Source organism: Dasypus novemcinctus, chromosome 16 (genome assembly GCF_030445035.2).
Source record: "Dasypus novemcinctus isolate mDasNov1 chromosome 16, mDasNov1.1.hap2, whole genome shotgun sequence".
Taxonomy (NCBI): Eukaryota; Metazoa; Chordata; class Mammalia; order Cingulata; family Dasypodidae; genus Dasypus; species Dasypus novemcinctus.
The window spans coordinates 15,085,506-15,155,739 of record NC_080688.1 but is presented as its reverse complement, the minus strand read 5'-3'; the positions used below and the strand labels follow the sequence as shown (position 1 = coordinate 15,155,739).

Below are 70,234 nucleotides of genomic sequence, written 5' to 3'. Positions count from 1 at the left end.
ATGGACTAATGCCTCCAGGACCTCATCGCCTGAGAGGAGGGGGACAACTACCACTCCTGTCCAGATACGTTCCTGCCAGGTTGCCTCAGTTCAGGAGGTCAATATTCTCTTCAGAGACAAGATGTGGTCCCTTGGACTCTAGAAGGGGCAGCAGAGGGAGTTTCCTGGAGATAATGCCTGGGGCATTTGTACCCTCAGAAAAAGGACCCAGATGGGTCTGCAGGAAGAAGGGAGGGAGGAAGAGTGGGGATCTGACCCAAATTCTTCCCTGTCTCTCCATGTTAGCAACCTGCTCATTCTCCGATGTCATCCTTGGAGCAGCTTGAAGGACGAATTAATGCAAGGGACACACTGGAGGAGTCCTCATGTTTGGACTGAGGAGGCTACTCCATCCTTCTCGAACCCTCCCTCTACCCTCTCTCAATCCTTCATGCCACAGTTAAGGACTGACTGAACAAATCCTAAGAACCAGGCTCTGTGGTACCTTGATTGCCTCTAGGAGCAAAGTCTAATAGAATGGAAGGAAGGAAGGGTGGAGAGAAGTAAGGAAGGGAGGGAAGAAAGGAGGGAGTGGGAAGGAGGAGGGGAAAGAATGGAAGGAGGGAACAAATAGGGAAGGAAAGAGGGAGGGAGTAAACAAAGGAAGAAAAAAGAAGGAAGGGAGAAAGGAAAGAAGGGAGGGAGGGAAGGAGGAAAGAAGGAGGGGAAGGAAGGAAGGAAAAGAGGGCAGAAAAGAGGGAAAGAGATAAGGAAGAAAGGAAGGAAAAGAAGGAAGGAGGGGGAAGAAGGAAGGAAGGAGAGAAGGAAGTAGGGTAAGAGGGAAGAGAGAGGGAGGGAGGGAGAGGGAAGGAAGGAACAAATGAAGGAAGGGGGAAGGAGGGAGGGAAAGAAGGAACAAAGGAAGGGAAAAGAAGGGTGGGAGGGAGGAGGGAAGCAGGAAGGAAGGAAGGAGGCAAGAAAGTACTCTCCAAACCTGGAGACATGGGAGAAATGACAGAGTAGACACATAATAAGTGTATATTAAATGATTGAAAAAAATAACAGGGTAAAATTCCTGTCCTCCAGAAGTTCATATTTATATTCCCTAAATAGTTCCCGGACATTCATTCAAGCGTTTATTCCCTCAGTGCCTCCAAAGTCTTTATTCTTGTCTACCGATCTCTGATGATACGGGAGTGAATGAAACAGATAAACATCAAAAACACAGCAGGCTAAGGGCAGACAAGATCAGAAAGCAAAGGCCACCCCTGGTTGGATGGAGAAGTACAAAGCCAGGCAGGCCCAGGCGGGCCAGAGGCAGTGGCAGTATCAGGGTCCTGCCTACTCTTGGAAGCCTAGGGTAAGCATGCTCGTGGGCCACCGCCGGTCTGTGGCCCCTGCATGTGTATTGTCCTGACCTTCTAGGGTGCAGGATGCCCAGGCCTGAGGGGAGCCCTGGGCCATCTGTGGTCCCGCCTTTCTGCCCCTACTGCTGAGAGCAAGGATGCTCTGCATAGTCATCTCACAGGCACACCCTAGTTTCTCTATACACCTCTCCCTAGCCTTCAGAAGGCCTTGAATATTCACCTGATAGGGCCAGTCTTGTTTCCGCAACCCGATCATGGTCCTCTCTGCTCACCTCCCCAGCCCCCAACCTTCCCCTTCATTTCCATCAGAGGTAGAGCTGAGTCCAGAGTTCTCTAAGTTTCCACCTTGCTCTGGTCCCTGTTATTCTCCTTCTCTTATTAGTCTCATCTCACCCTCAAGCACGCTGGGCTCTGGCCCACCACTGAGGAGCCCAGGCAGTCTCTAGTCATTCTCTCTGTGTGGAATGGTCTCCCCACAGGTATCCTTGAGCCTTTGCCTCCTTTGAGCCTTTGCTCAGGTGGTGCCTTCTCAGGAACGCCATCACTGACCACATGCCCTTCCTGACCCTTCACTCCCTCCTTTCCTTTACTTCTCTCTGAAGAACTTATCCATTATCATACACTGCCCTGCCAAATAAAGGTTAAAAGAATGGAGGCCTAATGTTATACCATTTATGAAATGCGAAGGAGATGGATACAACTGAAATGTATTTAAGTCAAAATAGTATGCAGAAATAGCTGCCAATTAGTGATTAATAAGATGTGTGGCCTGTGAGCAACAAACAGGGGTCCAGCTGTTTGAGGAAATTCACAAGCGACCAGAAAGTTAATAGGAACTTTTCCCCCCCTGATTTTAAAAAATTTGTCTTTTACTTTTTAATAGTCTTTTTTTAAAGAGATACATAGATCACAAAAAATGCTATTATTAAAATATATATATATATATATATATATATGTATGTAAGAGAGCCAGGGCAAGATGGCATCTGAGTGAGTGCACCTCATAATCTCTCCTGCAAAGAAGCCGCTGAGTAGGGTTGGAGTCTTGCTGGAGCAGGCTGTTTGGGGGCTTGCAGAGCAGGAGGTGTCTGGACGTCGATTCAGAGAGACAGTGACAGAAGTGGTTCTTGGTAGAGGTAGAATTTGGGTTTCTGACAAGGAGGCCAGAAATTGTGGGGGAGGTAGGACCCTTCCCCCTATGGCTGGAGGCCACAGCATTCCCTGAAAACTATTGGTTGTACCACAGTGTTCCCAAGCCCCATGTTTCCCAGATGCATGGTCCTGGGGTCTGTGTCCCCTAAGCCCCCATAGCCCACATTCCACAGACCCACATACCTTGAGTCTGCAATATCCCAGACTTCCGATTCCTGAATCCAGCATTCCCTGAGGTCCATGATTACCCTAGCCCTCCAGTTTCTGTGAGTGTGAGAGATTTGGTGTGAGATACAGAGGGGCTAGGTGAGTGTGGGTTCAATGTTTTGGGCCCCTCCCTCCCTTTTTTTGAACTGGGAGGAGCATGCCAGCTAGCTTGGGGAGAGCCTGGGAAGAAAGGAGAGGCAAATCTGCTGAGAAATCCCAATTTACCTAAATGCCCTAGGCTAGGAAACTTGGTCTGGGAGAAGGTGGAGTTAGAAAATCAATTAGCCCTCCCCTAGCACACATAAGGGAGAGGGACTGTTGGACGTGCTTTCCAAGCTTCCAATAACATATTTGGGGTTCCTGGTGAGGTTTAGGTGCTCTCTCACCGGAAATAGAGTCCTTGTCTTCTGTGTTGAGTTGATTCAGGAAGGACCCACTTGACTCTCCCACTGGAACCCTCATGCAGCTTTCATACTGCCCTGGGAGAGAGGGAAGTGAAGAAGGGAGAAAGGGGGAACACCAGATTCACAAGTGCTTTATTTAACTGCAAAGAGGATTCCTTGCTTTAAACTTTTTTTTTTTTTTGGTGGTGTGTCTTCTTGTTTTTCCTTCCTCTTTATCTCACCAAGACCTTTTTCATTTCTTTTCTTTTTTCTCTTTTTCTTTTTCTTGCTTGTTTCCCCCCTTTTCCTCTGGCCCTAATATTTTCCTTCAAGTGAACTTAGCCAGCAACAAGAATATAGATTAAGAAGAACAAAGTGAAAAAGAGAAGACATAACATGTAAGCAAAAACAACTAATTAAACCCCAAGACTAGACAAAGAAGCTAAGGAACTGATTAAACCCATCAAGATAAAATGATGACCACACAGTAAAAAAAATGACAAACCAACCAATAATCAGGAAACTATGCCCCAATCGAAAAAACAAACTGAAAACCAGGAAGAGGAGCAGAACATCAAACTAGTAATTCAAGCTCTCAAAATATATTTTAGTAACCAATTTCGTGAAGTGAAGGAAGAGATTTAGAATATGAAGAAAACACTTTGAGAGAAAACAGAAGAAATTTCAATCATAAGCAAAATCATAACAGATATGATGGTGATGAACAGCATAATTCAAGAAATCAAAAATACACCCTCAAGAAATAACAGCAGATTTGAAGAGGCAGAGGAAAGAATTAGTGATGTGGAAGACAGTACATCTGAAATCGAACAGATAGTAGAACTAATCAATAAAAAGACAGAAAAAATCTAGCAGTGACTTAGGGACCTGAATGACAATGCAAACATACATATTATAGGCATCTCAGAAGGAGAAAAGAAGAGAAAGGGGACAGAAGGGGTGTTGGAGTAAATTATGGCTGAAAACTTCCCCAATCTACTAAGGGAGATAGATGTACATGTCCAGGAAGCACAACACACCCCAAACAGCATAAATCCCAAAAGGCCTACCACAAGACATATACTTGTTAAATTATCCGATGCTCACGACAAAGGCAAAATTCTAAAAACAGCAAGAGAAAAGAGAACCATCACATACAAGCGAGGCTCCATAAGATTAAGTGTTGATTTCTCATCTGAAACCATGGAGGGAAGAAGGCAGTTGTATGACACAGTCAAGGTACAAAAAGAAAAAAATTTCCAATCAAGAATATCCATCTAAGCCAACATTCAGAAAGGATGGAGAGTTCAAAATATTCACAGATAAACAGAAACTAAGAGGGTATGCCAACAAGAATCCTGCCTTTCAAGAAATATTAATGGGAGTTCTGCAGGAAGAAAGAAAAAATCAGGAGAGGCAGAGTTGGAGAAGAGTGTAACAATAGCAAAAGTGAGAAAAAGAGAAAAAAATTAAAATATGAGAAACGCAAATACAAAGATAATATGGCTAATATAAATAATTCTTTAAAAATAATAACACTGAATGTCAATGGATTAAACTCACCTGTCAAAAGATTCAGATTGGAAGATTGGGTAAGGAAATATGACCCATCTATATGTCGTCTACAAGAAATACATCTTAGACCCAGGCATTCAAGGAGGTTGAAAGTGAATGAGTGGAAAACAATCTTACAAGCAAGCAATAACCAAAAAGTGCAGGAGTAGCTTTATTAATATAAGACAAAATAGACTTTAAATGCAAAAGCGTTTTGAGAGACAAAGATAGACACTACATCTTAGTGGAAGGTATAATGTCTCAAGAAGAACAAACAATCATAAACATTTATAGTCCTAACAAGTGTGCCTCCAAATACATCAGGCAAATACTGGAAAAACTAAGTGAAAGAATAGATGCCTCTACAATTATAGTGGGGGACTTTAATACACCACTATCAACTTTGGACAGAACATGTCAAAAGAGAATCAAAAACTTTGAGCAGTATATTAGAGGACCTGGACCTAAGAGACATATACAGACGCTTACACCCAAATACAGCAGGATATACATTCCTCTCAAGTGCACGTGGATCATTCTCCAAGAGGGACCACATGCTAGGCCACAGAAAAAGTCTCAATGAACACAGAAAGATTGAAATCATACAAAATAATTTCTCTGATCACAGTGGAATGAAGCTGGAAATTTGCAAGGGCCCAAGACCCAGATTTGGCAACAAGATTTGTAAGTTAAACAACACACTCTTAGAAAAACAGTGGTCAAGGAGGAAATTTCAAAAGAAATCAATAACTACCATGAAACAAATGAAAATGATAGCACAACATATAAAAACTTATGTGCTGCAGCAAAAGCAGCACTCAGAGGGAGATTTATAGCCATAAATTCATACATCGAAAAAGAAGAAAGAGCTAAAATGGAAGAGCTAACTGCGCACTTGGAGGAATTAGTAAAAAAACAACAATGTAACCCCACAGGAAGAAGAAAGAAAGAAAGAAGAAAGATAAGAGCTGAACTAAATGAAATAGAAAATAAGAAAGCACTCAAAAAAAAAAATCCAGGAGCTCGTTTTTGAGATCAATAAAAATGAGAAACCCTTAGCTAGACTAACAAAGAAAAAAAGAGAGATGTAAATACAGAAAGCAAGAAATGAGAAAAGAGATAACACCACTCACCCCAGAGAAATAAAGACTATCATAAGAGGATACTTTGAAAAACTATATTCCAACAAGAAGGACAATTTAAAGGAAGTGGACAAATTCCTAGAAACACATAAGCAGCCTACATTGATGAAAGAAAAAGTTGATGATCTGAACAAAGCAATCACAAGAAAAGAGATAGAATTAGTCACTAAAAACCTCCCAACTAAGAAGAGCTCTGGGCCAGATGGCTTCCCAGGTGAATTCTACAAAGCATTCCAGAAAGAACTAACACCAATCTTGCTGAAACTCTTCCAAAAAATTGAAACTCAAGGAACATTGCCTAACTCATCTATGAAGCTAACATTACCCTAGTATCAAAGACAAACAAAGACACCACAAGAAAGGAAAATTACAGACCAATCTCTCTAATGAACCTCTACACGAAACTTCTCAAGAAAATACTTGCTAATTACATTCAACAACCCATTAAATGAATTATACACCATGACCAAGTGGGATTTATTCCAGGTATGGAAGGGTGGTTCAACATATGAAAATCAATGAATGTAATACACCATATAAACAGATTGAAGGAACAAAATCACATGATCATATCAATAGATGCAGAAAAAGCATTTGACAAAATACAGCACTCTTTCTTTTTTTTTTTAAGATTTATTCATTAATTAATTTATTTATTTCTCTTCTCCCCCCCCCCCCCACTACAGTTGTCTGCTCTATGTGTCTATTTGCTGCGTCTTCTTTGCCCACTTCTGTCAGCTGCATGGGAATCTGTGTTTCTCTTTGTTGTGTCATCTCTCCGTGTGTGGGGCACCATTCCTGGGCAGGCTGCACTTTCTTTCATGCTGGGCAGCTCTCCTTATGGGGGACACTCCTTGTGCGTGGGGCTCCCCTACGCGGGGGACACCCCAGCATGGCACAACACACCTGTGCTCATCAGCATTGCGCGTGGGCCAGCTGAATGTGGGTCAAGGAGGCCCAGGGTTTGAACTGTGGACCTCCTATGTACAGCACACTTTCTTGATAAAAACAGTGCAAAAGATTGGAAGAGAAGGAAATGTTCTGAACATGATAAAGAGTATATCTAAAAAACCCACAGCTAACATCATTTACAATGGTGAAATCCTAAAATTTTTCCCTCTAAGATCAGGAACAAGAGAAGGAAGCCCACTATCACCCCTTCTATTTAACATTGTCTTAGAAGTACTTCCTCAAGCACTGAGGAAAGAACCAGACATAAAAGGCATCCAAACTGGAAAGGAAGAAGTCAAAATTTCATTATTTGCAGATGACATGATCCTATACATAGAAAATCCTGAGAAGTCTACAAGAAAGCTTCTAGAACTCATAAATGAGTTCAGTAAAGTCACAGGTTATAACATTAATGTGCAAAAATCAGTAGCACTTCTATACACCAATAATGAGCAAGCTCAGAAGGAAATCAAGAAACAAATACCATTTACAATAGTCAATAAAAATTCAAATACCTAGGAATAAATTTAACTAAAGATGTAAAAGGTTTATACACAGAAAACTACACAACACTGTTCAATGAAATCAAAGAAAACCTAAATAAGTGGAAGAATATTCCCTGTTCAAGCATAGGAAGACTAAATATTATTAAGGTCTATCCTACCAAACCTGATTTACCCATTCAATGCAATCCCATTAAAAATGAACACAACATTCTTTAATGAACTAGAAAAACTAGCTATGAAATTTGTTTGGAAAGAAAAGAGGCCCCAAATAGCCAAAGACATATTGCAAAAGAGAAATGAAATTGGAGGCATCACACTATCTGACTTCAAAACATACTACAAAGCTACAGCAGTGAAAATGGTGTGGTATTGGCACAAGGATAGACAGATTGACCAATGGAACTGAATTGAGAGTTCTGATATAGATCCTCATATATACAGTCACATAATATTTGACAAGGCCACCAAACCCACTCAACTGGGAGAGAATGGCCTCTTCAACAAATGGTGCCTGCAGAACTGGATATCCCTATGTAAAAAAAAAGAAAGAGGATTACCAACTCACACCGGATACAAAAATCAACTCAAGATGCATCAAAGACCTAAATATAAGAGCCAAGATGATAAAGACTTTGGAAAGCAATGTAGGGAACCATCTACTGGACCTTGTAATAGGAATGGCTTCATGAACTTCACACTCAAAGCACAAGCAGCAAAAGAACAAATAGATAAATGGGACTTCCTCAAAAGTAAAACCTTCTGCACCTCAAAGGATTTTATGAAGAAAGTGAAAAGAGAGCCTACACAATGGAAGAAAATATTTGGTAACCATATATCTGAAAGGAGACATATCCTGCATATATAAGGAATTTCTATCTCGAAAATAAAAATACAAACAACCCATTTAAAAGATGGGAAAAAGATTTGAACAGACACTTCTCCAAAGAAGACATGCAAATGGCTAAAAAACATGAAATAAATGCTCAAAATCACTAGCTCTTAGGGAAATGGAAATCAAAACTACAATGAGATACCATCTTACTCCCATAAGGTTGGCAGCTAAGATAAAGACAGAAGTCTACAAGTGCTGGAGAGGATGTGAAGGAATGGGAACACTCATCCACTGCTGGTGGGAATGCAGGAGGATCCAGCCATTCTGGAGAACAGTTTGGCGGTTTCTCAAAAAACTAGCTATAGATTTGCCATATGACCCAATAATTCCACTGCTTGGTATATACCCAATAGAACTGAGAACAAGGACACAAACCGATATATGCACACCACTGTTCATAGCAGCACTATTCACTATTGCCAAAAGTTGGAATCAACCCAAATGCCCATCAACAGAAGAATGTATACATACAGTTTGTTATGCACATGCAAAGGAATACTACTCAGCTATAAGAATGAATACAGTAGAAACACATTTGATAACATGGATGAATCTTGAGAACCTTATGTTGAGTGAAGCAACTCAGGCATTGAAGGTCAAATACTACATGACCTCCCTGATATGAAATAAGTAAACGAAGCTGTCTTAGAGAGCTAAAGACTGGATGATAGGCTTAAAGGAATTTGGGGGGTAGAAGAAGGTTTCAAGCTGACACCTACCTGGGTGAAATCTATGATAAGCTGAAGGTAAGTATTTGTTCAGGGAAGGGATAAGATGGGGGCATTGGGATAGCTTTGGGTAGGACTTTGCAGGCTTGAGAGGGGCTAGGGATGGGATTATAGTAAGAAGGCCCAAGAAATTAGTGTGAGGGTAGGGCAAACATTTGAACATAGGAGATTATTAGGTATGTGGTTTAAGTTATACTGTTGAGAAAACTTTTTCAAAAATATAATAAGGCAGGTCACCTGTTTAAGATGCTTAAAGGGGAGAATCTGACACAGGGCAGGCTTGTAGGGAGTGTGCGGGTGCTCATTTTGTCATAGAGGGGTATACATCATTGGATGGAGTCCCATACAATGAGAGCGAAGATATACCCACATCCTGGGGAGGACTGATATTCTCAAATAGAGGGAAATGTATCTCTCGAGAGAATTGGTGCTCCCAGTGAGTTAGGGCAGACGAGCATGTCAAGCCCTCAACATTGTTGCAAGTATCTCTGAATATGGTCCTTCAAGCAATGAAGATTGATTGTCACTGTGGGCCCTGAGGGGAGGGGGAAAGAGGTATTGAATAGATGGAATCAGTGTAACTGTGGGGCAATGGAAGTGTTCCACAAGATCATGCAATGATGGATATAGGACATTTTAAATCACACCAAAAATGTATAAAAGTCTATAGGCTAAAATGCAAACCATAGTGTACAACACAAGATAACTAAAAACGTAGAAAATTGTATAGTCTAAAATATAAACCATGATGTAAATCCAAGTGTAACCATGTTTGAAAGCTATTGTTTCATTATCTGTACTCAGTTGCAGCAAATATAATATAAACACGTAAAAAGATCATTGATGGGGAAGGAACAAATTGTTTGATATTGGATATGTGGGAGTACCGTATATTTTGTATATGAATTGCTGTGATCTAAAATTTTGTGAATACAAACTTAATAATTGAAAAAAAAGAAAAAGAAAGGATGTAGACACTGAGGAAGAAACGGAGGAAATTCCGTTGCTACTGGACATACAGGACAACACTTATTGCAGTGATAAAAGGCAAAACATCAAAAAAAAAGCTTTTTTGTTTTTTAATTTTTTGATACCCCAATTTATTTTTACTTTAATTTTTCTAAATTTGTATGTATTCTATATCTAACCATTAAATCTATCAATGTATTCCATTTTACTATTAATGGGAACTGGCAATATATTAGGCTTCAATGTCGAAGAAGTTTTGGACCACAGAGAGTTTCAACTATGGTAGTGGAGGAATACTGGTGTTGGATGTTATTGACAGGGGGCACATGATTGGGAGGGAGTTCTCCAGGGCATGGATACAGGGTACCTAAAAATGTTTGGATATTTTCATAGTGGTAACAGTTAAAAATGACAACCAAGGCAGTGCTGAGTTCCTAGCCAGCGGAGCTCTATCACATTCTCCAATGGAACAGCATCAATGTCTCAAGTGCAGTGTTAAAGACCAATAAAGAAGGATAGTCCAACAATGAGCCCTTGATATTGATGACTATGCTTATGAGTCTGTGCATCTGAAATATGAACTGGGCCTAGAGCTGCAGGGTGTGTAAGCATTCCCTCCTGAGAGCCTCCATGTTGCTCACATGTGGCCACTCTCTAAGCCAAGCTCAGCATGTGAATGCATTACTTTCCCCCCAGTGTGGGACATGACTCCTGGGGATGAGCTTCCCTGGCACCGAGGGATTACTACCAAGTACCAGCTGATGGTGTAATTAGAAAGCAAACTTGAATAAAAGGGTCACCCAAGACCAACAGAATATCTCAGCCTACATGTAATGTCTGGCAACAAAAATGCTTTTTGACCCTGAATAAAAGGGGAAATGGAAAGGACAAATGAGTTTATATGGCTATGAGTCTCCAACAAAGAATCAGGTGGTCATCAGTGGGGACACCCTTACGCATGCCTCAGCACGGTCCCAAAGACAGCCAAAGTAGACACAAGCCCAGGTATTGGTACTTCTGAGGGCTACAGAAATCCACAGGTTCTATGTTCATGTCAGATGGAGTTCAGTGCCATGTCAGTTGGCCCTACTTTGGAGTTTGTGTTCCTGAGTGTGATGGAGTTGTACTGAGATGTGATCTTTGTTCATAAGTCTCTCCTGTTACTTTTACTGGACTTGTGGTTGGTGCTGGGGTTCAGTGTATAGTCAGGGGACCTGAATCTCTGGACTGTCCATGTGATAGCCGGGCCCTGAGCATCAACAGACTTGCAACTCCTACCCTCTGGTTTCTTGGATTTACCTCAGCCAGGTAACAGAAAGGTGAAGAAAGGTGAAGAAGCCAAGAGTGCCTACAACTGCAAGCAGGAGAATTGCACCCATCATCCATGTGGAATATAAGCCCCATTTTGATATAGAGGTGGAGTGGACATAACCATCCAGGGTCCACAGGATGGAGGAATAGAGTATGGATTAGAGTGGACTTAATGATATTCTATTCTGGAACTATTGTGATGAGTAATGGAAGAAAATGTAGCAAAGATGTGAAGAAAGTGGCCACAGAAGCTGCTGAGGGCAGGGAGAAGGAAGAAGAGATATGATGCAGGGGCATTTTCAGGACTTAGAGTTGTCCTGGGTGGTACTGCAGGGACAGTTTCTGGACACTTTATGTCCTGTCATGGCCCACTGGGTAGACTGGGGGAAAGTGTAAACTATAAGGCAAACTGTTATCCACACAGTGGAGCAGTGCTCAAAAATGTATTCACCAAATGCAATGAATGTCCCATGATGATGAAAGAGGCTGTTGATATGGAAGGAGTGGGGTGAGGGGGGTGGGGGGTTATGGGGACCTCATATTTTTTGAATATAACATTAAAAAAATAAAGAAAAAAATTATATAAAAAAAGAAGGTACAAAATATTTGGTTAAAATGGCAAAATAAAAATTACAATTATTTCCATTAAAAAAATATGAGTTTCCCATATATATCATCCCCACCCTCCATGTGGGATCTAAACCCCCTTTCAATTTAGCGGTGGAGTGGACATCACCATCCCAGGGTCCACAGGATGAAGGAATAAAATGTGCATTACAGTGGACTTACTGGTATTCTACTATAGAACTACTGTGAATCTAGCAATAGAAGAAATTGTATCATTGATGTGGAGACAGTAGACACAGGAGCTGCTGGAAGCTGGGAGAGGGAAGAAGAGGTGAGGTGTGGGGGCATTTTCAGGACTTGGTGTTGTCCTGAATGATATTGCAGGGACAGATGCAGGACATTATAGTTAATAGAAAGTTAGGCAATGATACATGTATTTACAAACTCAGCAAACTGGGGGACACACCAACATCTGGCCAATCAGCAGCTGGTACCAGAACCCCGGTTGGAATCAAAACCTGGGGCACTTGTCCAGCCTGCTTCCTCAGGGACAGCCCCTGGGCTATGGCCAATGTCTGTCCCACTCTCAGGTGAAGCCGACAACACCTGAGAGCCACCAAGTTCGACCCTGGGGCTATCCTGTGTGAACAATCATCCTCAGAGTGGGACTGCAAAGCCCTCATGCATCCTGCCCATTTTATAACAACCCTGAGGATTGCTTAATGTCCAACTTAGGAGGCAAAGCACATTCCAGAGTTTGCGTGTCAGCTTTCAAGGAAGCAGTCAGTTTTCTTGCGAATGCCCAAGCCTTGTCTTGGTGCTTACTTGCCCCAGAACCAAGAACTGTGGGTTCTGGCTCTATTCCATGGCATCTATTCCATGGCTCAAGTCACCAAATGCAATGGATGTGCCACAATGATGAAAGAGGATGTCGATGTGAGAGGAGTGAGGGGTGTGGGGAGTGTGGTATATGGAAGCCTCTTATATATTTTAATGTAACATTTTGTGTGATCTAGGTATTTTTTAAAAAAAGACATTCAAATAAAAGAAAAAACAAAAAACAAAAAAAGAAAAATCTTAACTACGTTAAATATATAAAAGATAAAAATGTACAAGTTAACACTAATATTTATATCTGTATATATAAGAAAACATGTATTGAATGGAGAGCCCTAAAGAGTATTGAATTCAAGTGGGAAGAGCAGGTTTTCTTTGCAGGGCCTTCACCAAAGAGGGGGCTGAGGTGGGGGGCTTTCTGCCCATCTGGGACCTTCCCATTTCTGAGAGGGCTTTCCCACTTGAACCCTCTTGGCCCACCCATCCTGATCAGGCTTTAGGGCTCCCTCCTCTGGGACCGGGTTCCTGAATGCCTCCAGCTCTTGCTCAGCAGCCATCTGACACGGGTGTGAGTGGTGGGGAGAGGAGGTGGTAGGTGAGAAGGGGTGGGCTGTGCTTCCCCTGTTGCATGCTGGAAAGGGGAGGGGAGTTGGCATGTCACTGGGCTATTTGTGCACTGTATGTTCAAGGAGAACAGGCACATCTTGGCAAGGCCATGTGGTGTCTACTTCCAGTGTGGATGTGGCTGTGGCTGTTGCTGTGGGTGTCTTCTATTTACCCCTTCCTGGACTTGCTCAGGTGTCTGCATGTGGGTCCTGGTGGACACGCAACTGCATTCATCCGAATGTGCCCCAGAGCCACCGAGCTCATCCTGTGGTCCACAGAGAGCTTCCAGGCAAACAAGGAGAAAAACCCTTCTCTTGTTCTCTCTCTCACATAGCCCATGACAATTTAAAAACTGACATTACACAGGTGTGATGATATTTAAAAATTGATATCCAAAAATATAAACATGGGAAATTAATAAAATACAAGGGGATTATTCAATTGATAACTTATTTGAGAAACCACTGGCTTATTTACAGGCTCTTGGACAAAGTAAATCAGATCAGTGTTTCTGAAGCACTAATATTTCTTTGGCTGTGAAATCTTTTGGAAGGATCATTATGCACATTCTTTAAATGAAATAAAATAGAGTACAATTGAAGAGGAAAAATAGTACATCATCCTTAGTAAGCTTAATATTTATTTTATATTTTATTTTATGAAATTTTGTTTCAGAAAATATTTGGGCAAAACTGCGTATGTCATTAGATCAATAGATATACATTCTGGGTACTATTAAATATTTAAGAGTTATTTCTTAAATATTTCTGGTTCTTGTTAGAAATGTTTGAAAGCTCTTCATGATCTTCTAATATTTCTCAAGCCTAATAGTATGCCAAGTATTCATTTATTATTTCATTATTACTATTATTTGAGGTACCAGCATCCAGTGATTGAATTGGGACATTGTATGTGGGAAGCCAGTGCTCAACCACTGAGCCACATTGGCTCCTCTAAATTGTTTTTTTTTTTTTAATTTGCTTTGCTTGTTTGTTTTTTCTAGGAGGCACTGGGAACTGAACTGAAGTGTGGGAAGCAGGTGCTCCCCTGCTTGAACCACATCTAACCCCTACATAGATTCTTTGGGAATATGTATTATGCCTCTTTCAAGCATTTCTGGAGTTTGCAACTTATTGGATGAACCTTTTTTGATTTCTGCATCTGAGAGGAAGGTCTTTGTCTATTCTCAGGACCTTGTGTGTCCCTTGTTATACACGCATCACTTTGCAAGGCCATCAGTTGTCAGTTTCTCCATTTACTTCATCATACTGCTGGTGATTGAGGATGAAGCTCACATTCATTGTTGAATCTCCAGCCCCTTTCCTGGTGCCTGACTTGGAAGATGCACGTGAAACATGTTGGATAGATGAGTGAAGAGAGAGGCTGTACATCTGAAGCTTTGATAGTTCAAAAATTTGGGCCAAGATACAACCAGCAAGATGGTGGCAGAATAAAAAGCTCCTAGAGGCAGCTCGTTCTACCAGGCAGTTAGTAATCACCGAGAGCTATCTAAAGCACCTGTTTGAGTGTTCCAGGAGGCCTGCAACATCCTTGAAAGAATGGAAACAGAGGACTGCCCATCTGAGGAGAAGATTCATAAGTAGAGCACTCTCTACCCCAAAGGCTGGTGTCTATCCTTGATGCTTCAGGAGCTATTCCATGGCTGGAATTGGAAGCTCCACTTCCCAAAAATAGGGGAGGAAGAGACGATGGGAACCAACTTCAGCTAGTGATGAGTAAATTCAGCAGGCTAAAGTATAAGCCTAAGAACAGCTATGGTTTGAACCTGTCCAAGTCAGAAAGAGGCCAATAGCCCCATCTTAACTCCTTCCTTGGCAAAAGGGGAAGTGGGACAAACTGAAAATCCCAGTGCTGGTAGGGACCAGCTTCTTTCCATCCAGATCAGAATGCAGATCTAACACAAGCCCTGGCCCCACATCTGGCAGGGAGGAAGCTGGGGGCATCTGTGCCAGCCTCTGTGGAAAATAGAGGGCCTGCTGCAGAGGCCATTGATCTTCTTACTCTGGTGGCATAAGCTACCCTGGGAGCTATCCAGTGGATGGAATTGGAAGCTCTGTTTCCTAAACACAGGGAAGGAAGAGGCAGTTGGCCACTGACCTTAACTTCTGGTTAGTAAGTTTGGCTGGCTAAAGTATAACCCTAAAAACAGCTCAAATTTGAACCTGTCCAAATCAGATTTAGGCCGGTAACCACTATTTTGACTCTGCCAGCAGAATGAGGGGAAGTTGGGCTGACGGAATATCACAGTGATGGTAGAGACCCATTTCTTTCACCCAGGTTGTCCTGCAGCCCTAGCTTAGGCTTCACCCCACCTCTGGCAGGGAGGATGCTGGCAGGATCTGCACCATCTTGTCTGGGTAACTGCAGGACATTTGGCTGGCACAGACTGAAGAGTTAGAAATTTACCTGGACAACTGCAGTCATTTTGAACCTGAATGGCATAAACTGCTGCCCACACCTGCAGCTCTATCCGTGCCCCAGGCAGTGGAGGAAAGAATGTGAAGCTTCCTCTGTTTGTCTAGACAACTACAGTTTAGGCCTGCATGACTTGGATTACGTCATACATCTGTGACTCTGTCCCTACTCTTGGCAAAGGAGAAATTTGGGAGAAGCTTCCTTGGTCCCTGGGGCAATGAGCGCAGCTTGAGCCTCCACAGCTTATAGCATCAATTAAAACTTTGGCTCCTACTGCACAGCCAGCAAGGGTGAAAAGGCAGGGAACCCTAAATTAAGAAGGAAAACTGCACCCAGAATAAATAATTCTAGTAAGCCAGATGCCAAGACATCAACAAAAAATTACAATCCACACCAAGAAACAGGAAGATATGGCCCAGTTAAAGGAACAAGATAACCCTCCAGATGACATAAAGGAGTTGAGACTAATCATAGATGTTTAAAAAGTTTCCTTGCTAAATTCAATGAGATGGCTAAAGAGATGAAGGATATTAAGAAGTCATTGGATGAGCACAAAGAAGAATGTGCAAGCATACTGAGAAAAACAGCAGATTTTATGGGAATGAAAGGTGCAATAAATGAAATTAAAAAACATTGGAATTATAGAATAGGAGATTTGAGGAGGTAGAAGAAGGATTGATGAGCTTGAAGAAATAGCCTCTGAAAGCTAACATACAAAAGAATAGATGAAAAATAGGGAAAAAAATTTAAAAAGTTTTCAAGGAGCTAAATGACATCAAAAGATGTGCAATCATATGTGTCATGGGTATCCCAGAAGGAGAGAAGGGGAAAGGGGCAGAAGGAACATTTAAAGAAATAATGGTAGAAAATTTCCCAACCCTATTGAAGGGCATAGATATTAATGTCCAGGAAGCACAACATACTTCCATTTGAATAAATCCAAACAGAGCAACTCCAAGACACATACTAATCAGAATGTCAAATGCCAAAGACAAAGAGAGAATTCTGAAAACAGCAAGAGAAAAGCAATGCATAACATAGAAGGAATACCCAATAAGATTAAGTGCTGACTTCTCATCAGAAACCATGGAGGCAGGAAGACAGTGATATGATGTATTTAAGATACTGCAAGAGAAAAAGTTCCAGCCAAGAATCTTATATACAGCAAGAGTGCCTTTTAAAAATAAGTGCAAGTTTAGAATATTCACAGATAAACAGAAACTGAAGGAATTTGTAACCAAGAGAGCAGTTTTTCAGGAAATGCTAGAGGGTGTCCTAGTTTGAAAAGAAAAGACAGGAGATAGAGGCCTGGAAGAGTGTCTAGAAATGAAGATTATATCAATAAGAGTAAGTAAAAGTGTCAAAAGAGTGATGAAACTAAAATATCGCAGATGAAACCCAAATATTCAGGAATAAATTTAACCAAAGATGTAAAGCACTTGTATTCAGAAAACTGCAACTCACTGTTAAAAGAAATTTTAAAAAGGCCTAAATAATTGGAAGAACATTCCATACTCACAGTTTGGAAGACTAAATATTGTTAAGATGTCAATTCTACTCAAATTGATATACAGATTAAATGCAATCCTGATAAACATTCCACCAGCACTTTTTAAAGAGATAAAAAACACAATTATCAAATTTATTTGGAAGGGTAGGGTGGCCTGAACAGCCAGAAAGATCTTCAAAAGGAAAAGCAAATTTGGAGGACTCTCACTTCCAGACTTTAAATCATATTACCTAGCTACAGTGGTAAAAACAGTATGGTACTGGCATAAAGACAGACACACAGATAAATGGAACTGATTTAGTGGTTCAGAAACAGATCCTCACATCTATGGATAAGTGATTTTTGACAAGCCTGTCAAACCCACCCAGCTAAGGCAGAATAGTCCATTCTACAAATGGTGCTCAGAGACCTGGTTATCCATAGCCAAAAGAAGGAAAGAGGATCCTTATCGCACACCTTATACAAAAATTAATTCAAAATGGATCAAAAACCTAAATATAAAAGCAATAACTCTAAAACTTATAGAAGAAAATGCAGTAAAATATCTTCAAGACCCAGTGGTAGGTGGTGGATTTTTAAAGGAGACAAGAAGAGGACTGAGATGGACTACTGATATTTAATATATGCAGAAGTTTTAATTAACTTTACTGTGTAAGTATGGAAATGTATAGAGTGGATGGTAACAAATTTTAGTAACAGGTAGTTTATATATGGGAATGTGGTTATAAAGGGTAGTCTGGGGATGTAAATGTTAATTGAAAGGAAGCTAGAGAATAATCTAGGGACTGACTAACGCAGTAAACTCAGAGTTGGATGAGCCTTGTGGTTGATGGTACTGATGCAAGAGTGTCCTTTGTGAGCTAGAACAAATGTACATCACTATTGCAGAGTGGTGGGAATGTGGAGAAGCAGGGGAAAAACACAACTTGAGTGACCTACTGACTGTGGTTAGCAGTAATAAGGTAATATTCATGCATCTATGTCAAAGATATAATGTGTTGATAATGAGGGAGTATGGAAAAAGAGTGCCATGGGAAGCAGACTTGGTCCAATGGATAGGGCATCCGCCTACCACATGGGAGGTCTGCAGGCCTCCTTGACCCATGTGGAGCTGGCCCATACACAGTGCTGATGCACGCAATGAGTACTGTACCATGCATGGGTGGCCGCCCACATAGGGGAGCCCCACGCACAAGGAGAGCTGCCCAGCGCAAAAGGAAGTGTAGCCTGCCCAAGAATGGCACCTCCCACACAGAGAGCTTACACAGCAAGATGATGCAACAAAAAGAAAGACAGATTTCCGGTGCTGCTGATAAGGATAGAAGCGGCCACAGAAGAACACACAGCAAATGGACACAGAGAGCAGACAAATAGGGGGGTGAGGAAGGGTGAGAAATAAATAAATTAATTAATTAATTTAGAAAAAAAGAAAAAGTGTGCCAAATGTACGTTATGGACCTGGTAATAATCTGATGATATTTTCTCATAATCTGTAACAAGTGCTAAACCATGGTGTGATGTATTGATATAGGGGTATTGTATGGGAATTCTCCACATGTGTGGCTCTTTTGTAAGTTTACAACTTCTGTCATAAAAATATATTTAAAAAATAATAAGGTGGGTTGGGGGAAATATACACCAAATGTAAGATACTTTGGTTAGTAGTAATATTTTGAGTATGCTCTTTAATCATTAATTAAAATGTTTCACAACAATGCCAGGTATTGGTGGTAGGGTGAGGTATGAGAGCCCTGTGTGATGTTATGTACATTTGTTTTGTAAGTTTTCAACTAATACTATACAGTTATTGTTTATGTATGTTTATGACTGAGTGACATACTTCAATAAATTTCAAAAAATGACACATACATACAAATTGGGACCAAGTTTTTGGAACATTGTAATTGTCTTGCAATGATGGATACATGCCGTTATACATTTTGTCAAAATCTATAAAATTGTGAGGGACAGAGTGTAAACTATAAAGTAAATATAGTCCCTGGTTAGTAGCAATGCTTCAACATGTGTTCATCAACTTTAACAAATGTACCACACTAATAAAGGATGTTGTTAATGGTGGGGATTATGGGACTCCCCTATATTTTTAATGTAACCTTTATGTAATATAAAGCTTCTTTTTTTAAAAAAAAAAGAGAGGCCAAAATTCCAAATCAGTGTGGGGACAGTTCTCCCCATCCTGCAATACAGAAACTCAGAGCCAGGAGAACCCCATGGCTGGAATGCTCAGGAAGGCTTTAGGAAAGGGGAAATAGGATTCTCCACCTCCTTCTCTGCTTTCTTTCATGTTTGAGCCCTGGAGCCGTGTCTACATTCTCTCTGTCCTGTCTGTTATTGCTCTCATCCTACTGCCACTGCCAATTCTGTTCCTTATTTTTTAGAATTTGTAAATGGATGACTAATTCTTGAAGCAAAAATTTCAAAGTCACAGGAGGCCTGCAAATTGCTGATTGGGTGTTGGTTTGTATATTCCTTTTCTATTGTTGTATAACCTATCATCACAAATTTAAGGACTTTAACCAGTACATTTATGTTTATTATCTCACCCTTTCAGAAGGTCAGAAGTCTGGGTTGTATTTTCTGGAATGTCACCAGGTTATAGTTACAATGTTAGGACTTAAATTATTCAGTTCTGATTAAATTGTGTACAGAGATGAGAAGTGGAGTGGTTTTGAAACAAGTTAGGTGTTTTTTTTGGCTACGCACAGTTCCCAGAGAAGTACAGAGCATACAAGACATGTCCACACTGGAAAGCACCAGGATCAGCCACGAAGGCAAGGACAGCAAGTGGAAGTGAGAAAGTTTCCTACATGATTTCTGTGAGAAGCATGCAAATGTAGGGCAGGCACACACCAGTACGGCCACATTTGAAAATGGCACCCCTCAACTGGGGTAGGAGTGACAGGGCTACAAGGAAGGCTTGGCCACCTGGTGATGCCTATGGATGTAAAGCTTCAGTTTACAGAAGGTAGAAAATGCGATTAATACAAAGTGCCAGCAAGGGCTGTAATCTCCCCAGAGGTTGAAGGGGGCTATGATTCCAGTTTTCTTGTCGACTGTGTGCTGCAGCCACTTTCAGATCCTAGAGTCAACCATCAGCTTTTGCCACATGGGCCCTCCACAACATGGCAGCTTACTTCCTTAGCACCAAGAAGGGATGCTATCTCACTCCAGTCTCCTAAGGTGGACTCCTCCATGGTGCTATGCAATCCAGAGAGTGGTCTTCCATCACCTTTACCAGATTCTGTTGGTTACAAGCCATGGTTGTCCCATTGTCCTCAGGAGCACCACTATCTGGAGTTTTACCTATTTTGGCTGTCTCTGATATCCTACTAAGACATGCATAACCACAACCCTCTGATGGGCTCCTGACTCATTTTGAAGTCTCTTAGCCATTTAAAGTCATTTGTCTTTACCATTTCCCCTTTGTATTCAAGGTCTTGTTGCATGACCAGACGGTGCTTGGTAGTAATCCCTCAGTGTCAGGGAGGCTCATCCCCAGGAGTCATGCCCCATGCTAGGGGGAAGGTAATGCATTTATATGCTGAGTTTAGCTTAGAGAATCACCACATTTGATCAACATGGAGGCTCTCATGAGGTAACTCTTAGGCACCCTGCAGCTCTAGGCCTAGTTGAAATTTTAGGGGCAACAGGCTCATAAGCATAAGCAAATGTATCAAGGGCCCATCATTGGACCATCCTTCTTAAAAAAATCTTCATCCTTTTGTTTAACCTTCTATATGTACCAATGCATGTGGAGGACTTCATGAGAGTATAAAACAATTTGTTAAAAATAAATGAGGGGAACCAGACTTGGCCCAATCGATAGGGCATCCACCTACCACATGGGAGGTCTGCGGTTCAAACCCTAGCTTCCTTGACCCATGTAGAGCTGGCCCATGCGCAGTGGTGATGCACTCAAGGAGTGCTGTGCCATGCCAGGGTGTCCCCCATGAAGGGGAGCCCTACGAGCAAGGAGTGCATTCCATAAGGAGAACCGCCCAGCATAAAAGAAAGTGCAGCTGGCCCAAGAATGGTGCCACACACAGGGAGAGCTGACACAAGATGATGCAACAAAAAGAAACACAGATACCCGGTACCGCTGATAAGGATAGAAGCGATCACAGAAGAACACACAGCGAATGGACATAGAGAGCTGACAACTGGGGCGGTGGGGGGGGGGAAGGGGAGAGAAATAAATAAAAAATAAATCTAAAAAAAATAAATGAGAATATGCATTCATATTCTAAAATGCAAATTATATAAGATTTGTACTACAAATATATGTAGGAAGCAGGTCCCTGCCTGTTCGCACTGCCTCACTCCTGACGTCTAGTTATCCAGCAGAGACTGAGAGAAAGAGCTCTATTCTGAATAATTTAAACAAGCCCTGCAAAAGGGTCTCTTCAAAACTTCCTTTTTGTCAATGTAGTTAAAAGAGTGATGATTAAAAGGAAATAGCAATTGGTCAGCTTGTTATTTCTAATAGGCCCAAATCTGCACAATTTAAAAGGAGTGAAGAGATTTAAAAAGAGTATCTTCAAGAGATCCCACTTAAAATAGGCTCACACACACAGGAATGTAGATTGAGAACATGTCTGAACTGAGTTATGTATTTCAATCTACCCTACCATACATTGGCCTTCAATATTAGAGGCCGAAAGAAACCGTGTTTTTAGTGTCAAAAGGGTATGACTTTGATAATCTGCCTTCCAAAGTTTCTGCCACTGCCTGTCCCCCTGAGCACTGATGTTATCAACCATGATTTGCAGTTTTCAGTAAGAGATCATCCATTGTTTCATCATCAGAGTGATGGAACTTAAGTGCCGTGTAATTGTGGACATTTAGAGTACATCTTTGACTTTGTCTGTGAATGAACTGTTGTGTTTTGTATTGAGATAGTGCTAATTTAATCTTTATTATTTTTTTATTTAAAAAAAAATTATTTTTTATTTATTTCTCTACCCTTCCCCATTCCCCCTAGTTGTCTGCTCTTTGTGTCCATTCATGGTGTGTTCTTCTATGCCCGCTTGTGTTCTTGTCAGTGGCACCAGGAATCAGTGTCTCTTTTTATTGCATCATCTTGCTGCATCAGTTCTCAGTGTGGGCAGTGCCACTCCTGGGCAGGCTGCACTTTTTTTTCAACCTGGGTGGCTCTCCTTATGGGGTGCACTCCTTGCACATGAGGTTCCCTTATGTGGGGGACACCCCTGCAGGGGTTTGAACCCTAGACCTCCCATGTGGTAGGCAAATGCTTTATCCATTGAGCCAAATCCACTTCCTTAGTTTAATTTTCAACACCATGAATATTGTGGCCATGTTTTCCAAGAGTTCAGATAATGAAAATGAGAACAACTACTATACTAATGCCAACATGCCCCACGCATCACCAGAAAAGAAGGCTAAATGACTATGTTATTTTAATGACAGGTGGAGGGACACATATACCTGGGTTAGGGAAGTAAATAAACAAAACCAGAGATCCTGCATGATAGGCTAGGAAGAATTCAGGATTGGGTGTGGTGGAGGAGGGGATCAAAGCACACATGGAAAAGAAAACTCACAAGTACAGGAAGAGACAGTGCAAGTATTTTTAAATTAATCAATAGTTTTTGTGTTTTTTTTTTCTCCCCCCAAGACATCAAAGCTCAATTGAAAACAGTGAACTGCTGAATTAGCTTGGTTATAACACACAAACTAAGACACACAAGCATACCAATCTCTTAGTGCTCTTTGAAACTCAATAAAGAAACATTTCTTGATTGAGAGGTTGAAACTAAAATGTCCTGTGGGTAAATAAAAGGGTCAATTTGGATAGCATGTCTTGGCCCCTTATATGAAGAGATGATTCTGTCAGTTCTCATAAATGACTGTGCTTTCTGCAGTATGTCAAGTTATGTTTCAAATCATGGCATAAAAAATATATTCCCCGTAGCTCTTAAAGACTTTAATTTGAAAAAGGGAGTTTCAAACTGTTTTCATTTCTGTGGAGATTTTAATGGAACTGCAAAAATTGTAGAACAAAAGGATGTTGATATCTTCTCCAAATACAAAGTAGACTTTGCTTATCTATCTGCACGATTGGCAGGCACTGAAAAAAGTAAAGTGTTGTATATTTTACTCCAAGTCCTGTACATGGCACTGCTGACAAAGGACGTGTTTTGCTTACCAGTGACAGGGAGGCTTTCCTAATGAATGTTTTGATCACTTTTCAATTTCCTCAAAACCTGCAGAAATATTTGGTGGGGTTGTTGATTTTTATAGAAATGGAAATGTTGAGGAAGAAAAAGCATAACTTTGCAGAAAAAATACCTAATGAGTCACTCCTGCCCCAGCTTCTGTAAATCAGCCTGTGAGAACATGGCCTTGCAGGAGAATATCATAGAACAACTCCTGCCCCTGCGTCTGTAATCTAACAAACCTCTCCTGCCCCCCACTTCCGTAAATCAGCCCACGGCCTTGCACCTGCGTTCTGCTTCTGTAACCCCACTGGAAAACTTTTGTCTAGCAACGCATTAGCCAGTGAGCACAAGTCATGCTGATCCCACATAAAATCCTGTATAAACCTATGAAAACGGAAAAGCGGGGCTCAGAATTTGGAGATTAACTCTCCTCTAGGCCGTGCATAATAAATCTGTTCCTCCACTTCTCCTGAGTGCCAGTTTTGGGTTTTGCTGTGGTTCAGAACTCCTGGCTTTGCTACAACAGAAGGAGATAGCTTCCTTTGACATGTGTCTACAAGATGGCTATCATTTTTTGTTGGCGATATGTTAAAATGTTTGACTGAAGTAAAATCATATTTTCAAAGTGTGGGACAAGAAGAATATCCTTTAACTTGGAAATTCATTGAGGATGAGAATGAAGAAAAGGATTATAGTTAAACAGAAATTCATATGCTATTTCTCTAAAACTGATTGAACAGGAACAAGGAAGAACTGACTACATTTCAATTGTTTAAGGTTTTGTGGAGGTTGCAATAAAAGCTCATATAGAAAAAAATTAGAAAATAAGACTGATTCAGTACTAAAAAATGCTGCAAGGAAATGGCAGGTGAGGTCAACAGGACTTTGTGAATTTCTTCAATAAAACTGTGACATGTTTGGAATCCAAGTTTAATTTCAGAAATCCAAATAATCTCTGTACTTTAAAATAATTTTGCTTAGAAAGTGTGGTTTAACTTATGGTTATGTTCAATGTGCTTCAGGGTGTTTAAACATGATGGGCATTTTAGACATGAATAGCCTATATGATTGACAAACTGTTGGCCTATAAAACAAGATTGAAGATACAAAATGGATGGACATTTTTGGAGTAATGGAGATGAATTCACACAAGTCTAAAAACCTGATGTTGCTAGTAAGTAAAATCCCAAGTGTTGCATTATCAGACACTTTTTCACTTTTTTATTAGAGAAGTTGTAATTATACAGAAAAATCACACAGAAAGTACAGTCCTCATAACCCCACCCCCACCCTATACACACACTTGTTATGATTAACACTTGGCATTTGTGTAGCACCTAATACTACAAGTAATGAAACAATATTGTCATAATTACATTATTAACTATAGCCCACAGTTTGATTAGGGTTCACTGTTTGTGTTATACAATTACATGTTTTTTAAAAGACTTTTACTCTGGTAACATTATTTAGAACCACATTCAAAAAAATGTTTCTGTGCTGTTAATTACATTAACAATGTTGAGCTACCATCACCACCACCCATTTACAAACCTTTACCATCACCCCAAATAGAAACTGTACCAATTAAGCATTAAGTTCCCATTTGCTTTCTCTACCATGACCCCTGGTAACCTGCATTCTAGTTTCAGACTCTATGAACTTGCTTATTCTAATTATTTTTAAAAGTAAGATTATAAAATACTTTCCTTTTGAGTTCAGGTTATTTTGCTCGAAACAGTATCATCAATGTTCATCATATTGTCCCATCCATGAAAACTTCATTCCATTTTTTGACAGATTAATATTCCATTGGATGTATATATCCGATTTTTTTCATCCATTCATCGGTTGATGGACAATTGCATTGCTTCCATCTTTTGGCAATTTTGAACAATATTTGAACATTGGTGTTCAAATATCAGTTCATATCCCTGCTTTCAATTCTATTGAGTATGTGTCTTGTAGCGGGATTGCTGGACCATATGGCAATTCTATACTTAGCTTCCTGAGAAACTGCCAAACTGTCTTCAACAATGGCCGCAGCACTTTACATCCATACCAGCAACGACTGAGTGGTGTTCTTATTCCCCCACATTCCATTTTAAACAGTAGCCTTTCTAGTGGGGGTGAAGTGGTCTCCTTGGAGTTTTGATTTGCATATTCCTGATGGCTAATGATGGTGGGCATCTTTTCATGTGCTTATTGGCCATTTGCATAACTCCTTTGGAAAGATGTCTATTCAAGTCTTTTTTTTTTTATTTATTTTATTGACTTTGTAATAATATTACATTAAAAATATATATATATGAGGTCCCATTGAACCCTACCACCCCCACCCCACCTCTCCCCCCCCCCCCCAGCAACACTCCCTCCCATCATCATGACACATCAATTGCATTTGGCAAGTACATCTCTGGGCACCCCCGCACCCCATGGTCAACGGTCCACACCATGGCCCACACTCTCCCCCATTCCATCCAGTGGGCCCTGTGAGGATTTACAATGTCTGGTGATTGCCCCTGAAGCACCATCCAGGGCAGCTCCATGTCCCAAAGACGCCTCCACCTCTCATCTCTTCCTGCCTTTCCCCATACCCATCAGCCATCATGTCCACATTTCTCAATCCAATGCCACCTTTTCTATGTGGACATTGGATTGGTTGTGTCCATTGCACCTCTATGGCAAGAGGAGGCTCAGATTCCACATGGATGCTGGATGCAATCCTCCCACTTTCAGTTGTAATCACTCTAGGCTCCATGGTGTGGTGGTTGTCCTTCTTCAACTCCATCTTAGCTGAGTGTGGTGAGCCCAATAAGTCAAATTGTAGGTGCTGGAGTCTGTTGAGGCTCAGGACCTGGCTATCACATTGTCAGTCCAGAGATTCAAATCCCCTAAATATATCTTAAACCCCGACACTAACTGCACCTCCAGCACATTAGCATGAAAGTCTTATGAAGAGAGATCCCATCTGAGTCCAGATTCATCACACATAAACACCAGTTCCAAAGAGGGGCCATCTGACCTGGTAGTTAACCCCATCGGCCATGACCATAACTCCCATGTGTCTCTTTAGCCCTCGACGGAACTGATATCTGGGGGTTGTATCTGCTTTATCTGACTCTCAGACTCTGCTCAGTTGTGCATAAGGGCAATCCTTCTGACAGCCTCCAGACTCTTTTTTAGAGACTCGTAGCCATATAAACTCATTTCTCCCTTCCATTTCCCCCTTACATTAGGTCAAACAGCATTTTAAAGTCATGATATTTTATGTAGACGGGGATATTCTGCTGATCCGGGTTGAACCTTCCGTATGAGGTCATTTTCCAGTTGCATCATCAGTTGGTAGTTGATAGTGGTCCCTCGGTGCCAGGGAGGCTCATCCCCGGGTGTCATGTCCCACGCTGGAGGGAAGGCATTGCATTTACATGCTGAGTTTGGCTTCGAGACTGGCCACATTTGAGTAACATGAAGGCTCACAGGAGGAAATTCCCAGGCACAATACTGCTCTAGGCCTTGTTCTTATTTTAGGCTTATCAGCTCACAAGCATAGTCATTAGCGTCAGGGGCTCACTGTTGAACCCTCACTCCCTCCCGGTCCCCGCCGCTGCACCTGGGAGACTGTCACTGCTCCCCTAGGGACCACGACAGAGCACCACTGGCCAGGAACCCAGTACCCCCCCTGCTGTGGTTTTTAATTGTTGCCACTATGAGTATATCCAAACATTACCATGCACCCTGGACATATGTTCTGTACAGCTCCCTGTCAGCCATATATCCCCTGTCCATGGTATCCCATACCAGTATTCCTCCATTGCCTTTGTTGAACCACTCTGTGATCCAGAACTCCCTGAAATTTGAAGCCCAATATAATGTCAGGGTCCCTTACTAGGAAATGGCATATAGCGATGGGTTTAAAGGTTATATGAAGAATACGTGTTGACTTGGAAAAAATTCTACATCCTATCTTCCCCCCCCCCCTAATTATTGAGCTTCTCTTCATAGGAGCCCTAGACCACAGCATTGCATATATATAGTATACAGCACTCCCATACATCCACCACAAATCCTTTCCCTTCCACAGCGATACTCTTACACCCTATTCACATCATATTTACTTAATGTACTGTACAGAGTCTGAGACAATAGCTTTCAAACAAGGTGACATTTGTGCTTACATTGTGGTACATACTTTAGGATACACAGTTTTTTACATTCTTAGTTATCCTATGTTTTACATTATGGTTTACATTATCAGTCTGTCATCTCCTATATGTTATGGTGTAATATTACATGTTTTATATCCATCCTTGTGTACTCTAACAAGACTCCTCTCTTACCCCCCATTTACCTTGGTTACACACATTTAACGTCCATTATTCAAGTCTTTTGACCATTTAAAGAATTGGGCTATGGGATGGTTACGTTCATGTGTCAAACGAGCCAGGCTGAAGGTGCCCAGTTGTTTGGTTAAGCAAGCACTGCCTGATTGTTACTGTGAGGACATTTCATGGACTTAAATCATCAGTAATTGATTTCATCTAAGGCTGATTATATCTACAACAAACTTAAGAGATTGTCTTACAACGAGTGAGGTCTCATCCAGTCACTGAAGGCTTTAAAAGGAGAAGTGATGATTTCAAAAGTCAGAAGAGACCATTTCCATCTTCTTCAGAGAACCAGCTTCTCTTGGTGGATTCATTGAAAGCCTTCATTGGAGTTCCCAGCCTGTGGCCTGCCCTACAGAATTTCAATTCATGCTTCTCCACAATGTGTGAGACAGATTTTATAAAATCTCACAATATTTGCAGGTATTAAATACATCAAAGTGAAGTGTAACAGTCAGAGTGAATGTTATGTTTGGGTTCCATTTTACCAACACATAAAAGAAAAGAAGCATGTCCTGAAAGTCTGCAGGCAGGTCAGAGAAGTTTAGTGGAAACAGAAAGAAGAAAAATTTATGACTGTATCTCAAGACAAAAAGGAACATGTCATAGTTATTTTTAATCAAATATAGGTAATAGTTTTTTAGTTAGTCCTATTGTTCTTTTGGTATCCTTTTAAAAAGGCTTACATCCATGTCTCTTAAGAATGTACAATAATATAGCCTAAAAATTTAAATATCCAATAAAGAGTTAAAAAGCTAAAAGCTGCTTTGCTATCTATTTTCACATGATACATGTGAAATTATCCATACTATTAATTATTATTATTTCCTATTGTTAAGCAGCCCTATTGTTGTTTTTTTAAAATTAGTACATTTATATAACAGAAAAGTAATGCAGAATGAAATATAATTTGAAATAAATACCTATTTTCATACTTTTATGTCAAAGTAATAGCACATATATGTATCATTCTTATATACTATGCTATCATGTTTTTTTTAAATCTGGTCCAGCTGTGTCCCAGGTTGGCTCTCTAGAAAACTGGTCAACAGGGATGTAGGTAAAATTTGGAACTGTTAGATGTCAGCTGGTGCAATGCTGGGCTTTGCCCAGGAAGGCAATGTGATGAAGGAGCAGGAGAGCAATTCAGAGTGATGCCCTGTGAGAAGGACATGGCTGGCCATTCATTGCTGACATGAGGAGGAGGAGGGAGCTGTAAGCCAAGAAACATGACAGTTTGTAGGAGCTGGAAAAGGCAAGGAAACTGATTTCCCCACAGAGCCTTCAGAAGGCACATGACCCTGCAGTGCATTGGTTTTAGCACAGCAAGACTGTGTCAGGTTTCTGGTCTACAGAATGGTAAGATAACATATATGTGTTGTTTTAAGTCACTCAGTTTGTGATCATTTGTCTTAGCAGCAGTAGGACACTGATACTATACCTCATTGACCTATGTTTCCTAAACTGTGGCAATTTGATATTTATGAATTCCAGAAAGAGAGATTATGTTTGTAAACTGGTCTGTTCCTCTGGGACACAAGCATGATAAGCTTGTGATTGTATTAGATTCAGCCGAGACATCTCGTTAACCATTCTAAGGTGCACAGGATGGAGGAACAGAGTATGGATTAGAGTGGACTTACTGATATTCTATTCATGAACTATTGTGATTAGTCATCGAAGAAAATGTGGCATTGGTGTGGAGAAAGTGGCCATGGTGGCTACTGGGGGTAGGGAGTTGGAGGAAGAGATGAGATGTGGGGGCGTTTTCGGGACTTGGAGTTGTCCTGGGTGGTACTGCAGGGACAGTTACCGAACATTGTATGTCCTCCCATGGCCCACTGGGTGGACTGTGGGAGAGTGTGGGCTATGATGTGGACCATTGACCATGAAGGTACAGCGGTATTCAGAGATGTATTCACCAAATGCAATGAATGTCTTATGATGATGGAGGAGGTTGTTGTTATGGGGTGAGAAGTGGGGTGAGGGGGGTACCTCATATTTCTTTAATGTAACAATAAAAAAATAAATAAAGACAAAAAAGAAAAGAAAAAAAAGTTTAGGACTTTGCTTCAACCACATCATTAGAGTGCAGCTCTGCATTGAGTTCCTTTCCCTTTGGTGAGCTGATAAAACTGACTTTCACATGGCAGTAAACAAAGGAGAAGAAGAACACAGAGGAGGAAAGACAGCTCTTTAGGCATGGCAAAGACCCTGGGAAGAGAGGTGAACCTGCTAGTCTACAGCTGACCTTGTGAAGAGAACAGAGTAGCTGAGCCTGGAAAGAAATGAGCCCCTGGGAGAGAGACAAGCCTTATGCCAGCCTACAGCTGAGAGTGGAAGGATCTGGGATCAAAAACCTGTATATGAGTGTTCCTAGCAGCGCTATTTGTAATAGCCATAAACTGGAAATAACCAAATATCCTTTAACAAGTGAATGGTTAAATAATCAGTGGTGCATCCATACAATGGAATACTACCCAGCTATAAAAAGGAATCGACTATTGATACATGCATAGTTAGATGGCTCTCGGGCATTACGATGAGTGTAAAAATCAATCTCAAAAGGCCACATACTGTATGACACCCTTTACCTAACATTCGTAAAATGAAAGCTTATAGAGATGGAAAACAGATTAGTGGTTGCCAAGGGTAGCGATGGTGGGAGCAGGTAATGCTTGCCAGGGAGGTTAGGCACAGTGGGTTTGACTGTAGAGGGTAGCATGAGGGACATCTGTGAGGTGATGGTATAGTTTTGTATCTTGATTGTGATGGTGATTACGCAAATCTACCCGTGTGCATAAAAGACAACTATCCACACACTTCATATTGATGTCAATTTCCCAGGTCTGATACTGTATGATGGTTACATAAGATGAAATCTTTGGGGAAAACTGGTTGAACGATATACAGGATTATCTGTACTATCTTTGCAACTTCCTATGAATCTATAATTATTTCAGAAGAATAAAGAAAAAAAACCCTGCCCCCTACGAAATGGGTGGCATTAACCTCACCCATGGCATCCCAGGGTTCCTGTTTTAGTAGTGACACTCACCATCATCTGTCACTTTTCACATGGACTTGGACATATGACCAAATATGTCCCTAAGCCTGCCCCCCAGATCACTGAGGGCAAGACTTGGGCCTGATTCCCTGAATTTCAGGGCAGTTGTCTGGGTATTTGTTTAATACAATTTAATGTTATGCAAGCAGTGTGGAAGAGTGGAGCCCTTTTGAGACTGTGGCAGCCAGTGGTCCCTGTGGGCTGAGTTGACAGTGAGGGAGGAGACAGATAACTACACTTTATAGGGAGGTAGTTGGGGTTTCGATGGGTCAGTGCTGCACTGGCCATCTGCCATGTGGCCTGAGCACATCCCTGCACATTTCTGCTGGGTATGCCTCAAATGCAAGGCTTGATGGCTCTTTGCATGAACCATTTCTCAGAGTTGTTTTTCAGCAGGCAACCTTGAAGGGAAGGTAATTTCTGACCCTTAACCCCTAAAGAAGGAGCAGACTTAGTGTTCCTCAGCTGTAATGGAAGCCCATTGCATGCATAGTGTCTATCTGAGCCTCTCTGTGCTGCCACCTGTGGACTTAGGGGCATGGGTGCTCATGCCGATTGCTAGTTATGAGTAATAAAGACTTTTGTCTCTAATGCAGGGGCCTCGTGTCTGTCTTCTGCCCACGTCCATGAAACTGTAGCAGGCGAGCTTGTTCGTTTGCAAGTAGGGTGAAATTCCAGACCTTGACAGAGTGCGGTTCCTGGATAGTGTGTTGTTTTGTCCAGTCTTCAGGATCTGAAGAGAATGACACCGACTGAGCTGGTTTTTTGTTTTTTGTTTTTAATTTTAAAAGACACTTTTGATTACATAAATGTTACATCAGAAATATAAGGGATTCCCATATGCCCCATTCGTTCCCCTGCATTTTCCCACATCAACATCCCTCATTAGTGTGGTACATTTGTTGAAATTGATGAACACATATTTTTGAAGCTTCGTTAATAACCATGCATAACAGTTTATAATTTATACTCTATCCCCCGCAATTTTGTAAGTTATGACAAAATATACAATTACCTGTATCCGTCACTGCAGTGTTATGCAGGACAACTCCAGTGTCCCCAAAATGCTCCCATATTACACTTATTCTTCCCTCTCCTTACCCTCAGAAACTCTGGTGGTCCCTGCTTTTATATCAAAGATAAAAGGGCTTCCATTGCTAGAATAATGTAGAATGAGTCTGTAGTAGACTAACAACAAGTCTACTTTAGTCCATTGTTCATTCCCCAATCTTGAGGATTTTGGGATGGTGATGCTCACTCTGCTTCTAATTGAGAGGGACTTCCTTTGGGCTCTTGTTACCCCATGGTAGTAAACTGTCTGCTCAACTTAGAGCCCATTGGCCCCTTCCAGTGGCCCTTGGGTGATTGCTGAAACCCAAAGGAGTCCCATAGGGACAAAATTCAGGTCAGGTGAATGCCAAATAATGGACCCCTCTAGAACTCATCTATCTATCTGCCCTGCCATCTCTGTGTCTGTGTCTTGAAAGAGCTCATCAATATCTACTCCATCTCTTTGCTTTTTTAACCTCAGGGTTGCCAGGCAAGAAAGGTACAGGGAAAAAGTTAGGGGCAGCCATGTGGCCTTGGCCTTGTGCATTCTGGCGACTTTTATTTATACGAGCATTACATATATCCATTGCTGAATGTCTCTGAAGTTAATTGTTGATTGTTTGAGGAACATAGAAAATAATACAACAGAGCCATTGGGCATACAAGAAGCAAGAGGATTTTTTTTTTTTTTTGAAATACCAGAACCAGGGATTAAGGCCTGGACCTCCTATGTGGGAAGCCAGTGCTCAATCCCCAAGCCACATAGGCTCCCCTAAATTGGTTTTATTGTTTGTTTACTTGTTTTGTTAGTTTTTTTTATTTATTAGGAGACACTGGGAACTGAATTGGGGACCTCCCATGTGGGAAGCAGGCACTCACAGCTTGAACCATATCTGCTCCCCAGTGACTTTTTTTTTTAAAGAAATTTTATTGAGGTATATTCTCAGAACATCAACCCACAGTGTACATTCAGTGGCTTTTGGTATAATTATAGAGTTGTGTGTTCATCACCATGATCAATATTATAGCATTTTCATTACTCCAACAAAAAAAAACTCCCCACACCTTAGCTATCACCTCTCAATCCCTCTATCTCAGGGAAGTTATTTTAACCTCTTTGAGAATCAGTTTTTCTCCCCTGTAAAATGGAGTCTTTACTTCTAGAATGTGTACACCCAGGTTGTTGTGATAACATGCAACAGCATCCAGCGTCTTGCCTTGCTGCTCACACATACACATTTGCCTCTTTTGAAGTACCTAAATCCCCAACTTCTCTTAGAATTCACAGTCAAGGGAGGTGGAGGGGGAGAGGAATGCTAGGGTTAGACGCAGATGAAATAACAGAGGAGTGGAGGGCCCAAGATAAGGCTCTGGAAGTCAGGGCCCTTCCTCTTTAGGCCTCAGCACTCAGCTCTGTGGTTATCTGCATGCCTCCCAGAAGGCAGATAAAGTACTGAGTGATGGCCTTAAATCATGAGTGCTTTATTGCTTTAATGACTACATCAGGAGGTGGCCATGGGCCAGTGGTTAGGGCATCTGTCTACCACACGGGAGGCCCATGGTTCAAACCAGGGCCTCCTTGACCCGTCTGGAGCTGGCCCATGCCAGTGCTCATGCACACAAGGAGTGCTGTGCCATACAGGGGTGTCCCCTGCGTAGCGGAGCACCACGGGCAAGGAGTGTGCCTTGTAAGGAGAGCCGCCCAGGACGAAAGAAAGTGCAGCCTGCCTTCGAATGGCATCTCCCACATGGAGGAATGACACAAGATGATGCAGCAAAAAGAAATACAGATTCCTGTGCTGCTGACAACAGCCGAAGCGGACAAAAGAAGACGCAGCAAATAAACACAGAGAACAGACAACTGGGGTGGGGTGGGAGGGGAGAGAAATAAATAAATCTTTAAAAAAAAAAATAATGACTACGTCATGCATTGTGGTTCTTGTTAAGACTGTCTACAGTGCCACGGGCTAAGATTTAATAGGCACTTAGCCAAACAGTAGAGTTACTCTGTTACTTGGACTTATTTACATTCTTCTAGTCCAATCTTTGGGCACAGGTGGAGATACAGCTGGTCTTAAGGAAAACAAAATGGCCACCTGCATGGGCTGTTGCTGGGGGAAACCCTCTGGGGGAGTTTTATATTATTTATGAATTCCAAAAAGAGATATTCATTATGTTTTTAAACAGGTCTGTTCCTCTGGGTGTGATAGCCCATTGAGTGTATTAAATTCATAAGTTTCACTTACTTTATTGAATCAAGATTAGGGTTTTGATTCTACCACGTGATTAGGGTCACTCAGTGTGTTTCCCTCCCCCCTTGTGAGCTATATAGACAGACAGTCACTCAAGGAGAACCCAGAATAAGATACACACAGAGGGGGAATTGGATGTGGTTCAACGGATAGAGCTTCCACCTACCATGTAGAAGGTCCAGGGTTCAATATCCAGGGCCTCCTGGCCCATGTGGTGAGCTGGCCCACGTGGACTGCTGCCACATGCAAGGAGTGTCACCCTGCTCAGGGTGCCCCCCGTGCAAGGAATGGCCCCCACACACGGAGTGCGGCCCGGTGCAGGAGGGTAGACCACCCAGGAGTGGTGCTGCTTTCCACAAGAAGAGCTGATGCAGCAAGCTGACACCATGAAAAAAAGACACAGAGAAGAGACAACATGAGATGCAGTGAACTAGGGAGGTGAGGTGGAGCAAGTGAAAGATCACCTCCTTCTGCTCTAGTAGGTCCAATGATGGGTTCCTGGAACGGCCTAATGAAAATACCACAGACAAAGAAGAACACACAGTGAATGGACACAGAGCAGACAATGGGGGAGGGGGGACGAAATAAAAAGAAAAAAAAAAGACACACAGAGGAATAGAAAGAGCACCACAAACACAGAATAGGAATGAACTTTGATCCTGTGGTGCTGGAATGAGCATGACAGTCTATAGCTGACCTTGTGAAGGGACCAGAGTAGCTAAGCCTAGGAAGAAATAAGCCCTCCAGCCTGCAGCTCAGATCAGAAGAAGCTGGGCCCATGGAGTCTTAGGGGAAAGAGGAAGGCTGAACCCTCACAGACATTGCACGCCATCTTGCATTGTAGCAACAGAATTTTGTGAGGAACTAATCTTGATCTGGACTCTTTAGGCCTTGTGACTGTAAGCTTCCACCCCAAATAAATACCCTTTATAACAGCCAACAGAGTTCTGGTACTTTGCATTGACACCCCTTTTGGCTAACACACCCTCTTTAGAAGGGCTTGCCTAAGAAAAGGAAAACATGCTACAGGGTTGGTGATAAGCAACACCTGCTAATAAACTGTTTTGGGGTCAATAGAGATAGCTCATCAGATGGGACATGCACACCATAGTAATCAGCTTATATCTGCCCCTCCCCCCCCAACTTTGTAAGACTCTCCCATGTAAAAGGGGAACTTAACGTCAGTCAGTTGGAACATCTCCTCACTAGTCTCCATGTTCCTACTCCCTCAGAGGAGCTCCCTCCTGCTTTCTCAATGAGATGCTGCTGTGTGTGTGAATCGTTCAGTATAGCCACGAGATGAAGAGCCAATACAGCCTCTTGCATGAAGAGTTTTTATTTTATCACAAGGTACTAGGTTTTCAGACTTCTCCCAGGAGACCAATTCCTGTGCGCCCTGATGCTGCCTACAGCTCAGTTTTGGGGTGGGACCCTTCTGGGTCTCTGGGGCCCTTTGAGGAAGCCAAGTTCACAGCCTCCTGGATATCCTGGGCGGCCCTGAGGCCTGACTTGATGGCTGTGTCAATCCAGCCGTGGGGCAGGGACGTGTGCTCGCCGACAAAGTAGATCCGCCCTTGAGGTTGGCAGAGTTCCCGAACATAGTCCACGTATTGGTAGGGGGTGAAGGAGGCAAAGGCGCCCATGGAATAGGGGTCCTGGCTCCAATCCTTGACCTTGGAGTAGGGGCACAGGGCCTGGAGCTCCACCTTGGGCCGGTTGTGGATGGCAGCCAGGTCATCCAGGACGACATCCACCACTTGGGCAGGGTCCATTGCAGTGAAGATTGAGCTGTCATTGTCCAGGGTGAAAGAGGCCAAGAGGACCCCTGTGCCATTGGGGAAGATGTGGCTGGGATAGATGATGAAGCGGGAAGGCCGGTCTGTGGTGGAGTAGCCACCAAAGATGATGTCACGCTCCCAGAAGCGCTGTGTGCAGGCCAGGGCCACCTTGGCAGCACTGTGGTAGTGGACAATACGCAGTGCATCCTCTTTGCTTGGGGAGAGGGGTGGCTGGAAGCGGAGCAGCCGGGCTGCCCTGGTCGTGGTGGCCACGACGACATAGTCCGCAGTCAGCAGTGCTCTTGGCCGCAGAGGGTTGGGGGTCTGGTACCTGATACGAACGTGGTCACCTGACACCGCCACCTCCTCGGCTGGTGAGTGGAGCTGGACAGTCCTTGGCAAGAGGGAGTCGTGCAGGGCAATGGGGAGCTGGTCAAAGCCTCCGGTAATTTCATCAAAGCTGAGGATGAATAGGCAAGAAAGAGGGAAATGAGCTGATTGGCAAGGCCATTGGGGCTAGACATGGGCTGAGTCCTTTAAAGAACTTGCTTGGGCCCAGGGCTAGAGAGATGAGCAGTTGGAAGAAGGAAAACAGGCAAGGCCAAATGACCATTAGCTACAAGGGGCTAGTGAAAGGGGCACCTTCAGGCTGACAGGTCAGACAAAGGCCTCCCCTGTGGGCAGGTCCGGCCCCGTGCTGGGTACAAGATTTAGAGGATGCACAGTGGTCTGGCACCCAGCCACTCCCCCCTTGCCCCTTTGGGTGGCCATCTCCATACAGTGCTCCAAAGCCCCATGTCATGGCCAGGATTCTCAGTCACAGGGCTGACAAGGACACAAGACCCTTACAGTCACTCTCAGCCCCTTCTATAGAATGCCCTTTGTGAGAGCCTAGCACAGGGTGGGCTCTCTATGCATGAAGTTGTAGTACCACTAAGATTCCCCATTCAGGAGCAGATGTGGCTCAAGAAGTTGAGTGCCTGCTTTCACACAGGAGGTCCCAGGTTTGATTCCCCATGCTTCCTAAAAACAACAAAAACAACAAACTAAAAAATGTCAGGGGAGCCGATGTGGCTCAGTAGTTGACTCAGAGTAACCTGTGTGGCTCAGTAGTTGACTCAGGGGAGCCTATGAGGCTAATAGTTGACTCAGGGATGCTGATGTGGCTCAGCAGTTGATGCAGGGTTGCCGATGTGGCTAATAGTTGACTCAGGGTAAAAAACGTTGCTCAGTAGTTGACTCAGGGTAACCTATGTGACTTGGTAGTTGACTCAGGGGAGCTGATGTGGCTCAGTAGTTGACTCATGGTAACCTATGTGGCTTAGCAATTGACTCAGGGGAGCTGATGTGGCTCAGTAGTTGACTCAGGGTAACCTATGTGGCTTAGCAGTTGACTCAGGGGAGCTGATGTGGCTCAGTAGTTGACTCAGGGTAACCTATGTGGCTTAGCAGTTGACTCAGGGGAGCTGATGTGGCTCAGTAGTTGACTCAGGGTAACTTATGTGGCTTAGCAGTTGACTCAGGGGAGCTGATGTGGCTCAGTAGTTGACTCAGGGTAACCTATGTGGCTTAGCAGTTGACTCAGGGGAGCTGATGTGGCTCAGTAGTTGACTCAGGGTAACCTATGTGGCTTGGTAGTTGACTCTGGGTAACCTATGTGGAGCCGATATGGCTCAGCAGTTGACTCAGGGGAGCCAGTGTGGTTCAGTAGTTGAGCACCGGCTTCCCACTTACGAGGTCCAGGGTTATCCCCCAGCCCTGGTCTGTCTAGGGAGTCCCCTTCCCTTCCATCCTTCCTTCAAGCAGGCCTTGGCTTGAATTTAAACTGATTTGCCCAGACTACCTAAGTTGGGGGGTTGGCAGAGAGGACACTACTGGGGAAAGAAGAGGTCTGGAAGCTCAAATATCTGAGTCTGCTTGGCTCTCCAGCAACCACAGCCTGCCCTCCTCTTGATATCCACAGCCTTGTTTGTCCGAGTGGGGTCTCACGGAACCAGGGAGCACATACTCCATTTTATTTCACCTTTACAGCCCCAGAGTGGATGGCTAGATGCCAGTAGGCTGGGGGCTGTGGGTCCAGATCCATCCTCCCTAGTGCATCTTTCTGTGCTGAAAGCCTCAAGCTTGAGCTGTGGCCATCGTCCTACAACATCTGTAACCTCCTGGCACGATTGTCCCTTAGCCAGTGGTTCTTAAAGTGGGGTTCCTAGACCAGTACTATGTGCATCACTTGGGAACCTCAGGCCCGGTCCAGATCTCTGGAGTCAGAAACTCTGAGGGATGGGACTTCCAAAGCTTGAAAACACCTGCTTTCACCCCTTGCTCCCCTATCTGTTCCGTTGGGGATCCTCACCTGCTCTAACAAGTTCTTCCACCACTCTTCTGGTTAGTAACCCACACACCCATGCCCATTCTCCCACCTCCCACTCCAATCCCTACGTTTGGTTGTAGAAGGAGAGGATCCAACGCAGGCTCTCCATGAAGGCCTCGCAGTAGGCAATATCGACATTCATCAGGTCTCCGATCATCTGCATGGCCCCGCGGCTCAGGTTCCCCACCTTGATCAGGAACTCCTGCAGCCGCATGCAAAGGGACAGAAGGAGGGTCAGGGTGTCTGTGGAGCTGAGGGCCAGAGACCGCAAGCACCAGAAAGGATCAGGGTGGGATGGCAGGACAAGGGTGCACTCAGCTGGGCACAGAGCTCTGAGAACTGTGCTCAGAGCTATTAACACGGCTGTGGAGGCCATGGCCACTGGAGGCTCTGAGGGGGGAGAGGGAGGAAGAGGGGAAATTTGCGGGCATTTTCAGGACTCGGGAATTGTCCTGAATGACATTGCAATGACAGATACAGGTCACTGTACATCTGGTAAGAAATGTGCGGGAGAGAGCATAAACTGCATGTACACCACAATCATCGCTTAGTGGCAATGCTCCAAGGCGTGTTCATCAGTTGTGACACATGGACCACACTAATGGAGGATGTTGTTATTGTGGGAAAATGTGGGAGGGGAGGGAGCGGGGCATAAGAACAGCAAAAACAGAACAAAGGGTACTGAACTGCAAAGCAAGCCAAAGCTGCCGCATCTTCAACTTGCTTTCCCAGCCCTTCCCCACCGGTGTCTAACTGATTCCTCTTGGTGCCCTGAAGAAAAATGATTTAGTCCCGGCTCCAAAAAGATTAAGACTTCTAGGGAAACCTGCCATCTACTAGAGCACTTAAACCTTGGGCCTAAACTAAATGAAGAGCTATAATTAAAGAATTCCCCAAATATTCATGGGAGAATTTAGAATTCTTTTGGGTGCCTATGATCCAGGATTATCTGACCTTTATCAGCTTGTTCATGTGTTGATCCGAATTCTGATGCTAAATCCTGGATGGCAAAAGCTGGTCAGACCTGGAAAGGGACCTACAAAATTTCTCTTTCCATGATAAATCTGAAAGTCAAATAAGGCTGGGAAACAGGGCAAAGTTTTTACAAGATTACATGTCAGGGCAAAGAAAACCTTAAAAGTCTCCTCCACAGATTAAAATGGAAAAGCTTTACATCTCATATTAAACAAAGAAGTTCAACTTGTCCCATCTGCCAAGAACAAAAATTCTGATAACTAAATCCAAATGTTTTAAAAATTCAGGCATACTTAATCTAGGTAAACCTTTAGCAAACAGGACTAGTTGACTATTGTTAATCAAATAAAAAATAACTATGTCTTCTGAGTTATCCACATTAAGTGCAATATAACCAATTTTACATGGTAATAGGTTGCAATCTACTTGGGTATGTTCTTCCTAAATTTATACAGATTTGCTGATGAAATAAACTAGCATTGTATCTACTAGAAGTTTAAAATGATGAAAAATGTAAATCTGTGTTTAACCAAATTGAGATATTATTCTGACAAGCTTTATTTCAAGAGTTATTGTGTTTTGTAGAATGTTGACTTGAAGACGATTTCTAAGGTCATTTTCGTAATTTAAGTATGTAAGGAATACAGGATGAGTTTTGTTAAGGAAAAAGAGTAGTTTTGTCCAAAAGTAAATGGACTGGATGTTGCAGAATGAGAAATAGGAAAAGTGTAGGAAAAACACAAAGGAATATAAAAAGTTGTAGAGGATGTGGAGAAGTGGATTTTATTTGTCATGTTCAATGGTAAGATTTGAAAGGCTTATTTATAAGAATTTTTTAAAGGGCTTTCATATAAGATAACATTTTCATCTAAAATTAGAATTTGAATTTCTCTCTATTAAAATTGTAAAATTGTTTTGGATTATTGGCTGCTTTAGTGAGAGGTTATAAAAGCTTTTGCTTAACTATCTGAGTAACATGCCTAGAAAGCAAAGTTTCTATGTCATATCAGAATAGCTTCACTGATACTTATATTGACTTTATCATCCTCTTTTAAGAGGATGTCTTCTCACTTTAAAAAGAACTAAGTTTTTATTTCCTTTTTAAAAAACAATAATTTTACCTCCCATATTTAATTTTAAAATCTTTCATTATCACTTTCGATAAGTTGGTAAACAACTACTGTTTATCAGTGACCTATAATCCTATTTAGGATCTCCCTGACATATTTGCATTCTCAGAATCAAACACTAAGGGATACCCTTTGAAGACATGCCTGAATTTCCTTATCTTATTTTCAGTCTATTCTCTTATTCATCCTATACCCCTTCCAACTCCCAATCTCCACCCCAAAAATATCCTATCTTCAACATGGTCTCCTTTTTATAAAGTTTTAAATTTTTATTTTATTTTTTCCATGATTTCCTTTTATCTCCTATTTACCCTATTTTTGCACTATGTACTCCTATCTTGAACACAATTCCTTTGTATACCACCACAGAGCAAAGGAAACCATTCAGAATAAATTCTGGGTCCGTGCCCACCCCCCACTTTGTCCCCAAACAGGTATTCCTGTAATAGCCATATCCCTTTCACTTGCAGTCTTGGCACTGACAGGAAACATTAGATACACCCAACCAGATAGATCCTCTTTTTGGAATGACTGTGCTGGGCATTAAGAGCCCCCAGACTGGATGACAATGTGACCTCTTAATTCATCCCACAAGGCCAACCAAATCTTCATGTCAAGACCAGATAAAGATACCACAAGAAAAGAAATGACTGATCAATAACACTAATGACTTTAGATGCAAAAATCCTCAACAAATACCAGCAAATTGAATGCACTTTAAAAGAGTCAGAGGGAAGCAGACATGGCTCAACTGATAGAGCATCCGTCTATCATATGGAGGGTCCAGGATTTGATTCCCAGGGCCTCCTAATCCATATGGTAAGCTTGCCCATGCACAGCACTGCCACGCAAGAAGTTCTGTGCCACACAGGGGTGCCTCCGCATAGGGTGCCCCATGTTCAAGGAGTGTGCTGCACAAGGAGAGCCACCCTGCATGAAAAAAGCATAGCCCATTCAGGAGTGGCACCGCGCACACAGAGAGCTGGCACGGCAAGATGACACAAAAAAAAGAGATGTAGTTTCCCGGTGCCACCTGACAGTGCAAGCGGACACAGAACATACAGCGAATGGACACAGATAGCAGACAATGGCGGAAGAGGCGAAGGGGAGAAAAAAATCTTAAGAAAAAAAAAAAGAGTCATACACCATAATTAAGTGGGATTTATCCCAGGTCTGCAAGGGTGGTTCAACATAAGAAAGTCAATTAATGTAATACACCACATTAACAGAATAAAGGAAAAAAAACCCAAAACAATCCACACACATGATCATCTCAATTGATGTAGAAAGTCTCTGGAGGAAATTCACCACCCTTCTTGATTAAAACACTTATAAAATTAGGAATAGAAGTAACCTTGCTCAACATGATAAAGGGGATATGCAAAAAAACCCACTGCTAAGATTATATTTAATGGCGAAAGACTGAGAGCTTTTGCTCTAAGACCAGGAGCAAGACAAGGATGCTCACTGTCACTACTCTTATTCAACATTGTACTGGAAGTTCTAACTAGAAAAATTAAGCAAGAAAAAGAAATAGAGCACATCCAAATTGGAAAGGAAGAAATAAAACTTTCCCTATTTGTAGATGGCATGATTCTACATCCAGAAATTTCTGAAAAATCCACAACAAAGCTACTAGAGTTAATAAACAAATTCAGCAAAGTGGCGGGGTATAAGATCAACACGTAAAAATCAGTGGTGTTTCCACACCCTATTAATGAACAATTGGAAGAATAAATCAGGAAAAAATTCCATTTACAATAGCAACTAAAAGAATCAAATATGAAGGAATAAATCTAACCAGAGAGGTAAAGAACTTGTATACAGAAATCTGAAATGCATTGCTAAAATGAGTTAAATATGACCTAAACAAATGGAAGGACATGCCATGCTCATGGAATGGAAGTCTAAATATTGTTAAGATGGCAATTCTACTGAAAGCAATATACTCAAACGTTTCCCACTAAAAATTCCAGCAACCTCCTTTACAGAAATGGAAAAGACAATCATCATATTTATACGGTAGGTTGAGGGGCCCTAAATAGCCAAAGCCATCCTGAAAAAGAGGAACAAAGTTGGAGGATGAACACTTTCCAGTTATAAAACTTATTACAAAGCCACTGCAATAAAAATAGCCTGGTACTGGCACAAGAATAGACTGACCCTGGTATCAAAATGAGGGTTCAGAAATCAATCCTTTCACTTATTGAATTTGACAAGGGGGCAAAAACCACTCAACTGGGAAAGAGTAGTATCTTTAAAAAATGTGCTAGAAAAACGGGATCTCCACTCATTTGCAAAAGAATGAAAGTGGATTCCTACTAATGTGGGCTATGAGTGGAAGGCTCTTTGTCTCTTCAGAGATAACCTAAACTATCTGTAACTTGTGAGTGTGCGGTGATAAAAGGCTGCAGTCCTGCCCTTAGTAACCATGGCAAGGACTCCAGTCCCAAGAAACAGTTTATCAATGCAAAGTCTATAAACTTTAAGTATTCAGGGGAAATGTAAACCAAATACCCTAAAAGCTTATCTAGAATGCCTGAAGTCCATGCTAAAAGCTTACTTAAGATGTAGAAGATATATATGCTAATTCAAGCCTATTAAAAACGGAAATAAAAAGACCTTTTAGCCTTTCCTCTGTATAAAAAGAACTCAAAAATCTTGTTCCAGGCTCGGGATTAAAACAAAAAACTCCCGAGTCCGGCCAGCCATCAATAAATCATTTTTCCTTCTCAAAATCATTCCTGAGTCCTGGCCTCTCTATATGCAAATAATTAAACCTCTCTCAAATTCTACAACATTTTCGGTCCACGAAGGGATCGCAAACAAATCCAGAGACAGTAGCATTTTGCTGCCCCTTCCAAATCCCCGAGGAAGCCGGGAGGACTCGGGTGAACCCCAAATCTGGGTGTCCCTGGATTAAATTTAATCCAGAAAAGATGTTAGCTATACCAGAATCTTCCCGACAAAAATCGAGGGCAATGGAAGGTCTGAAGAAAAGGATTCTGGAAACGAAAAAGAACTCCAAACATGAAAGAATGTAAAACTCCCTGGGTGAGCACAGTCTAGAAAGCCCTAGCTTTAATTGGTAGGAAGGAGAGGCAGATCACCTCCCGAGAGAATCCTAGTAGCCCCAGAAAATTGGGGGAAAGCCGTTCTCTCTTGAGTCTGGAATAAGGAGAAAAACCAGGAAAAAGCCCTGGTGGTTTAGGTTTGTCTAACTGCATGTTAAAATCTGGTACTGGTCTTATATCCACTAAAGGAGTGGAGGCTTGATTTTAATAAAAAGGGTTGTTTATAGGTTCAAGTCCTAACGTCCTAGAAATTAGTCTAATATTAAAAAAAAAAACAACAACTTAGTTACAGGAAAATGAATCAGCTTTTCTAGTGGAGCTTGGTCTGGGTATAAAGTTAAACAGTAAAAAAAGTCTAGCTGAAATCTTTTGTTATGGTGCTAAATTATAAATGAATTCACTTTATACCAAATGTTAAGTGTTCTAAGGTTTTTGATGGCTGTAGGGGCAGCCATTCTGAAAAAATATATATAAAACTTGTGGGTCAAATTAGTAACCTTTGTGCTTCTGTCTGTGTCAGCTCAATGCTAGTGTTAGAGTTGTGTCATTATGTAAAGTAGAATTGAGTAGAGCTGGAGCCCTCCCTTGCCATTAGCAAAGAGGTGAAATAATTATGGAACAAAACTGAAAAGCCTGGATGTTTGCAGAGTCTAGATGTTTGTGCATACTCTGCTGTCTTGTCTCTGGTCTGGCCCTTTGCCGGGGCTTGGAGGCCATCTGTGTCCTCGCCACACACCCAAATTTGTTAGGGCTGTCCCAGCAGAGTGGCTGATTCCCTAAAAGAGCTGCCGAATTTAAGTAGGTTCTGTCTGCCCATTTTAACCAAAAGCTAGAAAAAAAAGAGCAGCTTGACCCCTTCTATTCATAAGCCACTTTCCTATTTGATTGTTGTGCACCCAACTGCCTGGAATGGGTGGGGGTGGGGTGGAAGTGAAGGGAGTAAAAAACAGAATCAAAATAAATGCAGTAAAGTTCCCTCCCTAGAGTGTCAAAGCCAAAATACGTTTGCATTCTGCCCAGGTTCTTAAAAGATATTGTAGAACTTTAAGTAAGAGAATATGTTCTGTCAAAGTAAAATTTGTCTTAAAAGTATAAATAATTATAAAAGTTTAACAAATCATTGTTTAAATTAACGTATTCAAATGGCTAATTGCAAAAAGTCATTATTAAACAAAAACTGAATTAATAACAATAATAAAAAGTAATTTTATAACAAAAAAACTTTTCTTTAGCAGCCAGCCTCCCCTGCCAACCTGCTTCCAAAAAACTATTTCTAATATTACATGCTACTAAGTATTTAAAGTAAAAAAAGTTCATTATTTTAACAAGCTTATTTAGTATTAATGGGAATTATATATTGTAAAAAATTTGCCTGGTAACATATAAAATATGTTTTTATTTTTAAGGAAACAGAAAATGATTTTGTCCTAACATAAAATAATTGATTATTGGAAAGAGTCAAGTGTGGAACAAAACCTAAATGAATACTAAAAGTGTAGGCTTGTGGAAAAAAATTTTTATAATTGAAATTAAATAAAATCAATATACAAAAAAAAATCTGTTTTATCAAAATAGCTTCTTGTGCTTTAACCTCATCATTTCCTCAGTGTTTAGAAAAAAAAAGTCTTATCTCTTTTAAAAAACATTATGTTCTAAAAATCAAATCCTGAAAAGTAGCTTTTTCTTTCAAACTAACTGCGAGAGGTTTATTCTTTTACCTTAAAAGAAAAATTAAAATGATAGTTAAATTCATTTAATATATTAGAAGTCAAATAAAAAGTGTTTAAAAGTGTTATAAAATTCACAAGTTTTAAAAAAATTAATAAAAACTGTAACTAAGAGTTAAAATCATTTATAAATGCATATATATTAAAAAACAGCAGAAAAATAATAACTAAAATTATAGCTAAGTGAATTTAGCTTAAACTATTATTTAAGTGTAAAGTCTAAACTAATCTTTCCTTTGTTTATGGTTACTTCAAGCCTAACCTCACCCCTTGCCTTTGCCTATAGTTTTTTTCATAATAGCTTCTGCCCCTACAAGGCAAAATAAAGCTAAAACATCACTGTCTCCTGTCCTAGTATTAGTAACCCTTTCTCTCATGAATTCAAGTATAAACTAAATAAATTGCTGCCTGATAAAGTTAAACAACCACTGAAGTTTTATTATCTCCAAAATCAAAAAAAAAAAAAAAAAGAGGAAAAAGTCTCCTGCCCTAACAGTCAGGGCTTCTAAGAGTGGCAATTCATGAGAAAAACCAGTCTGCCTCCCTGAGGCTTCAAATAGCCTCAATAAATATATATAAGATTAATCTTGTTGCTTATCCAAAATTCTGCTAAATTCAAAGTAAAATATAAAGTTCTAAAATAAAAAATAGTGCTAAAGCATTAAAAACATTTTAGTTACAATCCATTAAATTAAAAAAAATGTTGTATAAAACTGCAGTCATAGTGCAAATTAAAAAAAGTTTCAAAAGTCTTTAAAATGTTTTGCAGTCACACTTGTTTTTTAAAGTAACTAAAGTTACATTTTTGTGTCAAACTATTCATGTCTGCCTATTTGCTCCAATTGTTAAATATGCTGTTATAGAAGTAATATATATTTTTAACCCCAAATTAAGCTAAATAGTATATAAAATAAAGCAAATTATGAGTAACATCAACAAGTTATTTCTTTGTCTCTTTGTATCTGCCCATTTGCTCAGTGTGTATCTTCATACATCAGAGTAATATCAAATTAACAAATAAAAATTCTTAAAGAAGCTCAATTCAAATTAATAAAAACATATTTAATTTTTAATAATTTGAAAATTAAATATGCAGTTATATATGTAAGTAAATATTCTTAAAGGCCAAATTAAACTAAGCAAAATGAAAAAGTCATATAAAAATCTAATCATAAAAACAATTAAAACAGGGCCTCCTCTTTGCAAGAGCTTTAAAGGCAAAACTAGGTGTAGCAAATTAAACATATCTGCTAGGCTAGGAAATTAAAAATCAGTTTGCCCTGTAATTTCCCAGTGTAAACCTTTTGTCAACCATAAAATGTAAAAACAAAAATTAATTTTCACATAAAGAAAGAAAAAGTTAATTAGTGTAACCTGGCACCCTGCTGCCTCAGTCTCCCACTCCCGAGTTGAACAGCAGTAGAAAAAACCAGCTTAAGCCAATCCTATGGGCAATAAAAGAATACCCAAAAAGTAGCTAGGTCAGAGCCACTTCAGCACTAAATTCTATTCCTTATTTAACAAACGAGAGCAAGTAAAAGCTAAAATGATTGAAATGTAATAAAGGAAGCAGTTAAATCACAAACTTTTGCAAGAGAAAGTTAAATCTTCTCAAATAAGCTATAACTTATAAAGTACCCAACCCATAAAAAAACAGAGGAAGAGCTTGAATGCTAGGCCTACGAGTGTAAATTGTGTCATTTTTCTTTGTTCGAGGCGCCAGCCATATCTGGCTCGGCGCCGCTTATTGCACAATTAAGAATAAATTATTTTCTTCTTCTCCACAATCTGGTGAGCCTTATTTTCTTCCAAAAAATTTCTTCCCAACAAAATAAAAGTAATTAGTGGCTCTATTAACAAATTTCAGTAAGTAAAGTCCATAAAAACTACAGAAAAATCTTTCCTAGGTTATAATTAAACAAATTAAGTAATTGTGTAATGTGTTTTAAAACCTGATAATCAGTATGCTTTTAAAATTATTCATTTTCATAACTTAAACAAAGGAAAAAAGTTTTTAGCTTCCTATAAGAAAAAAGAAAAACATTCCTTAAATAAACTATAATCGTTTCAATTTTATTTAACTTGAGTATAATCTCCCATAGCTAATTTAGAAGCTAAATTAACACTATATGTACAAAATCTTTAAACTAATAAAAATTATAAGTTCACATTAGTAAAATTAAGCCAAAGAAAAAATTGTAAATATGCTCTCTTAAGTAGAGTAAATTTCTTTAGTTAGTAATTGTAATCAAATAAATTTATTTAAACATAAAGTAGCTAGTCAATCTAGTTATAATCAATTATAAAGAGTTTATAAAACATCTTCCAAACTAAAAATGTTCAAATAGTTCTAGTTCTAAAAGTCATTGTTAACTAAAAGGCAGAGAGGAAGGATGTGGCTTTCACTCTTGGGGATCCCTGACCAATGGGAGGGTGATTTCTGGGCACAGGTTCCCTCTGAGATCTGGGACCACCTCAATGCTGAACATCCCTAACTTCTGCCTTGAACCTGGGGAGGGGACTGAGCCCTGCTTGATGGGGTGTGGGCTGCAGGAAGGGAGGTTCCAGGGGGACTGACCTTGGTGGAGAAGGAGTCATATTTCGCCAGCAGCTGGCTGCAGGTGGTACCTTGCTTCAGCTCTTCCTCCACCTGGGCATGGGGAAAAGAGAGAAGGAGAGATGCTGGGGACTGGTGCCCATCAGACCTGAAGGCTCTGTGCATGCCCCTTGGCCCATCCCCATCCACTCCCTTCTAATTGTGCAGGCACGTGAGACTTGCTACATGAGTTCAGGTGGTGAAAACCTAACCTCTGGTTCTGGACAGACGATGAGGGTTGTGGAGGTGAGGGCCAGGCCATTATACTGGAGTTCTGGAGGAGGAAAGTCTACCACCCTCTTGCTGTGTGGGGCACACTTCTTTAGTCTTAACCAGGTCACGGTGAATGGTACAGGAATGGCTGGGGCCCCTGGTTGTGGTAGTAAAGCCGTTGGAAGCAGGGCTTTTGAGGAGGCTGTTCAGTTAAGGCGTGACCCATCACTCTCATTCAGGATGGGTCTCTTTTTTTGAGTATTTATTTTTTTAACAGTATTTTTTTGAAGATACAATAAATCACAAAAAATGTTACATTAAAAAATATTAGATTCCCACATACCCCACCTCCCACCCGCACTCCTCCCACATCAACAACTTCTTTTATCACTGTGGCACATTCACTTCATTTGGTGAATACATTTTGCGGCACTGCTTCACCACATGGATTATAGCTCACATTGTAGTTTGACACCCTCCCCCAGTCCATTCAGTGGGTTATGGCAGGATAGATAATGTCCAGCACCTGTCCCTGAAATATCATTTCTGACAACTCCAAGCCCCGAAAACGCCCGCACATCACATCTCTTCTTCCCTCTCCCTGGCCTCAGCAACTCCTGTGACCACTTTCTCTTTTGATGAGGCTGTCTAGTTAATGTGTGGCCCACCTCATTGAGGAAAAGTCTTCATCCTGTTTTTGGAGGCCTTTACAAGAGGATAAACACAGAGAGAAAGCCACAGCAGTGATGAAACCCAGGGAGAAGGGAGAGACCAGCAGGTGCCACCATGTACCCTGCCGTGTTACAGAGGAGCCAAGGATCGCCAGCAGCCAAGCTCCAGGAAGAAAGCATCGCCTTGATGAGGCCTTGATGTGGATATTTTCCTGACCCTGAACCGTAAGCTCATAAATTTCCCTTGCTTAAGTCGAACTCATTTCATGGCAGGTGCTTTGCACAATCTAGGAAATGAAAATGTTGCCCCTGAGCTGCTGAGTAAGGCTCCAGTTGAGCTGTCCAAGGGCTGGGCGTGTCCCTGCAGAGCCTCTGCACCATCTTGGCAAACCCAGGCTGTGGGCAAGGCCTCGCAGGAGCGCAATCCTGTGAAACAGCCTGGCTCCTCTGCAGGGAATTCAAGGGGTTTTCAAAGCAGAGGGAACCCCAGCTCAACAGAGAAAGGTGAGCAGCTACCACAGGTAGCTTCTGGCATTGCTCCTCCTCTCTAGCACTCATTTGACTTGACGATTCTTATCACCCCGGCCCTCACCACATTTCCAGGACTTTTACATTCACACGCTCACTCGTTTCATCCTCACCACCAACCTGTGGTCATTCTACAGAAACCAGGCAGAATCAATGGCCTACTATAAGTTCAACTGTGTCCCCCCAAAAGAAGAGTCCAAGTCCCACTCCTACATCTATGAAGAGGCTATTTAGTTAAGATGAGGTAAAACCCAGGTTAGTGTGGGCCTTAAACCAATGTGACTGGTGTCCTTATAAGAAGAAGAAATTTAGGCCCGGACAGAGAGAAGATAGCCATATGATGGAAGGCAAGGTAGAGTTAGACCTCAAGCCCCTGGCAGATTCCTGCAGACTTCAGCACCAGCATGGCCCTGGGGACACACTGATTTTGGATTCTGGCTTCCAGAACTGACAATATGTTTCTGTGGTTTTGAGTCACCCCAGCCTGTAGCAGCGCTGACAAATGAGGCCACAGGCAGAAGCAGCTGGGGCAGTGTTTGAAGAGTCTGGGTTCTAGTGCACCTACCTAACACCTCGATTGGGAAGACAGTTTTAATGGAAGCTCTTTTTTATTCTATTTTACTTTATTAAAAAAATTCTTTTTAAAATGTTACATTAAAAAAATAAAAGAGGTCCCCATATACCCCCCAGCCCCCTCAACCCACTCCTACCACATTAACAACCTCTTTCATCATCATGGGACATTCATTACATTTGGTGAATACATTTTGGAGCACTGCCGCACCACATGGATAGTGGTTTACATTGTAGTTTACACTGTCCCCCAGTCCACCCAGTGGGCCATGGCAGGACATACAATGTCCAGCAACTGTCCCTGCCGTACCACCCAGGACAACTCCAAGTCCTGAAAATGCCTTCACATCATATCTCTTCTTCCCTCTCCCTTCTCTCAGCAGCTACCGTGGCCATTTGCTCCACATCAGTGTTACAATTTCTTCCATTACTAATCACAATAGTTCCATAGTAGAATATCAGTAAGTCCACCGTAATCCATACTTTATTCTGCCATCCTGTGCACCCTGGGATGGTGATGTCCTCTCTATCTCTATATCGAGAGGGTGCTTAGATTAATGGAAGCGCTTTAGCTTCCTGCACAAGTTCAGTGTCGGTGCTGGGATGTGGAGATGCTGGGGTGTCGGAGCCTGCTGAGCACAGGTCTGAGTTGGGTGTGAAAGAGGGAAGGAGGACAAATATCAGAGCAGTAGATGCCCCTATGGCTGGGCCTAGGGTCTGGGCAAATGAGAGAGAAATCAGAGGAGGTGGCGACCCAGGAGCGCCCGAGGCTCACGGGGAAGGGTCAGGGGCCTTCCACGCATGAGGGCGGCCTGCGCCCGCCTCCACTCACCTTCTGCAGGGACTTGATGAACAGCTGCTCCGCCGTCTTGCCCTCCTCATCCGCCTTGAGGCGGTAGTCCAGCAGGTGGGGACGGGCCTCCACCTCCCTAACCTGCCGCCGCACCCCATTGACCAGCACCCAGGTCCCCAGATTGTGCATGATGAACTTATTGAGTTTCAGCCCCAGCTTCCTGATGAACTCACGGGACAGCCTGTGGGGTGAGTCAGAGAGGGCTGAGCCAGGACTGGGAAGCTGCTGGCCACCTTCCTGCTGGCGGAGCATGCCGCCTGCCACTTCCTTGCCCTCAAGGATTTCCTGGGGCCACCCAGGCCTCAATGCACAGGTGGGTTGCTCCTGAGCAGCAGGGCCCCTGGGCACCCCCCCCCCCCCCTAGTGCTCTCTGGTCTCTCCACACCTCTCAGCCCCTCCTTGCTGGCTGCAGTTCCTGGGACTCCAGCTCTGGCCGTCTGTTGGCTGCGCCACTTGGACACCACAGGCATCTTCCTCTGGTCTCTAACAGGTCCTCTGCTTGACCAGCTCTGCTCTGAAGGGCAGGGTCTCCCGTACAGTTAGCCGCCCCAAGCCAATGCCCAGGTGTCCCTCCTGGAGCCCCAGCCTCCCCAGGGGGCGCCCAGGCCTTCGTGCCCAGGAGGGCACCTTGCTACTCCTGCCATCACAAACACTGCCCTCTGCCTCTTCAATCCCAGTTACCTTCGGCAACTGTGCCCTTCTAGAGAGGCAGAGAAGAATCAGTTCTGCTCTCAGTTAAATATCCTGCCATAACCCACTGAATGGATGGGGGACAGGGTAACCTACAATGTAAAGTATAATCCATGAGGTGAAGTAGTGCTCCTAAAAGTATTCACCAAATGCAATGAATGTGTCACAATGATGAAAGAGATTGTTGATGTGGGAGGAGTGGGGGGTGAAGGTTGGTATCTTATATTTTTTAATGTAACATTTTGTGTGATCTATGTATCTTTTAAAAACAAATAAAAAATATTTTTAAAAAACACAACAAAACTGGTGCTAGGGAGTGTAAACTACAAGTAAACTGTAGTCCATGTGGTGTAGCAGTGCTCCAAAAAGTGTTCACCAAATGCAATGATAGCGCTACAATGATGAAAAAGGTTGTTGAACAGATGAATGGATAAACAAAATGTGGTACATACATACAATGGAATACTACTCAGCTATAAGAAGGAATGCAGTACAGACACATGGAATAACATGGATGAATCTTGAGGACCTTAGGTTGAGTGAAGCAAGCCAGGCATTGAAGGACAGATACGACATGACATCTCTGATATGAAATAAGCAAACCAAGCTGTCTCAGAGAGCTAGAGACTGGATGATAGGCTTACAGGAAATTGGGGGTGGGGGGTGGGGAGAGGAAATTTGTGAGTTGATGCCTACCAGGGTGAAATCTATGATAAAGTGGAGGTAAGTAGTTCAGTGAAGGGACACGATGGGGGCATAGGATACTTTTGAGTGGGGCTTTGCAGGCTTGAGGGGGGCTTGGGTTGGGCGGGTGGGTCAGATGGCCCAAAGAATTGGGGGGAGGACTGGGGGGAACATTTGAACAAGGGAGATTGTTAGGTATGTGGTTGAAACTACAATGTTGAGAAAACTCTTTAGAAAATATAATAAAGAAGGGTTACCTGCTTAAGGTGCTTAAGGGGAGCGTCTGGCAGAGGGGCAGGCTTCTAGGGAGTGTGTGAGTGCTCATCTTGTCATAGTGTGTTATATCATTGTTATATCATTGGGTGGAGACCCATACAATGAGTGGTAAGGTATACCAATATGCTGGGGAGGCCTGAAGTTCTGGAAATAAAGGAAATTGTGTCTCCCAAGTGAATTGGTGGCTCCCAGTGGGGGAGAGTGTAATATGTCAAGCCCTCAGCATTGTTGCAAGTATCTGTGAATCTGGGCCTTCAAACAGTGAAGAATGGTTGTCACTGTGGGCTCTGAGGGGAGGGGAGAGAGGAATAAAATAGATGGAAGCAGGTAACTGGGAGGGCAATGGATGTGTTCCACAAGATCATGCAATGATGGATATAGGACATGTTAAATTTCACCAAAAATGTATGAAAGTCTATAGGCTAAAATGTAAACTGTAATGTAAACCATAACATAACTGAAAATTTAGAAAAGTATAGAGTCTAAAATATAAGCCATAATGTAAACCCAAATGGAACCATGATTGGTAGCTCTGTTTCAATATCTTTACATCAACTGCAGCAAATATAACATGAACATGTAGAAAGATCATAGCTGGGGAAGGGGGAAAAGAGTTGGATGTTGGATATATGGGAGTCCCCTATGTTGCATATCTGAATTACTGTGATCTAAACCCTTTTTGAAGACAAAATTAAAAAGTAGGAAAAATAAAAGGAGGTAGACACTAAGGAAGAAACAAAAAAAATTGTCTTACCACTGTACCTACAGGGAAACAACTATTACAGTGATGAAAGGCAAAGTGTCAAAAACAATGTTTTATGATATTTTTCATTTATTTTTACTTTATTTTAATTACTCTAAATTAGTATGTATCCTATTTCTAATCTTTAAACCTACCACTACTATTTCATTTTCCTATTAATTGAATTTGGCAATATATTAGGCTTAATTTTTGAAGTTTTAGACCATAGGGGTGTTCAACAATGGCAGGGGAGGAACACTGGCATGGGGTGTTATTGATGGGGGACATGTGGTTGGGAGGGAGTTCTCTGGGGCATATACATCGGGTACATAAAAATGTTCAGACATATGTAGGATAGTAGTTACAGTTACAAATAACAACTACGGGAGTGCTGAGTTCCTAGACAGGGGAGCTCTGTCACATTCCCCAATGGAACAACAACAAACCCCCATGTGCAACAGCAAAGACCAGGGAAGGTGGATGGTCCAACAATGAGCCCTCGATATTGATTACTATGCTTATGTTCTGTGTACCTGAAAGATGAACTAAGCCTAGACTGCAGGGTGCCTAAGAGTTACCTCCTGGGAGTCTCCATGTTGCTCACATGTGGCCACTCTCTAAGCCAAACTCAGCATGTAAATGCATTACCTTCCCCCTCACCATGGGACATGACTCCCAGGGATGAGCCTCCTTGGTGCTGAGGGATTAGTACCAATCACTAATGGGTGATGCATCTAGAAAAAAACCTGGAATGAAAGGGGGATTGGTAAAGACAAATGAGATTATATGGCTAAGAGTCTTCAAAAAGAGTCAGGAAGTCATCACTGGGGTCATGTTTATGCATGCCTCAGCGGGATCCCAGAGACAGCCAAAGTAGATACAACCCCAGTTACTGGTGCTCCTGAGGGCTATGGAGAAACACAGTTTCTGTGGTTATGGCAGTTTGCTCTGGAGTTCAGTGCCTTGTCAATGGGCCCTACTTTGGAATTTGTGCTCCTGAGTGTGATAGAGTTGGACTCAGAGGTGATCTTTCTACACATGTTTTTTGTGTCACTTTTACTGAAACTATGATTGGTGAGGGGGTTGGTGTATACCCAGGAGACTTGACTGTCTGGACTGGCCATGTGCCCACTGGGCCCTGAGCCTCAGCAGAGTTGCGACTCCTACTCTCCAGTTTGTTGGACTTACAGAGGTCAGCTAACAGGGAGCTGAAGATGGTCAACCACCATACCAGGAAACAGAATACCTACACCTCCAAGCATGAGAATTATAGCCATCAACCATGTGGGATCTAAGCACCCTCTCGATATAGAGGTGGAGTGGACATCAACATCACAGGGTACACAGGATGGAGGAATAAAACATGGATTAGTGTATTTACTCTTATTCTACTATAGAACTGTTGTGACAAGTAATGGAAGAAACTGTAGCATTGATCTTGAGAATGTGGCCATGGTAGTTGCTGAGGGCAGAAGAGGGAAGAAGAGATGAGATGTGGGGACATTTTTGGGACTTGGAGTTGTCCTAAATGATACTGCAGGGTCACATGATGGACATTATATATCCTGCCATAACCTACTGAAGGAAATGGGAGAGAGTGAAAACTATGATGCAAACTCTTATCCATGTCATGCAGCAGTGCTCCAAAATGTATCCACCAAATGCAGTGAATGTGCCACAATGATGAAAGAAGTTATTGATGTGGGAGGAGAGAGGGGTGGGGAGTGGGGTGCATGGGAACCTCTTATATTTTTTAGTATAACTTTTTTTGTGATCTATGTATCTTTTTAAAAAAAGGAATTTAATAAAAAAAGAATTTACAAAATATGTTGAGGTCAGAGGAGTGAGAGTGTGGGTTGTGGGTATATGGGAACCTCATATTTTTTATGTAACATTTTTTGTGATCTCTGTATCTTAAAAAAAGACAATTTCATAATAAAAAAAGAGTTTGTTGATGTGGGACGAGTGGGTGTGTGAGTGTGGGTATATGGGAACCTCATATTTTTTTCTGTTTTCAATAGCTTAAAAACATTTTTTAAAAAGATACATAGATCATACCCATGTTACATTAAAAATAATTTTAATGGAACATTTTTGTGATCTATGAATCTTTTTAAAAAAGGAAATTTAAAAAATAAATTAAAAAAAGACAAAGAAATATGAGGATCCCATATACCCCACTCCCCACACCCTCTACTCCTCCGACATCATCAAATTCTTTCTTATATTTTTTAATGTAACATTTTGTGTGATCTATATATCTTTTTAAAAGCAGACAATGAAAATAATTTCATTTAAAAAAACAAGCAAAACCGGGTGCCCGGAGAGGCTCTGCAAGTGACCTGGGACCCGGTAATGATTTAAGACCGATTCTGAAGCTGAGGTGGGTGGTCCTGCTTCGCAGTCACCCGCAATCCTGTGGAAGCATTGTGCCTGCCCTATGCCTCTTGGCCCCTGTGCTGACCCCGCCCTGTCCTTCCCAGCTGCCCCGCCAGTCTCCCCACACTTACTTGTGGTTGCTGGGAATCCTCATGGGACCAAGGTCCACGTACCACTGGGTTCCAGGCACTCTGTGTGTTTCAATTCTGCCACCTACATGCCCCGAGGCCTCCAGGACAGTCACCTAGAAGGACAGACCTTGCCTGGCCTCACCAAACCCAAACACATCCCTCCCAAACCCTCTACTTGGTTCTGGGAGGGTCACCCAGCTGCCACAGCCCTTGCTTGCCTCTCCTAGTTAGAACTCAGTTTAGAACCCAGTAGTCAGACCAACCAGTGCCCCTCGCCCTGCCCTTGCCTAGACCCCTAAACCCATCGCTTGCTCTAGTTTCGGGGGACGTCCCACCTGCTCTTCCCCCCCACCCCACCCCAGAGGCCTCCTGCACTCCGAGTGTACCTGGTGGCCCGCGTCTTGCAGGGTCTTGGCGACAGGGTCTTGGCCCGGCCATGCCCGCTCCAATCACCAGGATGCTTTTCCTCTCTGCTGTCTGCCCCAGCCCGTCCTTGGCCAGCTGCACCATCTCTTCATACTGGGGGTCCTCGAAACATTTCAGTAGCTGGCTGCTGAAGGCCCGGGCACCTGGGGTTACCGTGGACAGGAGCAAAAGCGACAGCCACCCTGGGTGCATGGCGGTGGAGGCAGCAGTCAGGAAAGGGGCCGGGAACACAGAGGAGCACTTGCTCCGAGTGCAGGTTACGTCCCTGCACCTGTGATGCAATAGTGCATCACTGCCATTCGCCTTCCTCCTTCCTCCGTGGCGCTTCAGGCACAGGGATGGCCCTGCCTGCCCCACGCCTCTCTCTGCTAGCTTCTGTTGTCCCTTTGCATATTCCCCTCTGGGACAAGGACCTCCGCCCAGTGGGGGGCTGCCCATCTTTCCCTCTCCCCTCTCCAAGTAGACAGACTGTACCACTGGTAATTGCAGTGAGAAGACTCTGACTCATCTGGAGCTGTGGAAGGACAGGAGCGAAGATGAGGTGTGTGATGGCCTTATTTGATAATACAACAGGATCTGAGATATGGAAGGAAGATCCTTTCCAAGTCCCGGAGAGCCACTGGCTCTTCTTCCACGTTATGGGTTGGTGAGTGTTCCTGCGCCTCCGTTTCCCAGAAAGCCTCGCCTCGCTGAGGTAAAAGAGGTTGTTGATGTGAGAGGAGTGGGGTGAGGGGGGAACCTCATATGTTTTGAATGTAACCTTTAAAAGAAAATAAAGAAGAGAAACAAAACAACAAAAACCAAAAACCAAAACGAAACAAAAAAGCAGCCACAGATGACAGGTAAACGAATGAGTATTCCAATAAAACTTTAATTACAAAGACAGAAAAGAAAAGAATGTTCCAGATGGAAAGACTGTATTTCCATCTGCCTCTGGACATTTGCTTGTTTTCTCCTGACTTGGCTTCAAGGAAGGACATGCTCTACCTCCTAGGACCTTACAACCTTCCCTGTGAGCCCTAGGAAAGGCTGCTTTTCCATTTTCCTTGGTTTCTTGTTGCTGTTCCTTTCCAAGCTAATACCCTTGACCTCATTTCCCTCTGAATCTTTCCCCACTGTGGGAAAACTAGGGAGGCTGGCTTGGCCTCACTCCCTCTTGCCTTAGGAAATACGTGCTCATTTTGGTGCAGGCACTTTGAGCTGTCTTCTCCGCAATAGAAAGAGCTGTGCATGAAAGAGGTGCACCAGATTGAGCACATTAGAGCAAAGGATTCCTCTCTGGCTGGTGGGAAAAATAGAGCCTATTTTCTTTGAGGTGAAGGAAAGCCCGGTACGGTCCCTTTACTTCACGGTGAAAAAATGAGATCCAGAAAGACTGTCATGGCCGTGGAGCTCCACAGCACAGGCAATTACTATTTGCAAAGCCAAATAGACACCAGACACAAAGTTCTGAGTGCCCCCCACCCCCCGTCCCACTGGTCAACTGTGCTCCCCTGAGTTACTCAACCACCCGCATTGAAGGGCACTGCATCCTGTCCTGAGGTGCGTGTATGGGGGAGCCGCTGAGGAGCCTAGATATCTGCTTTGGGCTGTGTCTCTCTGCCGCACACTTAGCATGGTCGTGACTCCACTGGGGCCACATCGTGGCTATGTTCTGCATGAATGAGTAAGTAAATGGCTGAAGAATAGATGTGGAAACCACCTGGCCTAGATTTTCAACTTCAAGAAGTCTTGTTCCTTGTGCTCTCCAAAATCAAGTTGTCAAATGATGTGTCTCCATTTTTTGTTTGGAAAGAAGGGACACCCTAGTCCTAGGGTTAAGGCAGTGGAGGAGGTGGGAGCGAGGCATAAGGAAAGAGAAAGACTACTCTGAGTACCTTGGAATACTTACAGGAGCTCCATAAAGTTCTTTCTTCTTTCTTTTTCCTCTTTAATTAAATTGTCTTTTTTTAAAAAAAGATACATAAATCACAAAAAAATGTTACATTAAAAAATATAAGAGTTTCTCACATACCTCCTCCCACATCAACAACCTCCCTCATCATTGTGGCACATTCATTGCATTTGGAGAATCCATTTTGGAGCGCTGCTGCACCGCATGGAGTATAGTTTACATTGTAGTTTACACTCTTCCCTAGTCCATTCAGTGGGTTATGGCAGGATATGTAATGTCCAGCATCTGTCCCTGCAGTATCATTTAGGACAACTCCAAGTCCCTAAAACGCCCTGCATCACATCTCTTCTTCCATCTCCTTGGCCTCAGAAACTAATGTGACCACTTTCTCTAGATCAGTGCTCCAGTTTCTTCCATTACTAGTTGCAATAGTTCTGTAGCAGAATACCAGTAATTTCACTCCATATAGTTGTTGGGTTCTAACAGATGGGTTGTGTTTCTACTCCAAGAGGTGGGACTTAAGCGGTCCCTGAAGTCTGCCTGAGAGTTGCAGGGAAGGTCAGCAGACTCTGTCCTGCCCTGAATGTCCCCACTCCTACCCGTTAATTATAGGCCCTTTCCTGCTCTGTGTCTGGATCATTCTAGCCTGGGCCAGTGGGGTCCATTAGGGAAGAGGGTCTAGATGGGGGAGGCTTGTATCCCGGGAACAGTGAGGCAGAACCCTGTAGTATGGTCCTTTTCCCCACTTGCCGGAACTACCCTTCCTTCTGCCCCTCTACCTGGGCTGAGTGGGCCCTTTGCATGTGCAGTTTCTTTGTTAGACACTTTGCAGTGCTTTTGGAGACCTTCCTTCCCTCTGAGTATCCACATCCAGGGAACCAGTTTGATCAATTCTGGCTGCTGAGGGCCTTTCTCACCAGCCTCCTGCCCTTTCTTGCCAAGACTCCCTCCCCCAACCTGGCCAGGAGGTGGTCTCTTCCCCTCCTGGCCCTGCCTTTGGCAGCTCTCTATGAGTCCCTTGTATCCCTTGGCTACATCCATCACAATGGCTCCTAGTCCAAGTTGTGTTATTGCAGCCCCTTGCTTTAAGCCCCCTCCCTGTGCTCCTGGGATGTAGGAACTAAAGCATAGTGGTCTCACAAGGAGAGACGTGCTGTGTCCATGGCTACACTAGAAACCTAAGGAATGTGGCATTGAAGAGTTTAGAGCAAACAGGATGAAGCTGTTAAAGGCTGAAAGAAAAGATGAGGACATACACTTTGTAGGTAGATAGAACATTTACACTTTGTACCTTGAGATAAGAGTCTTTCAAATCCTTAGATCATGAATAATGCTAATAGTTACCTGCAGGTTGCTGCTTGTTCTCACATAGACTGAGGTATATACAGAGCCACCTTGTAAACAATAAAGTTGTCTGATGAGTTTTTACTCACAGAAACCCTTGATCCCAGCTCTCTCTCTCTTTCTCTTTGTTTCATTCTCCCTTTCTCTTTGTTTCATTCTGATGTGTGCTATGGGTGGGAGGCTCTTTATTTCTTCAGAGATAACTTAACCTAAACTGTCTGTCCTAACTTGTGGGTGTGGAATGGTAAGAGGCTGCAGTCCTGCCCTTGGTGACCATGGCAACGACTCCAGTCCCAAGAAACAGTTTAACAATGCAAAGTCTATAAACTTTAAATATTCAGGGAAAATGCAAACCAATTGTGCTAAAAGCTTAATAGAAGGTATGAAGTCCATGCTAAAAGCTTACCTAGGTTGTGGAAGATATATGCTAATTCAAGCCTATTGAGAACTGAAACAAAAGGACCATTTGGCCTTTCCTCTCTGTACAAAAGGGACTCAAAAATCTTGTTTGGGGCTCGGGATTGAAACAGAAAGCTCCCGAGTCCAGCTGGCTATCAATAAATCATTTTTCCTTTTCAAAATCATTCCTGAGTCCTGGCCTCTCTATACAAAAATAATTGAACCTCTCTCAAATTCTACAACAATTCCCAATATGCTTCGGGCCCAAATCTCCAACATCTGGTGCCCAATATGGGTCCTGAAGAAATGTCTTCCAAAACAGTATCTGGAACCATGGAAAGGACTCCTGCGAGCACCGTGAATGATGTCCAAACAAGTTTGACTCGAGTCTTCTTGGCAAGTAACATTTCCGAGAATCATCAGGGTAATGGGTAATCAAACAGGACGTGTGGAAGAATATTCACAAGTGTTAAAAACTTTGTTGAAAGCTACAGGGGTGCCTGTAAAAAATTCTAAGTTACTAGAATTGTTTGCTTTAATACAAAAGTATTGTTGCTGGTTTCAGTCACAGAGGCATAATGTTTTAAATTTGAAACAGTGGAGATGCGCAATGAAAAGCTTTATGAAAAGCACATCAAAAAAGGGAATTCATTCCATTTCAGTATGGGCCTTATGCCACTAGATAGCATCACCTTTAGATCCTTTACAGTCTGAAGAAGAAGAGAAAGATGAAATTACTATATTTTCTCAGCCCATAAGTAAATTTGAAATAAAAGAAAGTAAATTGGAAGAAGAACAGGAGCTTGAGGGAAATGGGGAACCATCAGGTTTTTTCTCTCATTCTGATACTAACCCTTTCCACAACAAAAACTCTATGAAGTGTCCTAATGGAATATCTTCTATGTATCCAGTATAACCCTGTGCACCTACTGAATTACTTTGTGTTACTAAGCCTAAATTAGAAATTTTTTCAGATGTTGCTGATGCTTTGCCTTATGTTAATAAGATTGTTGTTCCTAATCCAACCCCACAAACACTCTTGATGCAATGTTTATTGCTATGCAATTATTATCTGCTTTCCGGGTAACAATACATGCGGTACCAGCAGATGCAAAGAATGTACAAGGGGGTGTCGAGTTTCATCCTGAGCCAATACCTTTTAAACTATTGAAAGATTTAAAACAGGCAAAAATCCTAAATAAATTCCTTGTTAGTGAAAACAGGCTTGTAAGAATACTCTCTGTTAAAGTGTTAACTAAGTAAGGAAACTATTCTGGCAGCAACTCTGCAAACCCCCTGCTGTCTACATGATAATGCAGCTGTGGGCTAGTGGGGGTTAGCAGAACTAAACCACTGGAAAAGGAGAAAAACATGGCAACGCTGGTGTTCTGTTTTGTTTCCATGCTAATTCTGATTAGGCCTATTTAACTAAATTAATAAAATTAGTACAAATTTTTTTTTATCAAGGTGTTAAAAGGAACTTTCAGTTTTAAATCAATAGTTTACTCCTTAACTTCATGTCTCAGTGTAGTCTTAAAGAGTAGTAATTCAAAAAAAATGTGTTAACGGTCTGTCTAAACTGCTAAATATGAGCTTAACTACAAATATGCTGCTCGAGTTATCTTAACTGATTGCTGATAACTAATAAAAATGTTTCCAAGAACAAGCTTGCATGTTACAGGCAACATGGGTTCCAGAAGAAATCTTAAAAACAGTCAAATCTAAGATGTGAAATGATGGAGAACTTAAAAACAGCTATACCAAAAAAGTAAGAAAGTAAGAATTAGGAGTGAATTGTAAAGTGTATGTTTCTGTTGGTGTGTTGTAATTGCTTTGTGTTTGTCTGTTTGTTCAATGTCAGTGTATATTTTGATCCCTCCGGAAAGTGATATAAATTAAGAAATAAAAAATTTTAAAAAGAGCTCTATTCAAATGGCCAAATATTAAATAAGTGCTTATATTAATACATAAGTTTAAATGTTAATAAGATCTCTACAATGATAAAAACTGTAAGTCTTGATTAACAAAATTACTAGAAGTCTTTTCATAAAAAATAGTTCTTGCCTAGATTGAAATGAATAGTTTATTTTTCTTCACAGGGTGAAATGAAGGATGTAAAACTTAAATGAATATTAAAGAAGGTTAAAAATTTGTGGGAATGTTGACTGAAATTTAATACATTTTTTCAAAAAGGTGTGTTTTGTCCTAAAATAGGATGGCTAATTTTCATAAACTCGTGGGACTTAAATGCATGTGGCAAGTTGTAGAAAGTATTGTGGTAACTTTAAGTCAGGGAATGTGTTCTCTGAAGGTAAAATTTGTCTTAAATTAATATAATTATAGTCTATATGGTTATAAATAATTATAAGAAGTTTAATGAAACATTGTTAAAATAAGGTATTTAAATGGCTAATTCAAAAAGTCATTATTAAACAAAACCTGAATTGATAATATTAATAACAAAAGGTAATTTTATAACAGGAAAACTTGTCAGTGGCCAGCCTCTCTTGCCAACTTGCTTCTAAAAGACTGTTTCTGGTATTGCGTGCTTCTAAGTATTTAAAGTGAAGAAAAGTTAATTATTTTAACAAGCTTGTTTAGTGTTGATGATAATTATATGTTGTAAGAATTTTTCGTGGTAACTTATGTATGTGGGATGTATGGAATGTGTTTTTATTGTTAGGAAACAGGAAGTGATTTTGTCCAAAGATAAAATGATTGTTTACTGGGAAGGAGTAGAGTGTGGGACAAAACCTGAATGAATACTGAAAGTGTGGAAGGGTCATGGAAAAGAAATTTTTATTTCTTTTAAAATAAAAGAAAAAAAGTTGACTAAGATTTGATGGGTCTATCTGTTAGATTTTAAAAGCTTTAGTATCAAATAGTATATTGACGCAAAGTTAAAATTTTGTTCTTTCTCAAAGTCTCTCAAGTCATTAGTCTGTTTTGGTAAATGCTTATGAACAGTTTTTATCCTGAATAATCAGTACACAAAGAAAGACTGTTTTATCAAAATAGCCTCTTGTGCTTTAACTTCATCATTTCCTCGGTGTTCCAAGAAGAAAAGGCCTTATCTCTTTTAAAGGAACATAATGTTTGAACCTGCTTTCTCAAAGTCAAATCCTGAAAAGTAGCTTTTTATTTCAAACTGGTTACAAAAGATTTGATCTTTTACCTTGAAAGAAAAATTAAAGTAATAAAATAGTTGAGTTCATATAATATATTATAAGTTGAATGGAAGGTGTTTAAAAGGGTTATAAAATTAACTGTTTTTTTAACCCTCTGTTAATTAAAGTTGTATGAGTGAAAGATTCATATGAATGCTTAAGAGTGTATACATTCACCAATATTTCAACATAATACTAAAAAAAGTACAATATGGTTAATTATGGTGTTAATTATTATAAAAAGGCATGTGTCACAGAAACAAACTCTTGTCATAAATTAAAGTAACAACACTGTAGTATGCAGTAGTCCCAAATATTGCTACTTTGTTGCAAAAAATTAATATCCAACTATGTCACTATCACTTTGTTTTTTTAAATTATTTATTTATTAATATTTTTTTTAAATTACATTAAATAAAATGAGGTCCCATTTAACCCCACTGCCCCCGCCCCCCACTCCCCCCACAGCAACACTCTCTCCCATCATCATGACACATCCATTGCACCTGGTAGGTTCATCTCTGAGCATCACTGCACCCCATAGTCAATGGTCCACATCATAGCCCACACTCTCCCACGTTCCATCCAGCGGGCCATGGGAGGACCTACAATGTCCAGTAATTGTCCCTGCAGCACCACCCAGGACAGCTACAAGTCCTAAAAACCCCTCCACATCTCATCTCTCCCTCCCATTCCCCACACCCAGCAGCCACCATCGCCACTTTTTCCACACCAATGCCACAGTTTCTTCAATTACTAACCACAATAGTTCATGAATAGAATATCAGTAAGTCCACTCTAATCCATATTCTATTCCTCCATCCGGTGGACCCAGGATTGGTTGTGTCCATTCCACATCTATGTCAAGAGGGGGCTTAGATTCCCCATGGATGCTGGATGTAATTCTCCTGCTTTCAGTTGTAGGCCCTCTTGGCTCCATGGTGTGGTGGTTGACATTCTTCACCTCCATCTTAGTGGAGTGGGGTAAGTCCCCTTGGATTTTAATCACAATTCTGGAAGGATGCCAAAAGCAAAATATAAAAACACAGTTGTGTGCAGCATGGGAGGCCCTGCTAAAAGTGAACGATTTAACCCTGATAGTGATAGACTCTGAAGACAGCCATCCCTATCCAGGGGTGGATTGCAAATACTAAAAGCAAGACAGAAATGATGGACTATTGTAAATCACCCTCAGATCTATGGAAAAACACCTGGGATACCTGCTAGTAGTAACAGGTGACTGTCTGTCATCTCCCTGCCCACTCCACTAACATCCCTTTTAGGACTGTTGATGAAGATGCTTTTGTGAAGATCCAGGGCCCTACCGCTGAAACCTGAGAAAAGACAAAGTGGCTCCACTGAAAAGGTGAACATCATGAGTACCAAACCTTGTGGTGCTTGGCTCAGCAATTTTGGCTGCCTGTTACTCACCAACAGTGCATAGACAGCCCCCATAAGTTCTTTTGTGCTTACTCCAATGACTGTAACATCAGATTCCTCCTGCTCTTGAGAGGAATGAGTCCTCAGGTGTATACTACAAACCCTCTGGAGAGTAATAAAAAACCACCTGAGCTGTAATCATTACTTTACTAAAACAAAAAGGGGGAAATGTGGAGATACGGCCAGAGGTTGAAATACTTCACTGAGACCTGTGGCAATTGCTGCCACACATCGCATTAACTTTACAAATCCTGCAGCTGTGAAGTTGCAGCTTGTGTCTGCCTAAGGACTTTGGGCCTGTGTGCTTTCTCCTTATGCTTTTGTGGCAGGAACCACTAATATTACAAGGGAAATGGATACTGACCCCTTGGGCTAATGACACTCATAGTCATAACCTACAAAAGAATTTGTGGAAAGTTTTTCTTAGAATTGCCCATCCTTATGAATGTTTGGGAAATAAAGACAAGACAGGATAGCATTTGACTCTTAATTAAAGATATCATCTTAAGGCCTGTGCTAGAGATCCATTTGTTTTCATAACTGGTAAGATAACTATTAAGAATGAGTCATTGTTTATGAAAAGAGTACGTTGCATACATGTCTATCAGAAAGTGTGTTGCAAGATGGAGAAACAATAGCGAGGGCCATAAAAAGAAAAGGCATCTGGATACCTGTGAGAATGATGTGGATTTGGCAGTTGTCTCCTGAAAGTCAGTTATTGCTACATATGGCACAGGAATTCTTGAGACAGACTGGCTGCTTTATTGGACTGGTATTATAAGCATTTTGGGACTAACTGGAATCATTACAGCTGCTGCTACTGCTGCAGTAGCTCTACATGAAACAGTACAAACACAACAATATGTATATGATTGGCATAAAAATGCTAGTGATTTGTGGCATAGTCAAGAGCATATAGATGAGTAGTTAAATAACTGAGTTAATGATTTGGAATCAGCTGTGTTACATATTGGAGATCATTTGTATAATTTAAATTTGTTAAGGGGGTTGAGGTGTGTTAATTAGAATGAAAGTAATTTCTGTATAACTCCACTTGTATATAATTCATCAGATATAGAATGGAAAAAATTAAGAATCATTTGCTAGGCCAAAAAAGTAATATCTTGCTGGAAATAATTGAATGAAAAAGAAAAATATTAGAAAGGCCTCATAATCAAATTCATTTATCCAATGATAAGGATATTTTTTCAGACTTGATTTCACATTTACAAAGTTTAATCCAGTTGATTGGTGGAAATCACAGCATTTTTTGTCATCAGCTTTAGGAATAGGGTTAATCATTTGTTCTGTTGCTCATGATTTTTGCCTATGCTGGATAGTGCTTTAGAAGAAAATTGCAAAGCATAACAGCCATGGGACACACGAATAATTTGGTGCTAACAAAAGCACTTCAATAACTTCCTCTAGTTGAAGAGCTTGGCTGGTAGTTAATGATGGGTAAGACTCTCAAGAGGAGGGCAACCTGAGACAGGCATGGTCACCTCGACTAAAACAAAAAGAGGTAAATGTTGGAAACTAAGGCATAGTGGTCTCACAAGGAGAGACGTGCTGTGTCCATGGTTATACTAGCACCCTAAGGAATGTGGCAATTAAGAGTTTAGAGCAAACAGGATGAAGCTGTTAAAGGCTGAAAGAAAAGATGAGGACATACACTTTGTAGGTAGAACATTTACACTTTGTACCTTGAGGTAAGATTCTTTGAAATCCTTAGATCATGAATAATGCTAATAGTAAACTGCATGTTGTTGCTTGTTCTCACGTAGACTGACGTATATATAAAGCCTCTTGTAAACAATAAAGTTTTCTGATGAGTCTTTACTCACAGAACCCCCTGATCCCAGGTTTCTCTCTCTTTCTTTTTCTTTGTTTCTTTCTCTTTCTCTTTGTTTCATTCCCAATATCCTGCAGGCCCAAATCTGCAACACTGAGAGCCTTTTCCCTCCTTCTTCCAAAAGCTCTATTTTTAACTGATTATACATTTATTTGTTCTGCTCACCTCACCTGGGATCTGTTTGTTTTGAAGGCACTTATTTCCTCATCTTCCCCTCTAGGATGACTAGCAGAGCGGTGCTTAATGAGTGCTTGACCAAACAATGTACCAATGAGGTGTTGGGCCTGCACCATTGACAGCAGTGAGGCTGAGTCCTAACATGATACCCCCAAGGGGATGGGTGATCCAGCCTCCACTGCTCCTAACTCATGGCCACCAGCCTATTCTCCCCTCCATATCTACTAAGTCATGGTTCCCCTCAAAGGGATCCCATTTCCCTCCTGTATCCTGTGCTTCAGTCTGTCTAGGAGGGTCAGTTCTCCATCTGGTCCTCAACTGGGGTGTGAGCTGGCACTTTCTGTCTATAAACTCCCCTGGGCATTTCTGTACTCAGCATTCTTTTCCACCGTCTGGGACAGGAAACCTCTGTCTTGCTTTCTTCCCTCTAATCCTATTCTGGGCCCTGTCCTGTCCCTTTGTAGAGGTTGATGTTCCTCCCTCATATCAAGGGATGTGTTGGGGGTTGCCACCCAGGGGTGATAGGGGGCAGCAGAGTCCAGGAATATGGGCTGGCCTGGAGAGAAGGGGGATTGTCATGGGTTAAATCATGTCCCCTCATATGGTCATCACTTACAGAATGGGACTATGGTGAGAGCAGTCATCTATGCTTAGTGGTGGTGCTCCAGGACATGCTCACAGTTGTGGCAAGTGTGCCATGCTAATGAGGGCTGTCAATGGTGGGATGGGAGTGGGACATGTGGGAATCTCCTGTATTTTTGGTGTAACATTTATGTAATGTAAGCATCTTTTAAAAAAATTTAAAAAACTGTTTTTAAAAAAATACTCATGGCAATTATCAATCAATCAAAAGGCAACACACACACAATTGTTTCCCCTGAAAAGATATTCAACTCCTAACCCCAGGTCTTGGCGTGTCACCTTATTTGGATAAAGGGTCTTTGGACATGTGTTTAGCTTAGATGAGACCAAACTGGAGTCAGGTAAACTCTAGTACCATATGACTGGTGTGCTTATAAGGGGAGGAAATTTAGATACAGTGTCAGCTGGAGGGGAGAAGGCCATGGAACAACAGAAGCTGCAGCTGGAAACTGTGGACCACCACAGAGTACTGGCAAAACACTGGATGCTAAGCAAAGGGTGGGAAAGACTCATCTACAGGTTTCAGGGAGACCTTGGTTTTGGACTTGTGGCCTACACAATGATGGGACAATACATTTCTGTTGCTTTAAACCATAATATTTTATTGCAGTATCTCTAGGAAATTAGGAGCGGCATGGAGCTTGATGGGAATAGGAAGTGAAGTTTGGCAATGTGTAGTCAATGTGTCTGCTCCTGGCACATCAGCTACATTTCCTGAAACCCAGAGTCATGAAGAGTTGCCTCAGTGTTTAACAATCAATGCACATCAGGGATGTCATGTCATGGTCCTGTTTCAGGGTGCCTTTTTAATCCCCTCCCAAAGCAGAATTAGAGGCCCAACTCCACCACCCCTCAAATGTAAATATGGAATAATGGATGGACTTGATGGGAATACATTATAATGAGTATAAGAAGCACTGTTTCTTTATGGATGTGATTCTTGCTGAAACAAGTAGTCTAGGAAGGTTAATGTTAGTTGGAGGACAGCTGGAAGACAATATAGGGATGTACAACCATTATTTTGGCGTTAATGGGGATTGTGATTAATAATATAAATACAGGAATGTTCTACAGGGTGTTAAGAATGTGCTGATATATAGGAAAATACAACTAATGTGATTTATAGACAGTAGTTAACAACAGCTTTGTAATTTTTGTTGCAAAAGCAATTAAGTTCTATATTAATGGTAAGGTAAGAAGAAGATGAGTTTTTGGTTTGTGAGATATGAATATGATCCAGCATTTTCCCCTTCCTCTATGGCTTTTAAGGATGATGATGGGGTGTGGGGGTTGCTGCATCACAGATCTTGGTCTTCTAATCAATCCCTTTCTTGCTCCCCTTATTTATTCAAGAGTGGGACTAATGCCTCCAGGACCTCATCGCCAGAGAGGAGGGGGAAAACTGCCACTCCTGTCCAGATACCTTCCTGCCAGGTTGCCTCAGGCCAGGAGGTCAATATTCCCTTGGGAGACAAGATGTGGTCCCTTGGACTCTAGAAGGAGCAGCAGAGGGAGTTCCCTGGAGATAATGCCTGGGGCATTTCTACCCTCAGAAAGAAGGACCCAGATGGGTCTAGGGGAAGAAGGGAGGGAGGAAGAGTGGAGTCTGACCCAAATTCTTCCCTGTCTCTCCATGTCAGCAACCTACTCTTTCTCTGATGTCATCCTTGGAGCAGCTTGAAGGATGAATTAATGTGGGGGACACACTGGAGGAGTCCTCATTTTTGGACTGAGGAGGCTACTCCATCCTTCTTGATCCCTCCCTCTACCCTCTCTCATTCCTTCATGCCACAGTTAAGGACTGACTGAACAAATCCTAAAGAACCAGGCTCTGTGGTACCTTGATTGCCTCTAGGAGCAAAGTCTAATAGAATGGAAGGAAGGAAGGGTGGAGAGAAGGAAGGAAGGGAGGGAAGAAAGGAGGGAGTGGGAAGGAGGAGGGGGAAAGAAAGGAAGGAGGGAACAAATAAGGAAGGAAAGAGGGAAGGAGTAAACAAAGGAAGAAACAAGAAGGAAAGGAGAAAGTAAAGAAGGGAGGGAGGGAAGGAGGAAGAAAGGAGGGAATAAAGGAAGGAAAGAGGGAAGGAGAGAGGGAGGGAGGGAGAGAGAAGGAAGGAAGAAACGAAGGAAGGGGGAAGGAAGGAGGGAAAGAAGGAACAAAGGAAGGGAAAAGAAGGGAGGGAGGGATGAGGAAAGCAGGAAGGAAGGAGGCAAGAAAGTACTCTCCAAACCTGGAGACACTGGAGAAATGACAGAGTAGACACATAATAAGTGTCTATTAAATGACTGAAAAAAATAACAGGGTAAAAGTCCTGTCCTCCAGAAATTCATAGTTACATTCCATAAATAGGTCCTTGACAAGAGCTTGACCATTCATTCAAGTGTTTATTCCCTCAGTGCCTCCAAAGTCTTTATTCCTGTGTACAGATCTCTGATGATACAGGAGTGAATGAAACAGATGAACATCAAAAACACAGCAGGCTAAGGGCAGACAAGATCAGAAAGCAAAGGCCACCCCTGGTTGGATGGAGAAGGACAAAGCCAGGCAGGCCCAGGCATGGCCAGAGGCAATGGCAATATCTGGGTCCTGCCTACTCTTGGAAGCCTAGAGTAAGCATGCCCATGGGCCAGCGCCAGTCTGTGGCCCCTGCTTGTGCATTGTGCTGTCCTTCTAGGGTGCAGGATGCCCAGGCCTGAGGGGAGCCCCAGGCCATATGTGGTCCCACCTTTCTGCCCCTACTGATGAGAGCAAGGACGCTCTGCATAGTCATCTCACAGGCACACCCTAGCTTGTCTATACACCTCTCCCTAGCCTTCAGAAGGCCTTGAATCTTCTCCATCTAATAGGGCCAGTCTTGTTTCAGCAGCCCAATCATGGTCCTCTCTGTTCACCTCCCCAGCCCCCAACCTTCCCCTTCATTTCCATCAGAGGTAGAGCTGAGTCCAGAGTTCTCTAAGGTTCCACCCTGCTCTGGGCTCTGTTATTCTCCTTCTCTTATTAGTCTCATCTCACCCTCAAGCACGCTGGTCTCTGGCCCACCACTGAGGAGCCCAGGCAGTCTCTAGTCATTCTCTCAGCATGGAATGGTCTCCCCACAGGTATCCTTGAGCCTTTGCCTCCTTTGAGCCTTTGCTCAGGTGGTGCCTTCTCAGGAATGCCATCACTGACCACATGCCCTTCCTGACCCTTCACTCCCTCCTTTCCTTTACTTCTCTCTGAAGAATTTATCCATTGTCATACACTGTTCTGCCAAATAAAAGTTAACAAGAACGGAGGCCTAATGTTATACCGTTTATGAAATGTGAAGGAGATGGATACAACTGATACATATTTAGTCAAAATAGTATGCAGGAATAGTTGCCAATTAGTGATTAATAAGATATGTGGCCTGCAAGCAACAAACAGGGGTCCAGCTGTTTGAGGAAATTCACAAGCCACCAGAAAGTT

General features: G+C 42.0%; 1 pseudogene; it reads right to left on the bottom strand.

The window, feature by feature from the left end:
- Positions 1–35,385: 35,385 nt before the first annotated feature.
- On the bottom strand, positions 35,386–56,063 carry LOC101425232 (L-amino-acid oxidase-like; annotated as a pseudogene).
- Between the last annotated feature and the right edge of the window lie 14,171 nt (positions 56,064–70,234).